Source organism: Dasypus novemcinctus, chromosome 26, assembly GCF_030445035.2.
Source record: "Dasypus novemcinctus isolate mDasNov1 chromosome 26, mDasNov1.1.hap2, whole genome shotgun sequence".
In the NCBI taxonomy this organism is placed as follows: Eukaryota; Metazoa; Chordata; class Mammalia; order Cingulata; family Dasypodidae; genus Dasypus; species Dasypus novemcinctus.
Window position 1 is genome coordinate 39,073,809 of NC_080698.1, and position 72,089 is coordinate 39,145,897.

Consider the following 72,089-nt stretch of genomic DNA (forward strand, 5'->3'; position numbering starts at 1 on the left):
TTTAAACTTAATTTGATGTATTTAGTTTCTTTGTTTTCTTAAAATTTGAGATGCAAAAAAGTCTCAACAAATTTTCAAAAAAATTTCTGAGGTGTATGCACTAAAAATTAAAAATTCAGACCAGAGACCACTTGAATATAAAATTGCTTTATTGATGGATAGTTTGAATGAAATATACTTAACAGTTCTGTTAACTGTAAAAAGGCTTAAGTAGATTGAAAATTGCCAAGGTAAACCTACTTCCTTTTATCAAATACTAAAATTTAAATGTCAATATAAGTAAACAGACTTCATCTAAGGAAGAAGCTTACTCACTATAGGCCATCATGCACATGATATATAATTTGTCTTTAGAGAAGGAATGAATTGTTAGACTGAAAAATGTTGCCTGGGATTTAGTTATAATGAATAATTCTTTAAATATTAATTATTATATATTGATCAACACCCTACCCATCATTAGGTTCACTGCTTTTCCCAACTAAACATAATATATAAAAATGCATTGCATAATATTTCCAATTAAGCTGATTACCTCATTCTTATCTGAAAAATCTGTGAGCCACTTAGATCCCTAAAAGATGCCATATCCAGTATCATGTCTCAATCTACCCATTTTATCTCCAAGTTTCTGTTAATGTGACTTTGGGCAAGTTGTTTCATGTCTCAATATCTTTACCTCTTAAAAGGGAAGACTGGTCTAAATGATCTCTTCTTACTATAACATTTTACTATTGTATATCATAGTAGAGTAGTTAGTTCTATCTTACAACTAGAGTATAACCAAAAAACTTCAGGTGCTAAAAAAATGACAAAAGCAAAATAAGATACCATGGTTTCACTGCCACTTTTTCAGTTACATCCTGTACTCATGAATGAGAATTGATGATGCTGATCTGGAGATGAAGAAAAGCAAATATAATTCTCTGGCATTAACTGATCCATTGGGTATATTGGCATCATAATTTTCTTATAGTATAGGCATTTTGGAAGAATGTCAATATAACTATTGAAGAGAATGGGGCCTAATGAGCTACTTTTATTGTGAAAAAATTAGCAGAGTCCAAGGAAGAAAACCAGATTATTCCCAACATAAGCAAGATAGAGTAGAAATAAATGAGCCATAGGAAAACAAGAGGAACTTAGAGTGAATTTTTCAAGGACCTTAGTGCTGTTGTAACCAGCATAACAGAATACAGAAGAAGGGAAATTGCAATAAATCTCCTCTATTAATTGTATTGTAAGTCAATTGTAAATTTTCAGTTACGTTCCTTAGGATGAATATAATGTTTGGGAATTATTTCTATTCATCATATCCCACATGAGAATAAAGGAAGAACTTTAGTGAATAGAATCTAAGAAAAGAAAATGGGCTGGAAAATGCCTGCCATTCCAATTGGTCATGGGCCTATTGACTTACTTATTTGGATGTATTTTAAAGAAATAACTAATTCTGTATAAGGGAATCAAGGATAACTCCAAGTATTTTCTTTAAGCAGCTGAAAACCAGAAGTTGTCACTTCTTGAATTGAAAGGCACTATGTAGTCATTGAGTTAATTTAATCAGTGATGGCTGAGGGAGTGAAAACCATGCCTCTAGCTAGCTTTACAGATATTTCCTGCTACTGCTCTCTTTTACTTATTTGCCCCAACAAAGCTAGGTTTTGAATGCAATGAGCATTTTCCTTCCTCATAGTCTTTTCATTTGTCCAATTGGAGACATATCATACTCAGAATGTCTATTAGGCATCCACATGGACATGTTTTATGGGCAGTTAGAGGGGCTGGACAGAGATTCACAGGAGAGGTCCATACCAGGAACATATTTTAAAGCAAACAGTTTGACTTAGTTTTGTTAGGCAGCGATGGCAACCACTGCATCAGAAATTTTTTGGCTCACAGTTTCTAAGGCTAGAAGCTGCGCTTCTTCCTGGGGCTGGCAACATTCTGGATGGATGGCAATCCTTGGTGCTTTTAGCTTTCCCATCATATGGCAATGTTCACTCCTTTCTCTTCTCTGTTCCCTTAAATTTCTGGCTTCTGGTTCTCCCTGTGACTTTCTCTCTATAAGGCCTCCAGTAATAGGATTAACTAACACCGATCCTGATTCGGCTGGCTACACCTTTACCACAAATAACATCTCCAAAAGGTCCTATTTACATTGGGGTCACACCCATAGTATTGAATTACAATTAGAATCTATTTTTCTGGGCTACCTAACTCAATCTACCATACACATAACAAGAATGAGAACAGAAAAAAGCAAGCAGTAACATAGCATGAGAATCAAGGAAGAACAGTGACCAGGAAGCCAACAAAGGGTTTCAAGAATTAAAAGAACAATAAACTCTGTCAAATTCTTCCACTCAATCTAATAGATAAGTACTGGTCATGGACAATGAATTTGGCAGATATTAGTCTGCCAAAGGTGTGCTGATGCAAAGTACCAGAATCTGTTGGCTTTTTAAAGGGTGTTTATTTGAGGTAAAATCTTACAGTCCCAAGGCCATGAAAAGTTCAACTCAAGGTACCAAAAAAGGTACTTCCTCATCAAAGTCAGCAACCATGTGTTGAAGCAAGATGGCGGATGATCTCTGCCTGGTTTCTCAGGGCTTCCTATATCAGTTGCCAGCATAGGGCTCATTTCTTGCTGAGTCTTCTCAGTTGCTCAGCTGCTCTGTTCTTTTCTGTTGCAAACTATCAGGAGAATGGCTAATCTCTCCTCCTGCCCCCAGGATCAAACATGAAAGAGCTCTCTCTCTCTTCCCATGTGTTTTCTTGAGTGAGTGTCCCATTTATATAGGTCCTCCAAGGTGGCTCAGCTTGAGTCACACCTTACTGACGAGGTTGAATCAAAAACCCTAAATTGATTTTAATATGGCCTGTGCATGAATTCAAACTTATCTAATTCTGTATCCAAGTTTGCTAGTTTCCAGAAAGTCAGTTAAGTGATATAGACTCCATAGGCTTTGAATATTCAGGAAGGATGTAGACTGAATGTGTATTCAAACTTACATCCAGATGGAATGTGGGTGATACATTAATTCAAACTTACCTGATATTCAAGCAAACCCCTAAACTCTAAGAAATTAATGAAGTCCTTTTTGTATCTAAGCACTGCTTGACCCCCACTCCTAAATCCTCTGTATAAAAAGGACATGGAAATATAGCTCTGGGCTTGGTCTTTGCACAGAAGTCCGCTGGGCCCTGCTAGCTGTTAATAAACTTTCCTTCTCAGAAGAGTCTTGTGTCCTGACCCTCAATACTACAACTACCAACTTCTCTCTGCAACTACATTACTGGGGGCTCGTCCAAGATCACTGCGAAGGCCGGAGACTGCAACAGTTGGTTACCCCTCTCAGATACCTCCAAAAAGGTAGGAGGGCCCTTGTGAACCCTGGCCTAGGGCATCCCTGGATCCCGTTAGTCTAGAAAGAGGCTGTGGACTCCACTGGAGCCCTCCCAGAAGAAACTGGAGGCACCAGAGTGTTCAAAAGAGACCCCGTGACCAAAGCAAGGAGCTCCACATGCCAGATGGGTAGGACCCCTGGGGGCATAGTGCAGGGAAACCCTGACACTGGGAGTCAGAAGGGGGAGCCTGAAGCCATCTTCCGTAGGTCCAAGAAAGAAAAGGAAGGACGGTGGTCGTGTGTGTGTGATTGTAGAAACTGAGTGAGATGCAGAGACACACTTCTGTGGGGTGACTGTGGAGTCCCAATCCACGGTTCTGTAATGACCTCATCTGGTCAAGGGCAGTCCAGGGGTGCCTGCAAAAGGACCCTCTTCTGAGTCAGGGGTTTATACTGACCTGCTAAGGCTAAGAGGTGCCTTAAGTTCATGCATGAGGTGTGGCCAGAGACAGACAAAGCGAAAGGCTGAGTGTTGCACAGCACTGATGCAGGGTGGAAACATGGGGAACACATATAGTAGGACCCTGCTAGGTAGTATGCTGAAAAAATATCCCCAGGTTTTCCATGGAGATGTATACAGCATAAAGTTTCAGCCAGGGAAGCTTAGAACACTTTGTGAATTAGAATGGCTGACTCTCAGCATGGGCTGGCTCCAGGAGGGCACCTTTGACCCCCAGATCATCCGTAAAGTCCGTGACGTGGTAACCAGAAAACCAAGACACTCTGACCAGTTCCCATATATTGATTCCTGGTTGTCAAAATCTGCCCTGGTTGAGGAAATGTGCAATGAAAGAAGCCAGGATTTGCCTGATACAAAAACCCAGAGGTGCTGTCCAGGGAACCAGGCCAAAAAAGCACCGTGCAAAATGTCCAGAGAAAGTGAGCTCAAAATCTAGTTCTGACCCACCCCTTCAAGAAGAGCCAGATGAAAATGACCTCCCGTCACCTTATGTGGTTGCTCCTACTGCACCAGTGCTGAGGAATGAGGGCGAGCTGCCTTCCACGAACAGCGCGACCTGCCACCACACTTCCAGAGCAGTGTGACCTCACCGTTCCTGCAGACACACCCCACTGCCACCTTCTCCAAGCAACACAGTCCTGCCATTCCTGCAGCCACTATCTCCAAGCGACACAGCCTCTTCATCCCCGCAACTGCTGTCTCCACTAATCTTGGCTGCCAGCAGTGTCGTGCTATACTCCCAGGCACAAGTGCTGACTATTAGTCAGGGAGGAGCCACTGACAGACTGCAACTCAGACCACAGGGAGCCCCAGGGAAAGGTGAAGCAGAGAAAAGGGCCACCCTACAGCTACCTCTTCATGAAGCCCAATCTCCAATTTATTATGATGCTGATGGCCAGATCCAAGGAGGAAACCAAACATTAGTGTACCAACCCTTCATTACCACTGATCTCTTTAACTGGAAAAGTCACATCCCACCATACTTGAAGAAGCCTCCAGCCATGATGGACCTCATACAAACCTACAAACCAACCTGGGCTGACTGCAAACAACTCCTCATGACTTTACACAACATTGAGGAGAGAATGCAAGTCACACAAGAGGCTCTAACCTATCTCAAAAAGCACCCACCTGAGGGAACCCTGGACAGTGACCAATATGCCTACACACAGTTCTCCAACAAGGACCCCCAATGGGATCCCAATGACACAACTGGGCTCAATTGACTAAAATCTTTCCATAGGTCCTTAGTCAAAGGGTTCAGAGCTGGGAGAAGAAAGGCAGTAAACATGGTGAAGACCACCCAAGTCCTACAGACTCTCAATGAAAGTCCTGCTCAATTCTACAAGCAACAGTGCGAGACATTTTGTGTATACATGCCCTTTAACCAGAACATTCCCAAAAGCCAAACAATGGTCAATGCAGCATTTGTTGCACAATCACAGGCTGACATCGAAGAAAGCTACAGAATTTAGATGAGTTCGCTGATATGAACATTTCCCAGCTCATGGAGGTAGCCATTAAGCTTTATGTCAACTGTGATGTAGAAACCAGGAGAGAGGAAATGGAAATGAAAAAGAAAGCAGACCTTGTAGCAGCAGTAGTTGAAAGAAGCAGCCTCGTGTCAAGGAGAGTAAACTGGGATGCCCCTGTCCCTAGGGCAAAATCAGTGCACGTACTGCAAGGAAGAAGGGCACTGGAAGCAGGAGTGCCCCAACAGGCCACTCAACCCCATTGCCCCCAAGAAAGCAGCCAAAGCATTAGTCAGGAGAGAAAATGGGGCATCACAAACAAAACCCTGGGTTCACAAAAATTTGGAAGGAAAACCTGTAAATCAGCTCATCAGACTTGCAGAATAGAGGGTTCTTGATGGGGACTATTAGGACAGACTGGGCTCCTGTTCCCTTGGGCCTGTGAAACCTAAGTTCAGAGTCCAAACTAGGGGCTGCATCATATATATGATGGCTAACACTAGGGCTCAGCACTCTGTAATGACCAAGCTAATTGGGCCATTTTCAAAAAGACAAGTCATCATCATAGGGGCAACTGGCAAAAGTATACAATGGTCCTTCCTCCAAGCCAGGACCTGTAACATTGGGGGTAAAGAAGTCACTCAGGTTCCTCCATCTCCTGGAATTCCCAGTCCCCCTCCTGGGTCAGGAACTCCTGTCTAAGCTACAAACTCAGATTACCTTTGACCCTGCAGGCCAATCCATGCTAACACTTGGACTATCAAAGCCTCCAATGGTGGCATTAACCCTCACTCTGCAGGGATAATGGGGACTGTTCTGCCTCAGCAAAGCTGGCCAACCTACAGCTGCACAGCTCCCCTTTAAAGATGTACCCAATGTTTGGGCAGATGGCAACCCAACGGGGATGGCACATAACGTTCTTCCAATTGTTGAAATAAAACCCTCAGCCAGCCCAGTAAGCATAAAGCAATATCCCATTCCACGTGAAGTGCAAGAAAAAATCTGGTTACATATTCAGAGATTGCTAAATGAAGGCGTACTAAAGCCATGTCAGTCTCCATGGAATACCCCACTCTTCCCAGTTAAAAAGGCCAATGGGGCTACCACCCAGTCCAGGACTTGTGAGTAGTCAACTCTGTGGTAGTGACTCTACACCTGGCAGTTCTCAAACCTTATGCTCTACTCAGCTTGATACCCTCATTGGCAATCTACTTTTCATGCCTGGATCTCAAAGATGCCTTCCTCTGCATTCAAATAGCAGCCCAGAGTCAACCGATCTTTGCCTTTACATGGAACAATCTGAGCTCCCACAAAAAGCAACAGCTAACCTGGACATGGCTCCCTCAGGTATTAAAAAATGTGCCCACTATTTTTGGACAAGACCTGGCTAGTGATCTCAAGTCCTTTAAACCAGAAAGCCATAATTGTTTTTTCCTCCAATATGTAGATGACCTCATCCTCAGAAGTCTCACCTACCAAGATTGTTCTAGCAGAACCCATGCCTTCTTAAAACATCTGCAACAAAAGTGTTATCGGGTGTCTAAAAAGAAAGCCCAAATCTGCCTACCTCAGGTCAAGTATCTAGGTTATAAAATAGCACAGGGGATCCACGAATTAGGACCTGAAAGAAAAGAAGCAATCTGTAGCCTCCCTGAACCCAGCACTTGCTGATGAAAGTTGCAAGAATTCCTTGGAGCAACGGATTCTGCCACGTTTGGGTCCCCAATTTGGGAGTTCACACACGCCCTTTGTATGAAGCCACTAAAGGGGGAGATGATGAATCCCTGCTCTGGGAAAGCCCACAGAAAGATGCTTCCACTGCTCTCAAGTGGGACCTGATGGAAGCACCAAGCCTTGGGCTTCCAGATCTCAGTAAATCATTCTACCTCACATCCATAATCGCCAGAGCATCACAGTAGGAGTACTTACTCAGTACCTGGGTTCTGGAAAAACCCATCTTAAAGAAGCGTTAGAAAGATTCTTCTACATCCCAAGTCTAGCCACTATCACTCATGCCATATGTCAGCGGTGCATGACATATGCAAAGAATAACCCTCACCAGGGACCCACAGGAGCTCCAGGAGTCCAGCAAATGAGCAATGTGCCTCTTGAAGATCTAGTAGTTGATTTCATTGAGATGCCATGATCCAGAGGCTACAAATACCTCTTAGTCCTTGTTTGCTCCTTTTCTGGCTGGATGGAACCCTTCCCAACCTGGACCAAAAAGGCTGAAGAAGTGGCCAAAATTCTGCCCAGAGAAATCATTCCTCGATATGGACTACCCCTCTCAATTGGCTCCAACAATGGACCTGCCTTCTTTTATGAAATCACTCAGAAGATTGCCAAAGCACTGGACATCTGATGGAAACTGCACACCACTTACTGTACTCAAAGCTCAGGAAAAGTAGAGCAAATGAACCATACAATAAAGACTTACATTGCCAAAATTTGTCAGGAAACTGGACTAACATGGGTGTGAGTGCTCCCGAGTGCCCACCTTCAAGTTTGAGCCAGCCAAACAAAAGCTAAGACTAACCCTTTATGAAATCCTCTTTGGGCGCTCCCCCCTCCCCCAGTCTGAAATATAGAAGGGGATCTCAGAGAAAGGGGAAACTTATTTATAGCTCAGCAAATTATCAGCTTAGGAAAAATCCTACAAAATCTGCATCACTGGGTCCAAGAAAGGGCTCCCATTAGCTTAAACGGCTCCATATACCTATACCAACTAGGAGATGCAGACTGGGTCAAAGATTGGAGATCAGGTCCCCTAACCCCTCACTAGTGAGGACCTATCTTTTCATTTTATCCTCTCCCACTGCAGTTAAAGTAATTGAAATCATCCTGTGGATACACCATAGCCAGGTCAAACGAGCTGCCCCAGAGACCTAGCTCTGTATTCCAAACACCCACGACTCAACCAAACTCATCTTGTGAAAGAACAAAACACAAAATCCTGCTCCAGTCACACCTCAGAAGCTGACTAGTCCATGCATGGCCAAAGATTGAGAATGGAACAACGAGCTCCACTCCAATCACACCCCAGAAGCTCATTGGTCTATGCATAGTTAAAGAGTAGGAATATGGTTTAATCCCAGTTACAATGACCCTTCAGTTATTTTCCCTACTCCTAGCCCTGACCTTCTCCTGGTCCCAGGTCAGTACCACAGAGTGTGAGCCATGTATCCAAGAAGTGCAAATGGGGGCCCATGTCAATACTATGTTAATATATCATAGTCATTAAACCTGCAAGGGCCATATAACTACCAGACAGTTCCAGGGAATCTACTATAGTGTCTGTAACATATCTGGCCAAATAACCTGTTTTGACCCCAAGCTCCCAACAGTCTACCATCAATGGGAAATAAGAGCATCTAATCAAGACAGGGAGCTATTTAACTCTACCCCAGTCACTAGCTGGAACCAACGAGTGGCCCTCCTATTTGATACATGTCAGGTCATAGACTCCGGGAGGCCATGGAACACTGAGTGTGGAGGGCTCTGCTGGGAGTAGGAATATACTCATAACAATAAGTATTTGTGCCCTCCAGAAATGAAGAGTGCAGCCCAAGGCGGGGACGGGGGGGCAAATGGTGCAAATACCTACGTGCATACTACTGCCCTACTGGTCCTGTGTCACCTAAGCCACCTGGGACACAAACACAACTAGACAAACAGCCATCCTCACCAAAGGAACAGCCTCAACTAACTGTCCATGCGGTCCATGTAACCCCTTAAACCTCACCATCCTTAACCCTGAATCCTGGCAAACCCCGGGAGTCCAAATGGGCCTCCGCATCGATGGTAGAGGAATAGACCCAGGAGCCTACATCTGGGTCATATATCGGGACACCCACTCACAAGTAAAGCCCACTCTGTGTTCCACTACTTCTATGAAGAAATGGAAAGGCCCTTTTACATTCTGCAAGTAGCAAAAAAAAACTCTTTATAAACCTAGCTGAGGTAGTAGGGGCAGCCTTAAATCTTTCCTCATGTTATGTATGTGGAAGTACTAATATGGGAGAACAATGGCCCTGGGAAACTAGAGAATACAATTACAGCCAATCATATAATGAAACTGGCCTCTCAGCCATCCCCTGAGATGGTATGTGGCCCTTGTAAACATCTGTCATAGGAAAATATTGGGCTTCAAGGGTATACATAAACTCCTCTATAACTTCTGGAAACCTAATATGTATGGGGGAAAGATTCCAAAATCACACCACCAATACAACAGAGCCTTGAGGAACATGGAATGAATTTAACCACATTCTCATAAATTGTCACTCCCAAATTAATCGCAAAATTAATCACAGTGTGTAACTCCATCACAAAGCGCCCCTTTACTGCACCAAATGGTCTGTACTGGATTTGTGGGAAAGTTGCATTTCAAGAACTTCCCCAAAATTGGTGTGATACTTGTATGCTTGGCACAATAAAACCTCCCTCTTCCTCATTCCCTTAGCAGAAGGGAAAGAGCTGAGCCAACTAGTATATCAAAACATAAGAGAAAAAAAGGACTGTCATTACCTGGGGAGATGATGAATGGCTCCCTGAGTGTATAGTCCAGTACTATGGGCCAGCAACTTGGGTGGAGGATGGCATGTGGGGTTATCAAACCCCTATCTATATGCTAAACCGAATAATCCACTTACAAGTCATGCTAGAAATAATAACTAATGAAACTGCCCATGCTCTAATCTTAGTAGCCCAACAGTAAACCAAGCTCAGAAATGCTATCGATCAAAACTGTATCACCCTAGACTATTTCCTGGCAGCTGAAGGGGCAGTTTGTGGAAAGTTCAATCTCTCTAATTGCTGCCTTGATCTAGACAGCACTGCAAAGGTTATCGATGAAATTATAAAAAAAAAAAAAAATGGTCAAAATTGCTCGTGTTCCAGGGCAAACCTGGAATGGTTGGAATTTACATAATCCCTTCAGAAGTTGGCAGTCAATAGCAGAAAATTTCAAACTTCTAGTAGGAATAATTGTCTTCCTCATAGAGGATGCGCCATACTCCCTTGTCTCTTCCTTTTCATCATCAGGAGGATACACACCCTAATAAATAGTACAGTGAAAACACAAATAGCCGCCCATCTCATGGCTCTACATACCTATCAGTTAGTCAAGAGAGACTCCAACAATAGTGATACTGAAGCTTAACAACCTTAAGCATGCATCAAAGGGAGGAATAATATGGCCTGTGCGTGAATTCAAACTTATCTAATTCTGTATCCAAGTTTGCCTAGTTTCCAGAAAGCCAATTAAGTGATATAGACTCCATAGGCTTTGAATATTCCGGGAAGATGTAGACTGAATGTGTATTCAAAGTTACATCCAGATGGAATGTGGGCGATATGTGAATTCAAGCTTACCTGGTATTCAAGCAAACCCCTAAACTCTAAGAAACTAATAAAGAAAGTCCTTTTTGTATCAAAGCACTGCTTAACCCCCACTCCTTTTTTTTTTTTAAGATATATATATTTTTTAAATTTATTTCTCTCTCCTGCCCCCATTGTCTGCTCTCTGTGTCCTTTCGCTGTGTGTTCTATGTCTGCTTGCACCCTCAGCGGCACCGGGAAACTGCGTCTCTTTTTTGTTGTGTCATCTTGCTGCATCAATTCTCCCTCCATATGGTAGACGGACACTGTACCAATTGAGTCACTTCTTCTTCCCTGACCCACACTCCTAAATCATCTGTATAAAAAGGACCTGGAAATATTGCTGCAGGCTTGGTCTTTGGACAGAAGTTTGCCGGGCCTGGCCGGCTGTTAATAAACCTTCCTTCTCAGAAGATTCTCGTGTCCTGGCCCTTGATACCACAATCACCAACTTACCTCTGCTGCTACAATTTTACCAAGTAAACTTAAAACCTTTGAATTGAATACAATCAAAGTGTATCACACCCAGAGGAACAGATTCATTTACAAACCTAATCTTTCTCTTTTGGGGGTTCATAAATAATCTCTAACTGCCACAGCAGATATTAAATTTGTCTGGTGTATTCATATTCTTTACTCCAAAATTCTTGGCCATTTTCCCTCTGAATGTTTCCTTATAGGTATAATCTTTGCTTTACTTCTTTGATGTCAAAAAAGAGGCTAGAATTATTGGAAATCAGTGCCTTGGATACATAATTACTTTTTTTTAATGATTTATTTTATTTATCTCTCTCCCCTCCCCCCCCCACCCCAGTTGTCTGTTCTCTGTGCCCATTTGCTGTGTGTTCTTCTTTTTGTTCCCTTCTGTTGTTATCAGTGGTATGGGAATTGGTGTTTTTTGTTGTTGTTGTTGAGTCATCTTGCTGCGTCAGCTCTCTGTGTGTGTGGCGCCATTCCTGGGCAGGCTGCACTTTCTTTCACACTGGGCAGCTCTCCTTAGGGGCACACTCCTTATGCATGGGGCTCCCCTATGCGGGGACACCCCTGCGTGGCAGGGCTCTCCTTGCACGCATCAGCACTGCACATGGGCCAGCTCCACACGGGTCAAGGAGACCCAGGGTTTGAACCGCAGGCCTCCCATTTGATAGGTGGACACCATAACAACTGGGCCAAGTCTGCTTCCCCATAATTAATTTTTAAAATTTTTTATTCTTCTAAAACCATAGAAATGCTTGGTACATTTTAAGTGTTTAGCAAACAAAATTTTAGGTTGAAAGAGGAAGGCAGAGAAGAGATAAAGGAAGAAAGTTTCTAGCATGATATCTTTTTCTGTGTCCTATTCCTTCAGGAATTAATTTCTAGTAAGACCTCGATGCCTAATAATGGTTCCGTTGGGGATTAAATCATGTCCCCTACATAAGGCATGTTTAGGTTCCAACCCCGGTCCTATAGATGTGAACACATTTGTAAGACTTTTGAAAATGTTGATATTTAAGGTGTGTGCATATTGAATGAGGGTGGGCTTTAACACAATGTGGCTTTAGTCTTTATAAGCAAAATAAATTGGAAATGGAAGGAGAAGCCAGCTGTGGGCCACAGCCAGAAAGCGGAAAGATATTAGAACCTGGAAGAAAAAGGAACAAACACCATCACATGAATTGCTGTTCTGAAAAAAACAAGGAACCTCAAAGATTGCCAGCCATTCAGAAGAGACTCACCCCAGGAGAAAATAAGCTTTCTAGTCTCTGAAACTGTGAGCCAAAAAAATTGCTGTTGTTAAGTCAACCCATTACATGGTACCAACTAGGACAATAAAACAGTTTCATTGTATTACATATTTCTTCCCAAGAAATATGGCTTTTAAGGGAATTCCTAGAGATAATGATGTTTGTCTTAAACATAAAGGCGTACATCCATAATGGTAACTTTCAGCATCTTAGTAAACTAGAAAGACATTCCCTTCTAGCTCTTACATCTTTCATGAAGGTGGTTGCTTGCCTTTCCATATACATATTATTGGTCCTGATACCTTCTTGTGAAAATATGATATTAAGAACCTTGTATAATTTCTAAGTCATACCATGATTGCTGCTTTAACTAAATTGTAGCTGAAAAAAATATTACAAAATAGGAGTGAGAGGGCAATATTCAATAGAGCATTAAACTTGAGGATTAAACAAAGTTAAGTTTAGCACTTCATAAAGTCTTTACAAAGAATAAAAATAAATAAGCACATCTATAATTTAAAAACCCATTCAAGCAGGAGCATTCTGAACCCAAATCAATCAGATGTTTCCCACTTTATTGGCCTAGGGAGCATTTTAAATTTTAATTTAGATACTGGTTGAGGAACTTCATTCCTCTTCTGAAAGAGTGGAAGCTGAACCCGAAGTCATGTTTTTCATACCACCAAATAATCTTGTCAGTAACGTCAAGTCACAACAGAACCTAGAACATAGGGGAAAAAGGTATTTTCAAACATTTTCATGTCTGTAACATGACGAGATCATTAGGATTGTCACATGAAAGGATAACTTTGCCAAAGTTAAGTGTGAAATTGATCCATGTACAATGACGTTTCTTTTATTATATGCTTTGTCTATCTAGATGCTCTAAAGGTTAAGCAAAACACAGTAATCTTTCTATCTAGGAGAACAAATTTTGACCATTTAAAGTTACACTATTGTATAGTAAAGAATTTAACTTTGCCCAAAGAGAAGTCTGTCCTCTGTCCTAAGCATCTGAGAAGGAATCATTGAGCCCTTAGAATGTCATTCCTGATAAGAGTATTCTTGTTTTCCAGGGTGTTGGGGGCATGCCAGAAAGTATCACAGTGTGATTTTTGGTGGAAGTTTTGAGTCACATTTATCTGTTCAAACTCTGGAGGGTTGGAAACCGAGTTCAGCCATGTAGGCAATCCACGGAGCCACAATAAAGACTCTGTTCACCGAGGCTCAGCTGAGCGTCCCCAGTTGGCTCCATGAATGTTATCACACATTTATGCCAGGAAAGTAACACTGTCCAAGAGGAGAGGACAACTGGAAGCTCTGCATTTGGAACTTTTATGGACTCTGTCCTATGAACCTTTGCCCTTGACTGATTTTAATCTGTAATTACACCTTCCAATTAGTTCTGTGAGTCCTAGCAAATTATGGCTTGTCTTGGGAACCCCAATTTACAATAGTATCAGAATCAGGAGTGGTTTTGTGGAAGGTGCTTCCTCTAATTCTACAACTATAATATTTATTGCTCTAGTAGTATAAATGATCCTCATAGCATGAAGGCAGAAAGGGAGCAAGGCTTTGGTATTTTAAGGACTTGACCTAGAGCACAGGAGGATGTGCCATGATGTGATAGAGAGGTGGGAAAGAGATTAGTGTAAGACTAGAAAGGGAAAGGATCTTTTATAATCTATGAAGGAGTTTGATTGTGATCACCTAAATCAAGGACAGAAAGCAAGTCTCATCCCCTTTATCGACTCCAGCTGATGGTGACTGCCTACTACAAATTTTGGGAATTTCTAACACACTACCTGGAGTCAGGAATAAAAATTGTTATCATTTAGCAAAATCTTTTGGTCAATGGCTTTATATCTGCTTGCATATGCCGAATCATCATATGTAGCCATCAATCTTTTTAAAGTCAGAAAATGAGAGATAAAAAATTGGTTCTTTAGAAAGTCAACTAGTAGCAATAAACAGGTGGATTGGCAGAGGCAGAAATGGGAAATGGAAAGGGAAGATTGGGGGTACAGCAATAAAGTTTAGAAATAAAGAGCCCAGAAATGAAGTAAGTGGCAGGGGAATGACTTTTAGGAATTGGATAATTCATAAAATACTTCCATTCAAGAAATACATGACTAGGTCACATTGTATTAATCTATTAGAGTCCCTTGGAAAAAAGAAGAATGTCTTTCAAAAATCCATTAGCTTCCTTGGACCTCTAGAACAAAGGTTCTTTTTTTGTTTCCTTTTTCTGATTTTCACTATTTTAGGAAGAACAAAGTTCTCAAGCCACATAGGTGAGACAGTAGCATACATGGACCAGCTGTCCCACAAGTGTCCACTTTCTAGTGGGAATAACAAGTCAGTTGTCATAAACAATTGAAGAGGATCAAAACAGCAATTAAGGAAACATAGCACAGCAATTAAAAGCAAATGGTGAACAAAGATTAATACATCAGTATTGGCAATTGAAAACCAGGATCAGTCTAAGCCAATAACAATGTGTGTTACTAAGAAATGTGAAAATTACAAGGGCCTATGTAAGCATAAGTTCACATGCAATATCACTTCTAAATCAAGTCTGAAACAAGTCCACGGTAAACTCTAGTGAATCCTTAATATTAGATAATCAATTTATTTTTATAATCCTGAGAGTTCATTCTGAGGGAACTAGAAAGTAGCCCTTAGCCATAGGCCAACATCACCACAATTATCATTTATTAAGTAATTACTATGTTTCAGGCACTGTTCTATAAACACTGTACATTTATTATCTTATTTAATCCACCTAATATCACTCTAAGATAAGCTCAGTCTTTATTCACATTGTACAAAAGAGGAAACCAAGATATGAAGAAATTAAATACCTTTTCTGTGGTCACGGATATAGTCAGTGTCGGTGGTGACAGTATTCAAACCCAGCAGCCTGATTCCTGGGTACTCCCTCTTAATGAATACACTTTATCTGTGTTTTCTTGAACCAAGGGGTTGGTTATTACCAATTGCTTTATAAACCACCCTGGGATCCACCAGGAGGAGCCTTGTGTGCAGTTGATACTCTAAACAGCACTTTAAAGTGCTATTTATGCTCCTGCCGTGGATGGCTAAATAGTGTTCAGTGGCCTTGAGTTCTTGCCAAATTTCTTCCTTTGCCACTGAGGGAATCCTCATTGACCCTTGCCTGGCAAATAGTGTTCTCTGCTTCACCTTTATCTGAAATATATGAATTCTTCCTGATGCAAGTTTAATTCTTCAACAAGTTTAATTTTCAGGTTATTTACTAATGTATAGAGTTAAGCTGAAAAGCTGTTTTTGTTTGTTTGTTTGTTTTAGTCAACTAATATTTATTGAACTACCATTTTTTGTCTTAATTTTTTTAATATTACATTAAAAAAATATGAGGTCCCCATATACCCCCCACCTCCCTCACCCCACTCCTCCCCCCATAGCAACAATCTCCTCCATTATCATGAGACATTCATTGCATTTGGTGAATACATCTCTGAGCACCGCTGCACCTCATGGTCAATGGTCCACATCACAGCCCACACTCTCCCATGTTCCACCCAGTGGGCCACGGGAGGACATACAATGTCCGGTAACTGTCCCTGCTGCATCACCCAGGACAACTCCAAGTCCTGAAAGCACCTCCACATCTCATCTCTTCCTCCCATTCCCCACCCCCAGCAGCCACCATGGCCACTTTCTCCACACCAATGTCACATTTTCTTCAATTACTAATCACAACAGTTCATGAATAGAATATCAGTAAGTCCACTCTAATCCATTTTCTATTCCTCCATCCTGTGGACCTTAGAATGGTTGTGTCCACTCCACATCTATATCAAGAGGGGACTTAGATTCCACATGGATGCTGGATGCAGTCCTCCTGCTTTCAGCTGTAGGCACTCTTGGCTCCATGGTGTGATGGTTGACCTTCTTCAACTCCATGTTAGCTGAGTGGGGTAAGTCCAATAAACCAGAGTGTAGGAGCTGAAGTCTGTTGAGGCTCAGGGCCTGGCTATCATATGGTCAGTCCAGAGATTCAGGTCCCCTGGGTATATATTAAACCCCAGCACCAACTACAGTTCTGGAAAAAGTAACAGGAGAGGCTTGTGAATGAAGATCATATCTGAGTCCAGCTACATCACACAGAAACACAAACTCCGAAGAAGGGCCAACTGGCATGACACTGAACTCCATCTGCCATGTCCATAGAACTTGTGGGTCTCTGTAGTCCTCAGAAGAACCAATACCTGGGGTTGTATCTACTTTATCTGTCCCTGGGACTCTGCTGAGGTGTGCATAAGGGTGACCCCTCTGATAACCTCCTGGCTCTTTTTGTAGACTCATAGCCACATAAACTCATTTGTCCTTTCCATTTCCCCCTTGATTCAGGTCAAAAAAGCATTTTTAACTCCTAGTATTACATGTAGACTGAGATATTCTGCTGGTTTGAGTTGACCCTTTTATTCAAGGTCATTTTCTGGTTACATCATAAACTGGTACTTGGTATTAATCCCTCGGCACCAGGGAAGCTCATCCCTGGGAGTCATGTCCCACGCTGGAGGGAAGGCAAAACATTTACATGCTCAGTTTGGCTTTGAGACTGGCCATATCTGAGCAACACGGAGGCTCTCAGGAGGTATTCTTAGGCACACTGCAGCTCTAGGCCTTGTTCTTATTTCAGGGACACGGGCTCACAAGCAGTCATTTGTATCAAGGGCTCATTGTTCGACCTTCATTCTTTTTGGTCTTTGCCATTGCACTTGGGGGATTGTTGCTGTTCCTTTAGGGACTGTGATAGAGCTCTCCTGACTAGGAACTCAGCACTCCCTCAGTTGTTGTTTTTAATTGTATCCACTATGAAAATATCCGAACATTTTTATGTACCCTGGATATATGCCCTGGAGAATTCTCTGCCAACCTTGTGTCCCCTGTCAATAACATCTCACACCAGTATTCCTCCACTGCCATTGTTGAACCTCTCTGTGATTTTTCCAAATTAACCTGTATTCTGTATCTAACCTTTAAACTCATTGCTATATTCCATTTTACTATTAATGGAACCTGGCAATATATTTGGCTTCACTTTTCAGGAAGTTTTGGAAAAGCTGTTTTTAATCAACATTTTACTATCATTTCTTCAATTTCCTACAGCTCATCTCGTACAGCCCATCCAGAGGAATAAATGTAACCATTTTTATTCTGCATGATGATTTAGCTTTTATAATTTCCAGTAGGAAACAGAGTTGCTATTTACTGGTCTCTAGAACTTAAACATTTAAAAGGAAACTTCTGTGGTATTTATCATCCTTTACAGGAAATGCAAAGCTCTTTAAGACAGACAATAAAAATATAGGTTCATAAAAGACATTGCAAATTTAATAAGCTGTACTATCTTTTGCTGATTGCTATTTACTATTCATGCAAATAGAATTTAGATGGCTTCTCTTTTTACATTTTATAACATGAATTTCAAGAGAATGAATGAGAAATAAACAATGTGAAGCCCATCTCACAAGAAATCACCTTTTTAAATTAATTTTTAAGCCTCTTTTATCACTGTCTTCATAAGAATCACAGCTCCTTTAGGTATCTTGGAGAATTACCACCTTTGTTATGATCCAAGAATTGCATCATGGTTGTACAATGATGAAAAAATAGTTAAAAGTTGAATAAATATATTCACATATATATGCCTACATGTAACTTTATCTACATACAATATATTTTTTATAATGTCTTATTTCCTTCAAAAAGAAAAAGAAAAACACTACATTTGTACAAAACCTGTGATTTGCTGATTCAACCTCACGACACTGAGTCAATCTTTCAGTGCTTATATTACCTTCCTGGTTTTTAGCACCTTTGGAGCTAGGAAAAATAAATGAATTTTCAGGAGAGATGTGGATACAGTCTGCCAGTTAATATACTTACATACTGTCAGTAAATTGTACACAGCAATTTATTTTCTGTTTAAAGTTTCTTTTTTCATAGACTGACAGTATTACCAGCAGGATACCAGAACCTTTCCAAAATGCATTCTTTTTGTGTCTAATTAATATAATGTATTCCTTATTATTTATGCATAAAACTCTGAAAGATATTTCTGATAAAACATTTTCTTTAAATTTATTTTTGTATTAACTTTTTTTCATTTTGAAAGATCAAAATTATTACACCCATTTTCACTTTTTGTTCACAGTAAAGTTATACTTTATGAAATATTGGTACAAAATAGAAATCAGTAGTCACTTCAGATTTTCCTCAAATTGATTGATCAAATTGCTACAATTAAAAATTAGGTTCATGATGCAAAAATTTTACGTTTAACATTGGTTCTGTCAGTCATTTCGTTATGGCCCCTGGGCTATAAATTATTCTAGTATCTGGCTTTCAAATGCTAAAATATTTTGTGTTTCACTCTTGAATACAATTAGATTTTTTTGCATGTACAGTTTGAGGTAAGAATCTGAAAAAAACAAATGCGGACCATATTCAGCAATATGGCCAAAATGGTATTTATATGAATATTTTTAATTTTTAAAATTATACAATTTAAAATATTTACTGCTATTATTAAAGAAAAATTTTATTAAAAAAGAGGAAAAATTACTCAAACTCCTCTAAATTTTAGAAGTAAAGTCCAATGTGATGAACAGGATTAGACTGTGATTTCTATTAACCTTAATGGGTAACACATGGTTGAATCCCCAGTGCACAGCCTGAAAATTTACCCCTTCTGGTTTAACAAAAGAGGCAGTGCGTAATTACTATAATTGCCAGCTCTTTAAACTAATTATTTCCATTTTGTTTATGTGGCATTTTTATTGACTGGACTGCTTTAGGAAAACAGGTCTTTGCAAATGGATTTAAAAACCATGGCACTTACTATTGTTAGTGAAGGGAGATATTCAGCACGTGGTAAAAAATTAAGTACTTTGTTAGGAGAAATTGCTTGCTTTAGTGTGTTTGTGATTTTATTTCCATTCCATGGGAAAGGTTGTTTTAACATATTGAACAGGGATTTGGTCATTTCTTACATCTTCCCTATGAGTTGAAGAGAAAATTTATGAACTGGACCCAAGAGAGTACTTTTAAATGGCAGGAACCAGTAAGGCAAATCTCATAGATTCATGGAATATGAAAGTTGCACAAAAGCTTAGAGATCTTTTACTCATGCTTAAAAAATTTCTCAAAGCCATATACCTGTAAGTAGTCAGACCAGGTTTTTGCCCCAGATATACTCAATACCAAAGTTCATGTCACAACAGAGCAGCAACTGCCTCATATTAGAAAGAGTTCAATCTGGAAATAACTCTATTCAAAATGAAAGCTAAATCTTAAAATAGCAATCTCCAGATCTGGTGAAATAGCAGTTCTGGCATTGAGCAGATTTTCCTCATATATAAATTTTGAGACCTTCTAAAGTTATTGACAATGACTTCATCCACATTAGATAGATTAGGGCTAGAGATGGGAGTAGGAGAGAATGAGCTTGATCTGCTTTAGAAAGAAACTTCCTATTTAAAATCAGTGGTTGGCATTAGAGCTTTGGTATAAGGCAAAGTTCTTAAGCAGTGAGTAATAACATCCTTTAATAACATGAATTTCTCATTACGCCAACACTGATGGTGCACAAATCATACCGTTTAGGTACAATAATTTTTATTTTTTATGGACAGCATTTCAAAGCCCCATCATTTCTCCCCCAAAGAAATGTTCACCTTTCTGGAGAAAATGCTGCAAGGATCAATGATAAATCAATGATAAAGAAGATCAATGTAAAGCATTTCCCGTAGCATAAAAGAAATATACTTTACAGATGGAAATTATTAGTGATGGTAACTCTGCACTAATGTATATCACTCCTGCAAAATAATTTTGGAGTTTCAAAGACAGGCAGGGGTCATTTAAGCAATATTAGCTAATCACACATTCCTTCTTTGATGATGGAGAATGGATTCAGGAAGCCTTGACTCCATGGTAACTAATATCAAAGAAGACAGCCACATCGCTGTAAGGCAGAAACTCATTTTTTACCAGAGCAACAGTGGATATAATTTCTCTTATTCCATTGATAATCAGAACCAACCTTTGTGATACATCCTATTGCAGCCAAAACCATCCTTTCTATTGGCTAATATATCTCCAGGATTGGGTACAAACCTATCAAGAGGCATTCCCAACTGTTTCTCCTGCTTCCTTAGAATTCCTTCTGGCTATGAGGAGGTACGGATTGTCTTCCCTCCCTTGGGGATGTCAAAGTCTTGAATAATTTGTCATCACTCTTGAAAAGGTGAAGAAAATGAATTCAGGTTTTCTCTTTCTTTCAAGAACTGATGGTGTTTAGCAAATCCCAACTCTCATTTATTTTTTATTGTAATTTGAAGTAATGCTGCTCTGAAGAAAAAATAGAAATCTTTTAATATTCCCACAGGAAGTGTTTACATTTCTGAAGGATTGTTTTACTTCACAAAGCTTATTTAGTTTCTGTTTAATTTTGTACAGGGATAAAACAGGTTTCAAGAGTGCCACTGCAACAATTATATGAACATCTATAAAACAAAGTAAGATTCTAAGCTACCTCAGAGGGGAACAGTCATTGTATATTTAATTTATAAAAAAAATGTCCCCCTCTGAACTAGGATTGTTGCACGATTTTGAAACTAAGGAAGGGGAAAAATAACATAATAGAACTAGAAGACATTTGGTTCTGAAGTAAACTTTTGAAAGAATATAACTAATGTTTTCCAATCTTTTTGAATGACCTCAGAAATGCCCAGTGGATTTTAGTTTGATGTTATGGAGGGTAAATATGGAATCTCCTTCAAAGGGCTTCAAAAACAGGTCTGGTGATGATGGCATTGTTTCTAGAAAAAGCAGGCACCAAGTAGAAAATCTTTCTGGGTTCTTTCGTCCTGTATAACTATGATTATTCCAGAAATCTGGAAACTGCCAGAGGTGAATGGAAGAACGAGAGTAACCTTTAACTCTATTCAGATATAAATTATTTAGTTTAAATAAGGATATAGAAATATACAATAGTGATTATTGGTAGTAATCATTTTAATATAGTGATGCTATGTTTTATACAAACTTTATATACAGCCTTATCTAGATTTGTACTTTACAAATCTAACTGCCGAGAGGTAGGCAGATCATATTTCTCCATTACCAATGAGAAAATTGGCTCAAAAATACCTTGCTGTCAGAAGGAAGAACATGAAACACTGAAACCAGGTTTTCCAATTCTTAGTTTACTGCCCTTTCTCCTATAATATACCATTGCCTGCATTTGTGTTTTGTCTTTCAATCACAATGAATGTTTGCACAATCCAGGTGCTAACTGAGGTCACCCTAAACTTGAGGTTAGAAATATTGAATATTTAGAAATATTGAGCAAAGGCTTCTCCAGGTTTTCTAATAATGCTGTGCCCCTTACAATCTCATGATTGTCTACAGTTCGAAGTTCCTGCTGCTCCTTAAGTTTCCATCTCTCTTGCCACTCACTTATTAGTCCCGATTATCACTTGTCCCAACCCACCGATGCCTATTTCTTTACACAGCAGCCTTTCTGAAGATTTCTGTCAATTGAAAACTTAAAAATTGGATGATAGATATTAGTTATTCAATATGAAATTTTTTAGTGACTCCTAATGCCAATTCTCTACTGACCATTTCCTTCTCCAGACTTGTCTGGATCCTTCTCTCACTATCTCTGGAAATCAGTCCTATCCTCTCCCCTCTTCATCTCTCAATTCTTCCTCCCTTAGTATGAAAGGCAATTTGGCAATCTCTTTATCTTACTCTCTCATTTCAATCCATGACATCAGGGCCTTTCCTTCCATCCCACATGGTTGATCAATCATTATCTGAAGTAAAAATAGCTTCTTACCTTAGAAGAATTCCAGGACCAAAAGTTAGACTATTTTTCTCCAGGTCTTACTTGCATCTATTTCTTGCTTCTCTACCCCTCCTATCTTTAACTGGCTCCTGATGTTTCCTCCACTTACTTTCAGAGACCTTTATGCAGGGTTAGCCTTTAAGTGCTTGTTGGATGAATCAATCACTAAAAATGGTTGCTCTAATGTTTCCTTTCCTTTTCCTTTTCCTTCAGTTTTGACCTCAGTCCTAGGTCTCATCGTTAATCCTTTAGGCTATTACATTATCTGAGGGAATGATTTTTTTCTCTTTTATTTGATCATACATTTCAAATAACCACTTACTCCTATTATTTCCTGGCTAAAATTTCTGCACTGTCTCTGGAAAGCTCCATTCCTTTCTATCTGGATTCATTGTTCATTTATTGGTTTGTCTGTCTTCCAAATTTGCCTAAACTCCCTGGGATTCACCACTATCATTTTTCATCTTTCTTCTTTATAGCTTTATACTGATTAGGGAACCTGAGAGAAAAGTCGATTCCTATGGGTAAAGACACAGAAAACACTGAAGAAACAGATGGCCCAAAATGGCTGTCCATTTAAAATATGACCTGTGACTCTCAGTAAGAGTATAAAATATATACTATACTTTTTGAGAAATATTTGTCTATTTTGTTTATAGTATTTAAACTTGTGTAACTTATGAAGCAACAATTCCACTTCTAGGATTTAATCTTTTTGGTTAAAAGTTAAATAATGATGCTATTTCTTGAGAATTAGTTAAAATGGTAGGAAACTGGAAAGAACCTAATTGTCCATAAGTGGGAAATTTGTTTTCTAACATAAAGTGTATTCATCAAACAAAATATTATATGGGTGTGTTTCAAGAAAATCTTGATCAAGTTTCTTTGCTAGACCTTAAACATAAGAAATTAAACAATTATGACAGCCATTTCACATGCCAAATTATTACAGTTAATTTTACCAAGGCATGTCCAAATCTCAGAAAAACAAATTTTACATTAATCTAGAAATGAAAGTATCCAAACCTTAATGGGGGTATGAGAAAAGCAAATTTCCTTTGCATGCTTGGAAATTTTTTAACAAGCCTACCTAAGATTCATCTTCTGCTGTAGGGGAATAGAGCTTTGTTTGCACAATAGGTTAAAACTCAAAAAATCATATCATTTGATAGAAGTCATTAGGTTTTATGATTTTACCAAAAAGTTATGTTTGTGGGGTTTTGTGTGTGTGTGTGTGTGTATGTTGTGGTTTTTGTGTTTTTTTGCCTTGTAGACCTTAACCCAATTTGTATTTCAGCATTCATTCTTTCCCCAAACTATAAATATTCCATAACTCAAATTCTAGTCTAAACCTACTTTGTCATCCTACTGATTCCCTTGTGAATGAATGAAATACAACAAGCCTCAAATGAGGAAATGGAGTCATGACTGGCAACTTTGGGTCACAGCCATCACTGGGAATTGTATCTACCCTAAAAGGAGGTTGCAAATGACTCAAAAAAAACTCATATTTTGAAACAAACATGCAATTGCAAGCAAAAGTTCTTTGTTCCCTTTCATATAATGTTGAAAGTTGAGATATAGTAAGACATTAAAAAAAAGAAAACTATCTCAGAAGCAGTATGGCAATAATCTGAATGTTGTGTAATATTTTCAGTTGTGAATAAAAATAAATCCTTCTCACTCTGCATGGAAAGAGGGCCAAGATGCATTATTATATAGAAAAATATGATTTCAAAACATTATTTTTATGATCATCTAAATCTGGGGAAATATATACAATAATAACCCAAGAAAATACATGGTCCATTACACATAAACATATACCTACATCCCTAATTCTGGAAAACATATACCTAGCTGTTATAGGAGCTATCTATGAGATCTAGGATTAAACGAGATTTTTCACTTTTATACTATACTTGTCTATAAGATATAAATTCTTTATAGAGATGGAGGAAAATCATTAAATAAGAGCAGGGAAAAGGTAGAGAATACTTATGAAAAACAGTAGATATTGGACAGAAGAAGCTTCCACTTTTCTCTCTGCCCATTAATCTCCTTTTCTTGTTTCCATACATAGTGAGGAAAATATGTTTCTTTTAAAATACAATAGTTCAACATATTAGTAAGGATTATTGAATTTCTTCTATAAACAATTATAGAATTTGTACCTTTAAAGCTCAGTGGCATTTAAATAAAAGATTTAATTTCTGAGTAAAGTCATTCAATTTGATTGCAAAATTTTGCACAAAAAATAGGATTATCTTTTTTTCACGTATCTTAGTTTGCCAAACTGCTATGACAATACCACGAAATGGGTTGGCTTAAACAACAGGAATTTATTGGTTCACAGTTTTGAGGCCAGGAGAAAGTCCAAAATCAAGGTGTCAACAAGGTGACGCATTATCCCCTAAATCTTTAACTTCCTGACATTGGCTGCCAGAGATCCTCAGCATTTCCTGACTTGATTTCCTGCCTTGAGTCACATGTTAATATCCTCCTTTTTTTCTCCCAGTTCTGTTGACTTCTGGCTTCAGGTTTCAGGTTCCTCTTTGTGGTTTTCTCTGTTTCTGAATTTCTTCTACTTATAAAGAACTCCAGTAATCCAGATTAAGGACCAAACCTCCTTTAGCTGGACCACACCTTAACTAAAATAACATCTTTAGGAGATTCTGTTTACAATGGGTTCACAACCACAAGAATACAGTCTAAGATTAAGGACCTGTCTAAATTGGAGTACCTAATTCAATATACCACATCACGTATTACTCTTGGACTATTGCATTTGTTGAGAATGTGCAAAATATCACAGGATTTATTTTCATCTTGGAAATCCGATTTAATTTTGTGGTTTGAACAAAAACCAATCTGTTATTAAAAGAAAACTAAATCCTGACTCTTCACTGTCGTTGGTTTTACTCATCACCTCCTTCTGCCTATATAATCACATGCTAATATAGTTCATTGCTGTTAATAAGTTAGAGAAATAAATGCATATCATTTGCTGGAAATCTTGGGTTAAATGGTAAATTAGAACCACCAGAGTGATCATTATAAAATGAGAATGGACTTTGGCAGTTTATGTAGAGCTGTGTCTGTCTTACATAGAAGATCCCTTATCTGAAGTGTCACATTGATTTCCATGAGAAGCTGAGATCTATGATCAAGCATTTTGCTATTGTACAAAGTGACAAAATGATTCTTAGCAACCAAGTACAAAATAGTCTTTTGTTGTCAGATTTTATGGAAATTGTGAGAGATGATAGAAAAACACCTGATATATGCAGTAACTCCAAGGGTAAATGTTGCTATTTGTTTCTCTAATAAGCCTCATAGTCACAGTTGTTAAATAGCATAACAATTGAGCAATTATTTGTAAATTTTTGTGAGCAGAAGCAATGGATTTCAAGAATGATTGCTAGATTATCTGATTCCTGGAAACCTTGATACTAGTGGGCAGCATGTGGGAATTCAGGAGTAAAGAAATTATTTTTTTTCTGGGAAAGCCCTGGAGTTGTCTCCTTAATGAGATCACAAGAGGATCCAAGAGTTGCCCTTGAAGCTTGCCCTTCTTTCCACATGTTCTTGTATTGTCCCTCTGGAACCAGAACTCACTGTCCAGACCAGATTTCCTCCTGGCAAACAGGCATAAGATTAGAGTACCCCTACATTATATGTAAGCCTGGACCATTTAAAATCCTGGAAGCTTTTTTCCCTTTCCAAAAACACATATTTTTTGGTTGACTCTAAAGACTGATTTGAGACTTGAACATAGTGACACTAGTTTTTCATTCTGTAATAAGTTCTTCCCTAGATTCTGACTTCAAGGCTGTGTAATTTGAATGTGTCATAACAGGATTTATCTCTGGTTATATCACAAAGTTTAATGTGTGATGCTCTTCTGTTGAATAGGATCTAGAGACTCTACCAATCTAAATTAACTTCTCTGATTTAATTAGACTCTATAATAAAAATATAACTAACTAAACCTATTTTCATTGATTCATCTTACTCTGTTTAGCACCTACTCTGATTCCATGTACCTGGGTGCAGAATCTCCAGCAAGATTTCTGCCACTGCCTTCATGGCTTAAACTCTAAACAGATGTGGTTGCCAATGTAATTCATATATCACACATAATCTCTCCATACTCTTTGTTCTCAAGCACACTGACTTAAGTATCCACAATGATTTGTTTGAGAAACTTCTCTAGCTCCTGCAAACTTTGGAGCCCATTTTCTCCATGTACCATTTGGGATCAGCTCTCAGCCAGGGAAAAGAGATTTGGTAAATGAATGTCCCAGCAGCTTTCCCCCACTCTGAGGTATGTCTACACTGTCCACCATTGTTCCCCAATGGGAGTGAGTCTCAGTAACCTGTTCTGTGATATACCTGTATTAGCTTCCTTCCTTTACTTCTATTTATCCCTTCTGATACTTTCTGGGATGATCTCCACAATAAATAATTTGGATTCACATCTTTGTCTCACTGCTTCTGGGAGTGCCCAAACTAAAATAGACAGTAAAAAAATACATTAAAAAGAAACATATTTTGATGATATTCTTTCATAATTTGTAACAGATGTCTCATAACAATGCAGTGTTGCTTGTAGATTGATGTATAGGATGCCTGTATGTGATCACGCATGTTAGCTTTATAAGTTCACAACTTTTTTATACACTTATTGTTTGTGTATGTTCATGTATAAATTATACAAAATAAAAAAATAATAATAATATGGTGGGTTGGGGGGAAAATACACCAAATGTATGATAGTTTGGTTAGTAGTAATATTTTGAGAATGCTCTTTAATCATTAGCTAAAAATGTTTCACAAGAATGCAAGGTATTGGTAGTAGGGTGAGGTATAGAACCCTGTATAATGTATGTATGTTTGTTTTGTAAATTCACAACTATTACTATAAACTTATTGTTTATGTATGTTTATGTATGGGTGATATACTTCAATAAATGTAAAAATCGAAAAAAAAGAAGCATAAGAAATTATTTTCAAATTGAATTGAGTGCTAGAAGCTAACAGATAAGAGGCTTAAGTAGAAAATAATCGAGGGGTCTTTGGGTAGCGTTGTCAGGGAAGCTCCCTTACTGAGGTGATGACAGTTAAGCCCTTTGGGAAGAGAAAAAAGGCAACTGTTTGAAGAGAAGGGGGAAAGATACTACAGGAAGCAGTAACAGCAAGTGCGAAGGCTTTTTCTCCAACAATGAGCTCAACATCTCTGAGGAACTGAAGTTGGGGGCGACATGAGTGAAGAGGAGGTAGTACAGTTTACAGCAGGAGGGCTAGGCAGGGGCTATGTAGGACGGGGTCTGGTAAGCCCTTCTGTAGTCCACATGCTATGGGAGTCCTGGAATTGTTTGCGGCAGTGGAGGGACATGATCTAATTTACATTTTGAAAGTATTCTTTTTTTTTTTTTTTTTTTTTAATTTTTTTATTTTTTATTGACTTTGTAATAATATTACATTAAAAATATATATGTGAGGTCCCATTCAACCCCACCCCCCCACCCTCCCTCTCCCCCCCCCCAACAACACTCGTTCCCATCATCCTGACACATCCATTGGATTTGGTAAGTACATCTTTGGGCACCTCTGCACCTCATATACATTGGTTCACATCATGGCCCATACTCTCCTCTATTCCATCATGTAGGCCCTGTGAGGATTTACAATGTCCGGTGATTACCTCTGAAGCACCATCCAGGGCAGCTCCATGTCCCGAAGACGCCTCCACCTCTCATCTCTTCCTGCCTTTCCCCATACCCTTTGTCCATTATGTCCACTTTGAAAGTATTCTTACTGCTGGGTGAGAAACTGATTTCAGAGTGGTAATATTAGAAGTATGTAGATAGAAAACAGTTGCAATAAGAAATGCTGGTGGCCTGCACTGAAAGGGTGCCAGTGATGGTGGAAAGGAGAGAAGATTTACTCCTATATTCTTGCAAATTTGGATTATACTATGGATAGTGTTTGGAAATTAATTGATTTCCTCCCTATTCAATCATATATCTTGGACTTGTATTTATGTCCATCTGTGGGGACTTTTGTCACTCCTTCTAAACAGCTTATTTTGGATGCTTTCTATAATCTAGAGTGAAGATTTGAGGTGTAATTTTGAAAAGGCCATAGGTTTTCTGATGGATGTGAGAGGATTGAAAGGAAAAATTAGGAATCACAGATCACTACCAAATTTCTAACTTTGTTGGTAAGTGAGGTCTCCATCAAGCAGTCAGCATAAAAATAAGAACAGGAAAAGGAAGGAGTGAAGACAAGTCACCAAAGCTGAATGCATTGATGTATCCACATCGCTTGCAATTGCAGTACCTTGTGATTAGGAGATACCCTTAATTCTTCAGTGAATGAAGACATGAACCATGCCCTAAAGTAGCTTAGACATTTAATAGGTAAAACAGATACATATATAGCTAACCTCTATGGAAAGCTTACAATATTCTATTTGCTTTAGAGCAGGGGTTCTTTAACAAGGGGTCCATGAGCTTGAATTGAAATCCAAAAAACATTCTTGTGGGGACATGTTGGTGCAGGTAGGATATATTTATTAAATAATACACACTATAGCATGGACTTAGTAAGGGGTTCATGGTTTTTATCTGACTGGCAAAGAGGACCATGAAACAAAGAAGATTAAGAACTCCTGCTTTAGACACATTATCTTTTCAATTTACCACAAAACTTAATGAAATACCACTAAAAAGCCTAAGGAAAGTGAAGAATGCCAAGAAATCTGCCAAAGGAATTGCAATGTGCAATAATTACTACACTAGAGGGATTAATAAAGTATTTTCTGTGAGGGCCTAAAGGCAAGGACTCACTGGGAAGTGAGAGAAAGTTGTACATTGGAGGTTTTAAGGATCACATCAGTTTGCCAGTAGAGGAGAGAGAAGGGTATTTCTAGGAAAGAACATTGTTTCTCCAATGGGAGGGGAATGAGTGCTGTTAAAAGATTTCTATTTATAGGATCATATTCTGGATTATCATTTATTGTCATTGGAATGCCATAATTATTAGAGTAATGTTGGTTAATGCTTGCCCCTAACCAGCCTGTATGCTTCAAGAGTGCTTACCCTTTTATCTTCTCTAACCTGTTTTCAAATGACTGCAGCTCTTTCCCTAAGGATTCGACTGGTAAGCATTTTAGGTTGTTTGCCAGATTGCCAGTTGTGTACGTTCTAAGTTAAATAATTTTAGTTCTTTTCTTTACTCATAAGCCCTGAATTCTTGTCCTGTGAATTATCATTAATACCTCACCAGGACCAACTGGTTTAATTTCCTATTCTACTTCCCTTCTGCTGCTACCCCCCAGTCTTGCCCACAGTGCTCCTTCTACAGTTTCTTAAACCTGTTGTCCTAAAATATTTTTTACTCTTCATGCCTCCCCGATAAAAATTTTTGAGCATATAATCCTAATGTGTTTCATGATCATTTATAATTTACATATGAAAGCTACAGAACTAAGAGAATGCCTTTTGAAACTATGCAAAAATAAATGTTTTAATGGTTGAAATAAGCAAATGCAAGTAGAAGTTCTACATCTTCTTTCTTCACCCAACAGATGTGTCATTTGGAGACCACTCTTCTAACTACCCTGAACTGCTTCCTTCCTTCCCTTACACCACACATACTATTCTTTTCTCCTGAACACTCTTGCCCCATATGCAGGGTTAATTCTGGTTAGGTTTCAGCTTAAATGACATTTCCTCAGACAGTTTGTAATCCCTTGCAGTTTAGATGAAATCCTTTATATATATTCCTAGCATTTAGTTGTTCCCATTCACAACAATTACCATATTTGTAATTGAATATTTATGTGATTTTTGGTTAGTATCTGCTTCCTACTATTAGATGCCTGACTTCTTTGATCTTTAAGCTCTGGTTCATTTGTTAATAAGTGTTGACTATTGAAACTAATCTCATGCCCTTTACACCATTATTACCTTCTATTCAATATCCTCCTCTGTCCTATGAGAAGACTGTCAAAGCTTCAGCAAGGCAAGGGACTTAAGATACGCTATCCCTACATTTGTTTCTACTATTAAGGACTAGGAATTAGAAAGTACTTAAATAATTATCCCATGCAAATATCCCTAATATAGTCATTGCATTTAGAGCAACATTAATCCTGGGCTATAAACCCCATAGATAATAGCAATGGTTCTAGACACTGATTGCTTGGATCAACACCCATGCCCACCACTGTGTGACATTGCACAAGTTACTTAACTGCTCTCTACTCAATTCCCTAATTTATAAAGTAGGTACTCTTGGGTTATTGTCAGTTTCAGATAAATTAATATGTCTAAAATATTCAAAGAAGTGTGTTATCTTACAATAGGAGGTACTCAATAAGTGTTAGCTGTTATAATTATTATAAACTGAAAACAACTTTTCCCTGAATATCTGGAGATTTGATTCAATTGTACTCCAATTATCATTTCACTTTATGTGCATGGTCACCAACTAAATGTTGAGATTTCATGGCTGTGTAATTTAAAATGCATTCCCAAAAGTTAATTCAAAGTAGTCACAGAGCATTTATATTTCAAGAATTGGGCAGAGTGTGTTTGAGCTCATTGTGATTACAAGGCATTCCCTTGGCTGTGACATGAGGACATTTTATTAAAAGAATGGGGCTTTTATTTATTGCTCGTTTCTCTTCATGGTTCACAGCTTGTAATGATTTGAACCAACACAGTATCTATCATCAGTGTGTATGCAAAAGCCTATAGTAAGTATGAAAGATATATATTCTAGTCTTAAAGGCTCCTTTTTCTTTGTTGCTCATAATTGATGCACTCTTTCTGAAGAGGACTTTGCAGTGGTCTGAACAAAGATCATGATATAAAATTAAATTATGGCATGTATCCCTTGGTGTTTTACTCATAAATTATTTCTCTCTAGTGATGCTCCTTTATATTCAGTGGTGGATTTAAAGTTTTCTTCCTGGATATTATTCATGCAGGATATTGTAGTTAAGGAGCTCGCCTTTTATAGCTGACATGTCATTATAACCCAGCTTCAGAAGAGGCAGGAGAGGATAAAAACAGACACCCTCTCTTCTTTTTTCCCTCTTCATTTATGTTACTAACTTCTTCCTTTTGAGTTGCCTTCTGTGAAAAATGAATGATCTTGGGAGAAAAAAAAGAGAGAGGAAAAATAGATAAGGAAAGAAAACACAATGAGGTTACCATGGGATCTTTATTACAGTCCCCTCAAACAGAAGGAATTCACAATATGTTCTTCAACTTTGTACTTGTTTCCTTTTCAAATCTGGAGCCATGGTTCTCAACAGAGATTGCAAATTGGAATCATCCAGGTAACTTTTTAAAATTGCCTGTATCTGAGATACTGCCATATATATATATATATATATATATATTTTTTTTTTTTTTTTTTTTTTGAGGTACCAGGGGCCAGGGATTGAACCTGGGACCTCGTAAGTGGGAAGTCAGTGCTCAACCACTGAGCCACACCAGCTTCCCTGAGTGGGTTTTTTAATTTGTTTTTCTTGTTACATGTTTTTGTTTTTCCAAGAGGTACAGGGACCCAAACCCAGGACCCCCCATGTGGGAGGTAGGTGCTCAATTGCTTGAGCCACATCCACTCCCTATATATATTAATATACGTGTGTGTGTGTGTGTGTGTGTGTGTGTGTTTTAAAGATTCCTCCCATAATGCTAAACTACAGCCAGGGTTGAGAACCATTGCCCTAAATAAAAAATCACCAAGTCTCTTATGGGTTCACACTCACAGAAACATGGATTAATATTAAGGACATATGTTTGTTGGGGTACATAATTCAATCCACCACCCACCCTGAACAGGATAGGACAACTCACAATGCCAGACAGTAAATGGTAAGCATCAAAGGAGTGTTTTGGAGAATTAAGATTATTTGCACTGCAGCTAAGCAGAGCTAAATTCCAGCTGGGTGTCCAGAGGAGGGGAATGTGATCTGGGTCTGGGGGAAAAAGTCACCAGGTCTCTTGAGTTAAATTCAATCTCCTCAGCCCAATATGACCAACACAGCCAATCAAAGAGAGACAGGTTATTTGTAGAACTGAGATACACCTGAGATTGCAGGAATATGGTACAGGCTTAGAACAAGCCCACCTGAGACAGATGCCCTGAAGCTGATGCAGAAGGTAGAGTTATGGAGCAAGGAATAAGGGGTGTGCAGGGAATAGAAAATAGGCAAGTGGTTCTGAAAGTGCATTCTGGTATCTAATTTGAACAAAGTACAAAAGTCACAAGAGTTAGGCAAACAGAAGCATAAAACTGGAAATCAAGTTAAAATAATAAGGAAAAATGGGATTACATTTCCTGTACCAGGAAATCTAATGAATCTGAAAAGAGAAGACAAGACAATGGGTTTAGCTAATCTACACAGAAAGCATTCTGAACCAGGTAAGGGTGTTTCAAAGAAGAGATTGCTTCAGATTCACTTATTCTCAGGGTTTGAACAATGCAGAACTCCCCAGTGGGAAAAAAAGTTAGAGAAGGACTTTTCTGTTTGTTTGGTTTTGTTTTAAAAATAGTATTAACTACCCAAACACTCAGATAACTGATTATTGTTTAGCCTAATGTGCTAGTTGACTAATATTTGCCATTATATAGACAGCAGACCTATCAGAGCATATAATTAATTCTTCCTTGAATGGTTTTAGATCTTGACTGGAAACCTTTCTCCTCAATGTCAAGGATTAAGCAGATTCCTGAAGAATGGACAATGGTATCACTTGAGAACTGGCCAGTGAAAAATAGGATATTTGTTCCTTGATGTTTTCAACACTAAACAGAATGTAAGGATTGTAAACTATGGTTTGAAATTGTTTGTAAACGAACAGCTGCTTTGAATTAAAAAATGCCAATGTTATTGAAAACATTAAAACTTTGTATAGTTATGAGGATAGCAATATAAAGGTACCAAAAATTTTTAATGAGATAGAGCTCACTTTTAATAATTTTTAATGTCCCAATTATTAAATGGAATAAAAGTAGAAAAGCAATTAGATCAATACTAAAAAATAATGCTCCACCTCTGATGAGCGGCAAAAGAAAATTCGCCTTCCACATCCAGTTGGTTCTCACTTAATTTTATTAAATTATTATAATAGATATGCAGTAGCAGATGCTGTGGTGGCCTATCTAGCCTCCATTTTCCATATTCCCTCCCTGGCAATACCCCACACTACAACTTCTCCACTATTCTCAGAAGTTGACTCACCCGTACTACAATAAAATCATGATTAGTCTAAGCCAGTCATGATGGTCACGATGTACATGACACCCTGAAGTGCTGCAGCCATATCACTACCAGGCAGAGGAGAAAGCAAGCAGGTAGAGGACTGCAAAGCCAAAAGAATGGCAGAGAATATAAGGTGGGGAACTCTGCCTTAATAATGCCCCTGAACCTGGCACACATGAAGAGTCCATGTCCTATAACAAATGACTTAGTTTCAAAATGTGGTGGAAGAATGGAGTGTTCCAATGGAAATCATCTAAAATGTAAAATGAACTAGGTCAAGGAAATGAAGTTCCACTATTTAAAGCAGGCACTTTAAGGATCATTGCAGGTGTTGCAAAATATTTGGTTGTCACTAGTTTTTCTTATATTGAAATCAGATGATTTTTCCACTGCAGCTGTAGAATTAGGAAAAATGGTAGGGAAAAAATCACATTTTGGAGGTGCTGGCTCCTTATTGAGATGGTCAGGGAGATTCTAAATATAAGAGATGAGGTTAGAATGAAGATGACCCTTCTAAAAATATGAAGGGAAAAAAACACAAAGTTTTGAACATGAAAACATTCTTATTCTGGCCAAAAACAAATTGCCTGAGAATAGAATAATTCAGAGCCCTACAGACGTAAAAAGCTGAATTGTCTACTCCAAGGTAAAAATCTTTGTGAACAGAAAAGGGACAAATATGATTAAACTAAGGAAAGAATATCAACAAACTAAAGGCTAGCTCTTTGAAATGATCTATAAGATGGTCAAAATTTGGTAAGTCTTATCCAAGATAAAAAGAAATGAGGGACAAGAAATGTATAAGTAACCAAAAAGTGGCCATACATGAATATTGGAAGAATTAAAAATCTATAAGTCAATGTGATACATTATTTATAAGACTAGATTTTTATAAGTGATTTTTCTGGGAATATAGACATTATGAATATGGGCTCAAAATATATAGGTAACCTAAATTTACCAATAGTGAATAAAAATTAATAAAGGAACAGTGTAATATCTCCTGAAAATAGTGTCAGGCCTAAATATTTTTTTAAACTGTTCAAGGAACAAATAAAAATTTCTGTGTTATATAAAGAATTTAGATCGTAGATTAAAAATTTAAAGCTACCAAGCTTATTTTTGTATTGCTAGCAAGACAAAAGCCACCAGTAGACAAACTGAGCAAGGACAGCAAAATGAATAAAAGTATAGGCCAACCTCACTAATGAACACAAATGTAAATATCTTAATTAAAAATTAGCAAATAGTTTATAGCAGAGTCTGAAAATAATAATACATCATCATCAAGTATTTTATCCCAGAAATGCAAAGCTCATTCAGTTTCAGAAAATGCACCAAGCTAACTTATTACATCAAATGATTACAGGGAAAAAAATAAAATAATATTTACAAACTGTTCTATATACTATACCACAAAATCCTGACAAAAAAACACTTCAAGTAAAAACTCTTAGAAAACTAGAAATAGAAGGAAATTTCCTTGACTTGATAAATTTTTATCTACCCAAAATCCACATATCGAGCATCACATTTAATGGTGAAATATAGGAGGCATTCCCTCTAAAATCAGTAAAAAGAAAAGGGTACTTTTTGTCAGATTATTAATCGAGGTAGACAGCCAGTGAATAAACCAAATGAAAAATAAAAAATAAAATATATAACTATTGGAAAGAAAATAAATAAATCATATAAATATTGGAGATAGAAAAAAACATTACTTTCAAAAAACAGCATATTTTTCAATTTTCAATAGCTTTACTATATGCTAGCAATAATAGAACTTAGAATAGAAGATCTGCTTCACAATAACCACAAAACTATAAAATATATAAATATGACCCTAATACATATAATTGGAAAACCTATATCAAGTAAATGATAAAATTTTACTGAAAGATATAAAAGAGGATTTTAATAAGAGTCATCCATATTCTGAATTGGATGACTCAATATTTGAAGGTAAGAACATACCCCCAAATTAATCTGTAAATACACTGCATTGAAATAAAAATCACCATTAGAGTTATTCATGAAACTCAAAATGATCCTTATAAATTTCATTGAGATGGGGAAATATGACAAGATATCCATGAGAAATTTGAGAAAGATTAATGGGAGAGATTTGCCTGTCACATTTCAAGCTTTATTATAACAATAGAATAATTGAGACAAAGTATTATTGGTATGAAAAGAAAGAGTCCATAAATAGACCATGAGAATTTGGTCCATGAAATAGCAGTATTATAAACTTGTGAGTAAAGGTTGTATAAGCAGTAAAAAGTGCTAGATAAATTGACAATCAATAGGAAGATAAACGAGTTAGATGCTTACCCCCCATCATTCATAAAAATAAATTCAGGCATATAAAAATAAAATGCATGAAACAAAATTATGAATGAATGTATTAGAAGAAAACAAAAGTCATTATGAATTAAAAGTCGGAAAGTTCTTCGCAATAAGACACAAATATACACACATACAAATATGGAAGGCATACAAGACAAAGTATATTTGATTATGTTATATTCATATCATTCCATAATAAAAGACTTTAAACAATAATAAAGGCAACAGTAGAGGGGATAATATTTGCAATATATACATGCTTTTAAGTACCCTTGCATGATCGCATATTCTCACATCCACTGAGTATATGTTTACTATTCATATATAATTAGTGTATATTCATGCTATATACACAAATCAAGAAAACTACTTGAAAATCCAAAAAAATAATGGGCAAATGTCTGAACAGTCAATTCAAAGCTTCACAGAAGAAGAAATAAAAAATGTCATTAAAGTGAAGGAAAATATTCTTAACTTCACTAACAATCAGGAAAACGCAAATTAAGGTAGCAAAGAGATACTAAGTTCATTTTTTTAACCAGTCAAATGGGCAAACATTTGAAGTTTAGCATCATATGTTGCTAAAGTTATGTGGTAATATTTCCGTTAAGGTACCACCACTGTCAATAGGTATTAAAATTTTAAATGTACATCCCTTTTGACCCTACAATTTCAAGTCTGATAAAGTACTATAGAAAAGCAATTACACATTTGGACAAGGAAGCATGTACATGTTCATGGCAAAACTGTTTATGAGAGAGAGGTCTGAACACAAAATAAACATTGTAGTTTGAAAAACTTAGGGTGTTCTCAAAATTATATTGCAATAAAAGGTCAGTTTGTAGAACAATATGTGCAGAATATTCCATTTTCATTCTGTTTTTATAAAAATATACATATGTGTATATTTATATGTATATGTATATGTGTATTTCTAACTATATGCATTCATATAAAATGAAACAGTCCTCTTTCTCTATCTCTAGTCAATTTATACTACAATATATGGTTTATCACATTTTCCTTTGTGATTTTATCTTGTTTATTTTTCACCAGCTGTCATGTTTGAGAAGAATATAGGTATCCTAAGTACAGAAATCATTTTTATTTCTTGATGGTTATGCCTTCAGTGCTTGGGATAGCAGCTGACTCTTAGTTGCCCGGGCAAGTAGTTGTTGAATTAACATAAAAAATGATATGACATTTATTGATTGGTTGATTGATGCATGGGTGATGAGTAATTAGGATTGGTAACACTACTGAGATGTTGTGGCTATGCTCGTTATAACCACAATGTCTAGTAACCTATACCTATACATATATATATATGTATGTATGTATACATGCATACCTTTAAACATTATGATATATGTTTATATATCATCTGCTTATTGGGTACTGGAACTTCTGTCAGTCACTAAAACTAAAGATCAATATATCTATCTATGCTTGAAAAGTGTTTTTCCCTCCAAAATATCTTTTTTGGGAAGAACACAGAACTGAAGCAAATATTTAGAATTAGCACAAAGCAGAATGGTTATTATTTTTCTTCTTGATAAAAAAATTCTTGAAAAATTTTAAGATGATGAAATCCTTTTTGTTCTGTCTGAGCAGAATTGCACTTTGTGAAAGTTTTCAGACACAAGGGAATTGATATCATACTAAAATCCAATTTATCATTCATTCTCAATATATAATACACTACATACTGAAGACAACAACAGTATAACTTTGGACAGATTGGGGACAGAAGTAAAGGATTTCTGAAAAGGATTTAGAGCTAGCAAATTTTGTATAACTCCAAGATAAAACTTTACACCTTTATTACTGCTATATATTGTAGATTTTGCTGATATGAAACAAGCTATACATATACCTTTGTTGGAATATTTTCAAATTTTCTGTCAGGTAGATTGAGTTATGTACCCCAGAAAAAAAGTTCTAATTTTAATCCCATTTCTGTAAAGTTGTGATCAATTGATTCAGGAGAGATCTTAATCCAATTACTGGGGTTTTATAGAGAGAAAATCATGGGGAAGAGCCAGGAGCTGGAAGTTCATGGGAACTCAGAGGAGGAAAGAGAGGCCATCACCACATGATGGGAAAGCCAAGGAAACCCAAGGATTGCCAGTCAGTCAGAATGCTACTGAACCCAGGAGGAAGCAAGCTTTCCAGCCTCCAAAACTGTAAGCCAGTAAATTTCCACTGATTCAGCCAAACTATCTTGTGATATTTGTCATAGCAGCTAGAAAACTATGACACTCCGTATTTGTTCTTGATTTTGGGGGATAAAATTTATTGTACTTATTTTTATATTTATTGTTTACTCTTCATATTTCTTAGGTTCCCAAGTATTTTAAAGTATTGTTTAGAAAAGTGTTAAATTCTGTATTTCATTTCTTTAGGAAAGTTATTGAATATGTAACATTTACTCTGGCTATAAGTATATATGGTGTTTAGGTTATTTTTATTTTATTTTTTTATTTTTTGCATTTGTTTTTATTTTTTTTTTATTCATTTTTTAAAAAATATTACATTCAAAAAATATGAAGTCCCATTCAACCGCACCGCCCCCACCCCCCACTCCCCCCACAGCAACACTCTCTCCCATCATCATGACACATCCATTGCATTTGGTAAGTACATCTCTGGGCATCGCTGCACCTCATAGTGGTCCACATCATAGCCCACACTCTCCCACGTTCTATCCAGTGGGCCCTGGGGGTATCTACAATGTCCTGTAATCATCCGTGAAGCACCACCCAGAACAACTCCAAGTCCTGAAAATGCCTCCAGGTCTCATCTCTTCCTCCCATTCCCCGCACCCAGCAGCCACCATGGCCACCCTTCCCACACCAATGCCACATTTTCTCTGTGGACATTGGATTGGTTGTGTCCATTGCACATCTATGTCAAGAGGGGCCTTAGATTCACATGGATACTGGATGCAATCCTCCTGCTTTCAGTTGTAGGCACTCTAGGCTCCATGGTGTGGTGGTTGACATTCTTCAACTCCATGTTAGCTGAGTGGGGTAAGTCCAATAAATCAGAGTGCAGGAGTTGAAGTCTGTTGAGTTTCAGGGCGTGGCTATAATATTGTCAGTCCAGAGATTCAAATCCCCTAAATATATCTTAAACCCCAACACCAAATACAATTCCAGTAAAGTAGCATGAAAGCCAAGTTTTCAGAATAGAGAGGCAGGCCCAACAACTCTTTTCTGAGTTTTCTTTAGAGAAATTCTTGAATGCCTTTCACTTTCAGAAATTATAACGATTTAAGAGAACCTCTTTGTAGCATAATCTCTTGACTGTGTCCTCTGTAACCTCAAAGGCATTGTTCTGACCTCCTCAGGGAAAACAATTACTAAGATAGCACATTTTCCTTGGTGATTGCACTTGTTTATTATTCATCTAATTTTTTACTTTTGTGTTCACCATTTTTAAGGGTCAGTGTAGATTATGTCTTTCAAATAGCACTGCTTTTATTGTTGCTTTTCAAAAAAAAAAAAAGTAAGAAAAATAAAAAAGAATGTGCTGTGTTATAATTTTGTGCCATGCCCCAGAAAAAAAATTTTGGTTGTTGTGAAGAATTAATCAGAAAGAAAATGTGGTAATTTTTCCAAATCTTAGTATCTCCTTTGCTGATGCTAAAGTACCATTTATGGTACAGTTACTATGTACCAGTCACTTGTACACATCATTTCTGTGATAAAAGTACTGCATTTACTGTCTTACAGCAATCCCATGAAGTATTCAATATTGCTGTCCCTATTTTGTAGATGAGAATATAAGGTACAGCGACATTAACTGACTTTCCTATGAAATTACAATTATCAAGAATTGTAACAAAATGTTATCTGAATGCTGACTCTACAGCTCAAGCAAGCTTTTAAAAATCTATGCTATATGAGTTGAGTGTTTCACTCTGTTATAAGATGGTAACATAATTTCTCAAAAGAAGAGATAAATGATGTGGCACATTGGCTTGAAGAATGTGTGTTTTAGAGTCTGTCATTGGATGGGGTTTGGAGAGGATTATGAATATTTAAGAGTAATGAGGAAAGTATCAGGTGACAGTGATCTCTGCCAACATCATCTTATAATCAGCATTGAATCTTATCTTGTCTAATTTAGAGATGCCCAAAACTTCCCAAAGACCAGTCAATTCTTTAAAATTATAAATAATTTCCCTCACCATCTGATACACCCGTATATTTTAAGAAGTTTTTTCCTAATCATTTACAATTCATACAGAGCCAATGATGGGTTTTATTTTATTCTATGTGTTTTCATCTAGATCTTATTAAGCACAAGCACTGTGCAAAATGAAAGGCTATGCCAAAGTACAATTTATGCCAGCTGCCCTCAAAGTTACTCAAAATGGAATGATGAGATAGACTTGTGCACAAATAAGACAGGAGAATTAACTAGGTGAATTTCAGTCAAGTGAAGACTCTGTGTGTGTGTGTATGTGTGTGTGTCTGTAAAAGCCTATAGCTGATTATTGAATTAGTGTGGGTTCATCCTTGTCTGACTTCCAAATGGGAACAGCAGTCATTTGTGTAGAGGAGAATAAGGCAAATAACCTATTATCCAATGTCCTAGGCTAAGGTTAGAGCAGAGGATGGCCCTGAGGCTGGACTAGGTTTTGGTCAGTGAGTGTATGTCCTCTGCTTTAGAATATTCTCTGACTGTAACAATATATGACAAGAGCTCTATGAAGGGATCATATTTAAATCACATCATTGTGTCAGTATAATCTCATGAAATCATATTTTGGAGTAATTTTCCAAATATTCTTAACAGTGATATTTCTTAGTTGACAGAAACTCAGAAGAATGTGACTCTCAGGCAGAAAAATATTTGGAGATGAATGCAATATTTATTGGTTTTGTTAGGTTTTTTATATTCCTTTCACTATGGTTTTGATGTTTTAAATCCATTTGCCTCTATGCATCTGAAATTTAATAAACCTACCCAAATTATGCCCCACCAGAATTTGATAGGGGATTTAAAATGGAAGAATTTATCCTGCAGAAGAAAGGACCACTGGCATTTAATAATGCATTTTTAAATGTTGAGAAAGTATTTTATTGTTTTAAAAAAAACATAGAATGTTGATGATTATACTTGGAGCCCGAAACCTGAAATTTTGACTGAATAGGCTATTCATCTCTGCCTAGCCACTGGTTTGATTTATATTTTGCTCATTGAAATAACAGGTGCACTGAACTTACCAAAATGGCCAGTGATTTTGGCATTTTGTCTATATATCATATCACAAGTACCCACCTATTATTAGACGTGAACTCATCTAGAATAAATAGCCATGGCATGAACATAAAACTTTGGGTAGTAGATATTCCTGATATCTGTGCAAAACTATGGCATTTAAAATTATGTTAGTGGATAAATCACCAGCTTTGTAAAAATCGTTGCCAGGGAAAACAGCAGCAGGCTTGGCAGGCAGAGGAAGAAGGAATCATTAGGTCTCTTCCATCTCCAATTCCTATGATTACATGATTAAATATTAGTGTCCAGAGACAAACAAGAGAAATGCCAGCTCTTGAAAGACCATGTATAGACCAGAAACACCTTTGACTAAATACTTCATTGAGACAAATCCAGAAGATTAATCAGGTGGCTAAAAAGTAAGACAGAGGGATATTGTGTCCCAGGTAGCTAATTAGAAATATCTCAGGAACTGGAAGTGAATGAGTAGCAAAAAAAGCTTGCTCAGAAAAAAACAATTTTGAAGTAAAATTCAATAGCTAAAAGCAATTTTTGTGGGTAAATGATATTTCCTGTCACTGATGTTTTATATATCCCTATACTGAAATAAAGCAGAGCAAATAATAATACTTGTTGTTTTAGAGTGCTAAAGTTTCCAAAATGCAAATAGCATAAAATGAGTTGGCTTTTACAACTGGGATCTATTTTACAAGGTTATCTATTTTACAAGTTTACCATTTCAAGATTGAGAAAAATGTACAAATCAAGGCATCATCAGGCTATACTATCTCCACAAAGACCAGTGGCCAGTGATCCTGGATTTCTCTGTCACATGGCAAGGTATATGGCAGTGTCTGCTGGTCTCTTCCTCTTCTTCTGGGTTTCCTTCCTTTCATCTTCTTGATTCCATGTCTTTCTCTCTTCTCTCCCTGAATGGCATTATTTTAAAAAGGACTACAGGAAGAGGTTTAAACCCACCCTGGGCCACACACCTTAACTGAAGTAACCTAACCAAAAGGCCCTACTTGGGAAGCGGCAATGGCTCAATCGATTGGGCTCCCATCTACCAAATAGGACACCCTGGGTTCACATCCCAGGGCCTCCTCGTGAAGGCAAGCTGGTCCGCGCCTGCAGAGAGCTGACAGCCTGCACCTGCAGAGAGCTGACGGCCCATGCCCGCAGAGAACTGGTGCAGCAACATGATGCAACAAAAGGAGACAAGCAGACAAGCAGAAGGATGTGCAGCAAATGGACACAGAGAGCAGACAGCAAGCAAGCCTCAAGGCAGTGGTGGGATACATAAAAATAAAAATAAATCTTTTTAAAAAAAAAGGCCCTACTTAATATAGATTTTCACCCACTGAAATGAATTAACTTCAAGAACATACTTTTTTGAGGTCTATGTAACAACTACAAACCATTACAGAAGGAAAAAAAAGTCTCCTTCTAAGGAAGTTTGTAAAGAGTATTACAAAACCATGTGCTTCATTCCACCCTTTAGTATAAAACTATTGATACCAGTGGTTCTCAAGTGAAGGGGCAGGAAGTGGATATAAGAATTATTTGAAAGCTTTGTCAAAGTACATGTATCTTCTACTCAAGATTTTAATATGCACTTTAGGAACAGAGCATGTCCCCATTCTCCCCTTCCTTTTGAGAAATCCTAGCAATGTTATACTACTGTGTCCCTTAGTCCATTAACGAAGTCTTTAACTCATGTTAGGCACTACGCTTGGCTCTTTATAATATATTGTTAATTTTCACCTTGCACTTTGAGTTAGATGTTATTAACCCAATTTTACTGAGAGTATAACTGAGACTTATTTGACTGAGTTCTAAGAAGTTGTGGAAAAACCAAGACTAGGACTATTATTTTCTTGTTTCAAAGTCCATGCTTTTTCTGTAATCTACTAAAATACATTAAGCATGTGGTTTGATAGAAAAGAATAAAGATAAAAATTTGAGCTGAAATTTTACCTAAGAACCCTACCCCCATTATATTTATATATATTTATATGCATACTTGCACAAAACAGACACATACACAGATACAAACCTACTTACATACATATGGGCTTACTTCTAGGTGAACAAGTTCTGTTGTCTATACATACTTATATATTTTCGATAATCTATGTGTATATATACAATATATAAATATCATTTTCATTTAAGGTTTTGAAGAGCATGGGTTCTTTTCTATTTATTGATGATGCTTTTTTTTTTTTTAAGATTTATTTATTTGTTTATTTCTCTCCCCCTCCCCCCCCCCACCCCGGTTGGCTGTTCTCTGTGTCTATTTGCTGTGTCTTCTTTGTCTGCTTCTGTTGTTGTCAGCAGCGCCAGAATCTGTGTTTCTTTTTATTGTGTCATCTTGTTGTGTCAGCTCTCCATGTGGGCGGCGCCATTCCTGGGCAGGCTGCATTTTCTTTCATGCTGGGTGGCTCTCCTTATGGGGCACACTCCTTGTACATGGGGCTCCCCTATGCAGGGGATACCCCTGCTCAGCACGGCACTCCCTGCGCGCATCAGCACATGGGCCGGCTCCACAAAGGTCAAGGAGGCCTGGGGTTTGAACTGCGGACCTCCCACATGGTAGACGGACGCCCTAACCACTGGGCCAAGTCTGCCACCTGATAATGCTTATTGATATGTGCTGCCACATTGATACTTTCACAATGATTACATAGCCGAACTCTAAATCCATTAACTCTAATATGGAAAAGGGCCTAGATAAAAGAAAGTAATTTCAGTAATTCAAAAATCATAGAAAAAGGGACAGTTATCTTCATTGCCACTACCAAGAACTGACAACACTTAACATCCTGGAATATTTGCTTTACTATTACACTTTAAGGAATGAAATTGTTTTATTTTATTTGCTTATATGTAATATACCTTTTGTCACTCCGAAAGATAAAGTATTAGCATTATCACATCTTTCCTGACTCCCTTCACTCAAATTCCAGTTTTTTGTTATTTTTGCATTATACAAGATAATAATGAAAACATATTCTCACAGTTGTTTGGTATTATTTCCATATTTAAATAAGTCCACTGCTAATTGCAAGTTAGTTTACTGCAATGCTTTGTAACTATGTATCTCAGAAAAAAAATGTTTCTATGTAATCCCTCCCTGTGGATATGAACCCATTGAAAGTAAGACTTTTTGTTGAGGTTATTTCAGTTAAGATGAGGCCCAACTCAATCAGGATGGGTCTTAATCCTATTTCTGAAGACTTTTATAAGTCTTCGTATCATTAAGACCTTTATGACCATTTCAGCGTCCGTCTTCCTTGTATGATTATACATGTTGTCCCACAGCACATCAATGTGGTGTATAACTTTTAAACATTGTGGATCTGCTAACTAAAAACCAATATCTCAATTTAATTTGCATTTTTATTGTTGTGAGTGAAGGTTAGCCTCAGTTAATATTTAAGGTTGTTTTATAACTCCTTTTCTAGGAATGAGGCTCATATCATTTACCCATTTTTATCTGACTGTTTTCTTGTGATATACAGACATTCCTTATAGTTGAAGGAAATTAGTCCTTTCTCTACTTAAGATTTTATTAAAATATTTTGCCAAATTATCAATTGTATATCTGCTTTCTGCATAGTATTTCTAAATAGTTACTTTTTATTATTTCTATCCAATTTATCAATGATTTTTAAGACTTCTGGGATTTATGTCATGCTAAGAAAGATATTTTCCATTTAGATATTATGAAATTTTCCTGTTTTCTTAAAAGTATTTTTTTATGTTGTTATGTGTGCAACCATAAGCAATTCAGCTAACATCTATGTGCTTCAATTTCCTCATCTGTCAACTTGGGTAATATCATAATATATGTCTCACAGAATTGTGTAGATTAACTTAGTCTATACATGCAAACTCATTAAAACAATATCTTATACTCTCTAAGAAGGACGTAAAAGTGATAGTTATTGTATTGTTATAGTTATTTTATTGTTATTTAAAGAGGCATCCTTTCCTCAATATGAGTAAATACCACCTTTATCATATATTAAATTCCTATAGGTATTTATCTCCATTTCTCTACTCTCTCACATGGCAAAGTTGAAGGGGAGTTTCTTTAAACCCCTTTAATAAACCCCTATTATGGTTCTGAATACATTATTACTATTATTTATTGGACTAGATTATCATTAAAATATGAATTATTGGACAGGAGGATTTTATTACAACCTTATTTACACACTTACTGCCTATAAATTTATATAATATTTACAGTAAATATTTTTATTTTTTGTTTTCATTTATTTCTTAAAAGAAATTTAGATTACATAAATGTTACATAAAAATTATAGGGGATTTCCATATGTCCCACTTCCTTCCCCTTCCACACTTTCTCATATTAACAACATCCTTCATTTGTGTGGTAGATTTGTTACAATTGATGAACACATATCGAAGCATTGCCACTAACTGTGAATTGTAGTTTACATTATAGTTACACTCTGCCCGGTGCAATTTTGTAAATTATGACAAAATATATAATGGCCTGTATCCATCATTTGTAAAGTCATGCAGAACAGTTCCTATGTCCCAAAAATGACTCCGTATTATATGTTTCTCCCTCTCCCTCGCCTCAGAAACTTCTGTGGCCATTGCCTCAACATCAAAAATAAAAGCGCTTCCATTGCTTGAATAACAATAAGTCTATACTAGAATAATAGTAAGTCTACTTTAGTCCATTGTTTATTCCCCTGTCTTGAGGACTTGGGGATGGCGATGCCCACTCTGCCTCTAATTGAGAGGGGGCCTAGATCCCATGAGGCAGATGAATGGAACTCTCTTGCTTGCAGTTGCAGACTCTCTGTTCCTTGGGATGGGCATTATCTATTACAATACATCCCTATAAAATTCAGGTTTATTGATGTATTATTTACATGCAATAGAATTCACTCAAACACTTTATTTTGAGGTAGTCCAAGTTATCTAGCTTTCTCTTTGTTTGTGCATGTCGAATCCTAAGAAATATTTTCCAAACCCAAGGTCATAGAATATTTCTCTTATATTTTCTTTTAAATGTTTTGTGATTTTATCTCTTATAATTAGTTCTATGATCACTTTCGAGTTAACTTCTGTATATGATGCCATACAAGAACAGAGTTCATTTTATTTTTTGCTTATTGCTATGCAATTATTCCTGCACCATTTTAAAAGACAATTACTTACCTTAGTTACAGAAAATAAATTATCCATTGTTTGAATTTCTTCTTTAAGACCATTTTCCCTTTTTGGAAAACATTGAAAACACATTCAAGTTGAATGATTTTAAAATGACAAGGAGTTTCTTAATCAACCTTAAAGTTTTCAACATTTTCTCCTTAACTAGTCATTTTTGTTCAAATATTTTACATGTTGTGATGATTCATAAGTTGACTGTGAGATGAATGGAAAGAGCACATTGAAATCAAAGCAACTTAGATTCAAATTCCTACAGTAGTCTTCAAAATCATTGTATTTAAATATAAAATGCAGGTAATTCCTACACGCTAGAGATATATGGAAGATTATTCAAATGAGGCCAGAATATGAAGCCATAGGCTAATTATTAAATATATTTTCTCAATTACACTATGGACTTATGGGATTCTCTTAAAAAGGGAAGTGACATTACTGGTATTTTTTTTTTTCTGTCCCAGGATTTGGCACTGATCATTCCACAAATTCCTTAACTATTTAAAGAGTCTTTCCAATGGAAATCTGCATTTTTTTCTATTCTTAAATTGTTTAAATTTTATTTTGACACTAATATGTACATCTGATAAAATTTTGGAGTTCATGTATTCTCATCTGTTGCTCTTGGATGTGGAAAAATACAATAGAGAGATACTTTTTGGCCTATTTTTATAGGCCAATTAGGCAGTCCAGAAATATTCACAATATTTTCATTCTGTCAGGATATAATCAAATCAAAAAGACCAATTGTAGAGTTACAAAGGAAGAAGCATTACATTACAATACATTTCTCTAGATTCTATTGATATTGCTCATGGACTAAGTTTTCCATGCTATTGGAAGTAAAATTAGAAAATATGCAATTGGCACTGAAACCAAATTTGAGGCACCCACACTGCAAGTGCATGTATTCTAGGGGCAGGGTAGATACAAACTGATGTGTTGAGTGTATTAAAAGAACTATGATACTCTGTGTCTCATGCATACTTGCTATGGGACCTATCTGGCCTGATCATAACAAGGAGAGAGAGATTGTACTCTGTTTCTCATTTCAAAAGGGACTGAAGAGACTGTACAAGCACCAGGGAAAACAGAATGGTCGAAACTACAGAAAATTTCTTCCATAGAAAGTGTAAAGGACAATGATTAGTAAATCTAAGTTTGGGGGGATATATGAGTTTCTCCTTCCCTGGCAAGCAGAGAAGATAATGAGGACTGATCCACAGAAAAACAGATGAGCATTACCATGGGGATTCTCATAAATTTGGAGGGGAGGGAAAATACTGGATGGCTGCTTTCCTGTTGAATAGGTGCCAAGGAACTGGTCCTCAGTAAAAGTATCTCATCCAAGCCCTATCAAGAGAGTTCATCAGAAGAGAAAATGGATTTTAATTAATAATCAATACTCCTAGATAAAGTATGCATAAGACAAATTCCATGATATTATGCTGTGGAAGAATCTGGCATAATATTTAATGTAATAAATCCCTATTGATTTTTAAGATAATGGAAACATGATTTGGTGTAATACATAATAATATTTATAAGAACAAATATATAAGGAACAGATATTTGGAACTATTACTTGAAAATAAAGTTATTTTATTTGAAATTGAAATTGAAATTTTTATCAAGATAATTGTAGACTCACATGCAGTTGTAAGAAATAATACAGAGATATCCCATGTAATCTTCTAATGATAGCATTTTCCAACACTGTAGTATCATAGCACAACCAGGATACTGGCACTGATATAGGCCATCATTTTCATTCATATTTCTGTATATTTACTTTTACTCATTATTACTGTGTAGGTTCATATATTCACAACGGTCAAAACAGTAAATAGTTCCAATGCTGCCAATATTTTTATCTTTATAACCACATCCACTTAAAGCCCCAAACACCCATCCCTAACCCCTGATAACCACTAATCTGCCCTCCTTTCCTAACATTTTGGCATTTCAAAATTGTTACATATTTTTATCATTTTAAAAATTTTATATACATTGAATCGTACAGCATGTAATATTTGGGGAAAATATTAAACACAAAGCAAGCAGAAGGAAGGAAATAATAAAGACTAGAGTAGAAATGAATAAAATAAAAATTAGAGAAACAAGGGGGAAAATGAAAGCAAAAGTTGTTTTTTTGAAAGATCGAACATTTTGATGCACTTAGCTAAACTGAGCAAGAAAAAAGAAAAGGTTTAAATAACCAAGGACACAAAAGACCTTTATTCAGAAAACCACAAAACATTGCTAAAAGAAACTGAAGAAGACTTAAATAAATGGAAGTGCATTCTGTGTTCATGGGTTGGAAGACTAAATAAGGTTAATATGTCAATTCTACCCAAACTGATTTATAGATTCAACTCAATCCCAATAAAAACCCCAACATCCTTTTTTTGCAGAAATTGAGAAGCAAATAACCAAATTTATTCACTCTTGATGGGAATGTAGAATGGTACAGCCTTTGTGAAGGACTGTTTGGCAGTACTTAAGAAAGTTGAGTGTAGATTTGCGATGTGACCTGGCAAATCCATTGCTAGGTATATACCCAGAAGGACTGAGAGCAGTGGCACAAATAGATATCTGCACACTGATGTTCATAGCAGCAGCATTCATGAGTGCCAAAAGTTGGAAAAAACCCAGATGTCCATCAACTGATGAATGAATAAACAAATTGTGGAGTATACACACAATGGAATATTATGCAGCTGGAAGAAGAAATGAAGTCATGAAACATATAAGAACATGGATGACCCTGGAGGACATTATGTTGAGTGAAGCAAGCCACACAAAAGGACAAATACTATATGATTGCCTTATTATGAACCTAAATATATTATGTGAAATATAAATATATTGTGTGAAATATGAATGTGGGTAGAATTGCATATTAAGATCATTTTTCCTTGAAGCTGAACAAATCTAAGTTCACAGCACAAAATGTTAATATCAGACAAAAAAACCCAACACATTATACTAGGTGAAGGAGACCAGACACAGAGTACTACATATTATGTGATTCCATTTATATAAAATGTAAATATAAGTCATGTATAAAGAAAGGAGATTGGTTGTTACATAGGTCGGAGGAAGAAATGCTACTGAGTAAGGAGTCTTTCTTATGGAGTAATGAAATTTTTCTAAAATTTTTGAGATGATGAATATACAACATTGTGATTATACAAAAAGCCATTGATAATACACTTTGGATAAAATAGCCAGAAACAACAGCTGTGCCCAGTGAGGGTAGCATAGAGAGATTAAGAGGTGAGTAATTTTCTTGTTCATTTGTCTGTTTTTATTGTTAATTATTATTATTATTGAAAGAATGAAAATGCTCTAATAATAATTAAGTGATGAACATACAATTATGTGTTTATAGCAAATACCATTGATTGTACACTTTGGATGAATTGTATGTTTATTAATGTGTATTAATAAAATTCTTTTTAAAAGTGAATGAAAGAAGAGACTTTATTATAATTGTTATTAGATGGACAGAAATTTTTTAAAAGATTGTAAGGGAATACTATGAAATGCAACAAATTAGATAACTAGATGAAATGCACAGTTTCCTAGAAAGATAAACTATGAAACTGACTTAAGAAGAAATAGAAAATCTGAACAGATCTGTAACAAGTAAAGAGATTGAATAAGTAATCAAAAATCTTCCCCCCCACACACACAATATTACAGTCTTAGACATTTTCACTGGTAATTTCTACCATATAAGAAGAATTAGCACAAATCCTTCTCAATCCATTCTGAAAAATACAAGAAGGAATACTTCCCAACTCATTCCATGAGGCTAAGGGTAATCTTACATTGAAACAAGAATGAAATACTAAAAGTAAAAATCACAGTCCAGTATGTCTTTTAATTCTTGATGCAAAATTCCCAAGCAAAATAGTAGCAAACCAAATTCAACAGCACATTAAAAGGATTATAAGCCATTAGCAAGTGGAACTTATTTCAAAGAAAGCAAGTTTCATGGAAACTTATTCCATGCAATGCCCTGAAACAACTTGCTTACTATAGAAAGACAATGTTTTCCACCCCTAAGACTTGAACCAAGTCAGGATGTGCAACCAGCATAGTACTGGAAGTTCTAGACACTGCAATAAGAATGAATAGACACTGTAACAGAAATAAATAGAATACATCCTGATTGGAAAAGCAAAAATTTATTTGCCAATGACATTATTTGGTATTGTAAAAATTAAGCAATCTTATACACAGACACACATACATAGAGATTTTCAGAATTTATAAGTGAGGGGAGTCAAGTTGCAGAACACAAGATCAATAAATGAAAATCAATTGCATTTCAATAAACTAGCATTGAACATTACAAAACTGAGATTAAGAAAATGATTCCATTAATACACAGAAGTTTAAAATAATATACTCAGGAGGAACTTCAATTAAAAAATTCACTGAAAACTCCAACACTTCACTGAAAGATTTTAAAGAAGGCTGAAATAAATGGAAACATGATCTATATTCATGGATCAAAAAACTTAATATTGTTAAGATGGCATTACAATTCAAATTGATATACAGATGAAAGGCAAACCCTGTCAAAATCTTACCCTTCCTTTTTAGAATAAAATGACAATCTGATTCTAAAATTCATATGAAAGATGGAAGAAGTTGTCTTGCCAATTTGCATACAGGGCAACACATTGCAGTGATGCAAGGCAAAACATCAAAAACAAAACTTTTGCATTTTTTAATATTTTGATACCCCAATTTATTTTTACTTTAATTTTTCTAAATTAATATGTATTCTATATTTAACCTTTAAGCTCATCACTATATTCCATTTTACTATTAATGGAACCTGGCAATATATTGGGCTTCATTTTTTAAGAAGTTTTGGATCACAGAGAGGTTCAAAAATGGCAGGGGAGGAATACTGGTGTGGGATGTTATTGACAGGGGACACATGGTTGGTAGGGAGTTCTCCAGGGCATATATCCAGGGTACATAAAAATGTTTGGATATTTTCATAGTGGTTACAATTAAAAACAACAACTGAGGGAGTGCTGAGTTCCTAGCCAGGGAAACCCTCTCACAATCCCTAAAGGAACAGCAACAATCCCCCAAGTGCAACAGCAAAGACCAAAAAAGAAGAAAGGTCCAACCATGAGCCCTTGATACTAATGACTATGCTTGTGAGCCTGTGCACCTGAAATAAGAACAAGGCCTAGAGCTAAGGGTGCCTAAGAGTTACCTCCTGAGAGCCTCTGTGTTGCTCTAATGTGGCCAGTCTTGAAGTCAAACTCAGCATGTAAATGCATTGCCTTCCCCCCAGCATGGGACATGACTCCCAGGGATGAGCTTCCCTGGCACTGAGGGATTACTACCAAGTACCAGCTGATGATGTAACTAGAAAATGACCTTGAATAAAAGGGTCAACTCAGACCAGCAGAATATCTCGGTCTACATATAATACCAGGAGTTGAAAATGCTTTCTGACCTGAAGAAAAGGGGGAAATGGAAGGACAAATGAGTTTATATGGCTATGAGTCTCCAAAAAGAGCCAGGAGGTTATCAGAGGGGTCGCCCTTATGCAACCTCAGCAGAGTCCCAGAGACAGATAAAGTAGATACAACCTCAGGTATTGGTTCTTCTGAGGGCTACAGAGACCCACAGGTTCTATGGTCATGACAGATGGAGTTCAGTGCCATCTCAGTTGGCCCTACTTTGGAGTTTGTGTTTCTGTGTGATGGAGCTGGACTCAGATATGATCTTTGTTCAAGCCTTTCCTGTTATTTTACCAGAACTGTAGTTGGTGCTGGGGTCTAGTGTATACTCAGGGGACCTGAATCTCTGAACGGACCATGTGATAGCCAGGCCCTAAGCCTCAACACACTTGCAACTCCTACACTCTGGTTTATTGGACTTACCCCACTCAGCTAACATGGAGGTGAAGAAGATCAACCACCACACCAGGGAGTCAAGAGTGGCTACAACTGAAAGCAGGAGAATTGCATCCAGCATCCATGTGGAATCTAAGCCCCCTCTTGATATAGATGTGGAGTGGACACAACCATTCTAAGGTTCACAGGATGGAGGAATAGAGAATGGATTAGAGTGGACTTACTGATATTCTTTTGATGAACTACTGTGATTAGTAATCAAAGAAAATGTGGCATTGGTGTGGAGAAAATGGCCATGGTGGCTGCTGAGGGGAGGGAGTGGAAGGAAGAGATGTGGTGTGGGGGCATTTTTGGGACTTGGAGTTGTCCTGGGTGGTGCTGTGCAGACAGTTACCAGACATTGTATGTCCTCCCATGGCCCACGGGTTGGACTGTGGGAGAGTGTGGGCTATGATGTGAACCATTGACCATGAGGTGCAACAGTGCTCAGAGATGTATTCACCAAGTGCAATGAATGTCTCATGATGATGGATGAGGTTGTTGTTATTCAGTGATATAAAGACAAGGAACCTTATCACAAAAAGGGGGCCAAAGATTTGAATAGACATTTTCCAAAGAGGAAAAAAAATGGCCAAAAAGCACTTGAAAAGATGTTCAATATAAGTAGTTATTAGGGAAATGAAGATCAAAACTATGATGAGATATCATTTCACACCTTATAGATAGTTATTATATATATATATTTTTTTTAAAACAGAAAATTATAAGTGCTGGAGAGGATGTGGAGAAATAGGAACACTCCACTGTTGGTGGGAATGTAGAATGGGGAATCCTCTGTGGAAGAGAGTTTGATGGTTTCTCAGGAAGCTAAATATAGCTCTGCTATATGATCTGGCACTCCCACTCCTAGAAATATACTGAGAAGAACTGAAAGCAGGAACGCAAACAGATAATTTCATACCAATATTATAGCAGCATTATTCACAGTTGCTAAAAGATGGAAACAACTCACATGTCTATAAGTCAATGAATGGATAAACAATATGTGGCAAATACCTACAATGGAGTATGAGTCAGCTGTAAGAAATGCAGGATGGATGCATATGGCAACATGGATCAACCTTTAGGACATTATGTTGAGTGAAATAAGCCAGACACAAAAAGACAAATATTGTATGGTCGCAATAATATGAACAAAACATGATGAGTAAACTCATGGAGTTAAACTCTAGAGTATATAAGTTACTAGGAGATAGAATGATGTTTGAGGAGAGAGAGCTGATGGTTAATGTATGTAGAATTTTTAATAAGGTTGATTGTAAATGTGTGGAAATGGATAGAGTTGATGGTAATCTATTATAGTGAGTATAACTAACATTGTTGATTTATAAATATGATTGTGGCTGAAATGGGTAGCCTAGGGACATTAAAGTCTATTGAGAGAAAACTATAGGATAATCTAGGGGCTGTATAATAGTGATTTCAGTGGTGGAGGAAGATTGTTGTTAATAGTACAAATATAAGAATGCTATTCTATGAACTAGAACAAATGTACATCACTCTTACAAGGTGTTAAGAATATGGTGAGGGAAGCAGACATGGCTCAACTGATAGAGCGTCCACCTACCAAATAGGAGGTCCAGGGTTCAGTACCATGGCCTCCTGGCCCATGTGGTGAGTTGGCCATGTGCAGTGCTGCCATTCACAAGGAGTGCCATGCCACGCAGGGGTACCCCCCACGTAGGGGTGCACCACGCAAAGGAGTGCTCCCCGCAAGGAGTGCTGCCCAGCATGAAAAACACAGCCCCTCCAGGAGTGGCACCACACACACAGAGAGCTGGTGCAGCAAGATGACGCAACATAAAGAAATACAGATTCCCAGTGCCGCCTGACAAGAATGCAAGCGTAAACTGAAGCACAAACAGTAAATGGACACACAGAGCAGATAGTGGGCGGGGGTGTGGGGGGGAATGGGAGAGAACTAAATAAAATAAATATTAAAAAAATAAAAAATAAAAAAATAAAATTCATATGAAGAGTCAAGGGACTAAGAGCATCTAAATCAATCTTAAAAAAGGAAACATAGTTGGATGACTTACACTTCCTATTTTCAAAACCTACTACAAAGCTACCTTAATCAAGACAGTGAAGCACTGTCATAAAGTTAGCTATATAATTGAATGGAATGGAATTGAGCATCCAAAACTAAACCTTTATATTTTGGTCACCTCATTTTCAAAATGGGTTCCAAAATGACTAAATGGGGAAAGAATATTGTTTTTAATCACTGGTGCTGAGACAACTGAATATTCATATGCAAAAGAATAAGGCTGGATTCTTGCCTCGCACCATATATAACAATTAACTCAAAGTTAATCACAAACTTAAATGTAAGAGTTAAAAGCAAAGAACATTTAGAAGAAAACATAGGCATAAATCTTCATGACATTGGATTAGTTGATGATTTCTTTAATATCACATTTATTTTGCATTTTTATCAATAGCCAAAAAATAAAAACAACCCAAATATCTATCAACTGATGAATAGATAAGCAAAAAAAAATGTGATATTTCCAAACAATGAAATATTATTCAGCCACAAGCTGGAAAGAAGTGCCCATACATGCTATAACATGCCTGAACTCAGAAAATATTATGCTACTCATAAAAGACAGACAAAATAGATTTAAGTGTATGATTCATTTATGTGAAATATTCACAATAAGCAAATCCATAGATTTATTTTACTTCATGTAGTATTAGTGGTCTTTAGGATTTGGGAAATGTGGGGAATGGCAAGTGACTACTAATGCATATGGTGTTGTTTTATGAACTGATGAAAATGTTCTGAAATTGATTCTGGTGATAATTGTACAACTCTGTGACAATAATGAAAACAACTGAATTATTCATTTTTTAAAAAAGAAATTTATTGTATGTGAATTATACCTCAAGCTTTCTTTTAAGAAATGTAGTAGTTATAAGAAGTAGTACAGTTGAAAATATTAGCTTGGGACCATACATTTTCAGTTAGCATGTGGTTTCATTTTATCCAATGGTTTTCAATCTTTTCTTCATTCTCCATACTATTTCCATGTATCACAAACATCTGTAACATTTCTTGCAGTCTACTGGTTGATAAACACTCATTTAATATGTTTTATATCATAAACTAAGCTAGGAAACCAAAGCAAATACCCTGATAATATTATACAGAAATACCTTTCACTTCAAATGGCTATAAATATAAGGAAAAGAAAGTATTTTTACTACTTTATTTTACTGTGTTTTTAAATGTGTTTTTAAAATAAAACTCTGTAAATTCTGTAATTAAATAACAAAATATTGATTTTGTTAGAGGAAAAAATACCTTTTTTTCAGATATAACATTTAAATACAAACATAGATATGTATGCACATTACATATATAGAAATCCCTTTATCTATGAACATTTAGGTTCCACAGCATGTTGATATGTATTGTTCCTGTACCAGTACGGTACTATAAAAGTTACAGACATATGCATAACTCTGGAAAGTTATATTTTATAAAAAGTGTATGGATTCTTATGGCATTGATTTAGGTGCTTTCTTCTATTCTCTATTGTAATTATATACCTTGCTTATCAGCAGTTTCAACACTTTCATTGTTTTTCCATTTATTAGGCAAGATAAGCTAGTAGGCCTAAAATATTACCAACAAAATGGTACAAATGCCACAAACATGCTACAGAGTGATAAAGAGCAGTAAGGCCAAGTTAAGAATGACCACACCCAGCTACTACCACCATCTACTGGTTACAGGAAGAATTGATTTACTTTAGCTGTAGCAATTACTGTTTTTTAAGTCTATAGACTTTCAAGGTATAGGAAATTCTAAAAGTTTTTTTTCATACCACTGTTATATATTGTGTTAAGAATGCATTTGAGGTTGAAAAAATATCCAAAAAACCTTCAAATTGAAGGATATCCTGAAGTTGCCTTCATTAGTCTGTTGATAGTGATCTTAGAACATAAAGATTCATTTTAAATGAAAGAATCAGATTTGTAAGAGAGATGTTTTATTTCTACATATATATCTCCTGTGCAAAGACTGAAGGATAGTGTATTTGCATGCAGCTAATGGCCATCATGGTGACAGCTTGTCTTTCATTTTTTTTTTAACATTCGGCCATTTATTGTACACCAGTTGATTTTGTTATCCTGACCTGCCTTAGACATGGATATAACTCTTTAGTTTAAATGCAATCTACACTATGGAGCTTCACTTGGCACTATAAACTTAATTAATTACTGTTATTGAAACCAGCTGTAAAATCAGTAATAAAAACATTCTTATTTTTCTAGCTGTGGCCCAGAAAATTTGAGTAATTTTGGATCAGCATAATAGGCATATTTTGGGCATGCCTGCTCACAAAATGTCACTGCCAAAAGACTGGACTAGGGAGCGTGTTGAAATCCATGACTCCACCTCCAGACCACATGCAGCCAATTGGGCTTTGGTATGCTCCTGATTCAAGTAAGTCAGACTCATTTGAAGCAATTCACATAGAGATTTAAAATAAAAGAGATGACAAAGAGTATGAATGGCATGGAAAAGAGATATGAAGAATTGACAATTGCGAAAGAGAAACATGCAGCGTCAGTGATTTCTTCCAATAAAGTCACCTGTACCTGTTGGGCTCCGTATGTCTCTAGAACATTCCCCTGTATCCTTTAGTTAAGGCAGCTTTAGTTGGGTTTCTATCCCTTGTAACCCAAAACTATTTTCCAGAATAGTCAGTGAAATAGTATAGTAGAACCTAATATAATTAAATTAAAAGACCCTAAAGGCCCTGCTATTCAAAAAAATGTGTACACATTTCTATTTTCTTTTTTTCTTTTTTTCCCCTTGAAACTGCAGTAGAAACTTTTTATCTCAGCAGGGAAACAATCTCTCTCTTTAGAATTCAAGCAATAACAATTCTATGGGGTAATGATTATTCTAGAGGCATTGTACCATGTAAAGTAATCTATTGCTTTGGTAGCACTGCTCCAAAAAATGGTGCTGATGCTGAATGCACAGAATGAGCAAATTAATTAGCCAGACTGCAAAATCGCATAAATCTCATAGTGGTGATCCTGGTGTAGTAGAATAAAGAAAAGCATTAAATTCTTGTAGGAACTTTAGTTGAAGAAAAAGCATAGTTTAAATAGGGCTAAATGTTCTCATATTTTATAGAACTGGACAGTACAGTTCAGGGCCACAAGAAATTCATGGCAGAAAGTGTTTGAGTGTTAGAATCCAGTCAATAGCAAACTGTGGGTCTCTGACTAAAAGGCAGTCTTCCCCATTAAGGGTCCAAGAAAAAAAAAAAGGAGAAAATATAAGCATGTTAATTTCTTATTCATTCTCTGCATACAAATTATATCCAGGTACTAAGTTAAGCCTCAGAACATGGGACACTTAATCTTATTTCTCACTCTCAGTTGCAAAGAAATTCAGTTAAATAAATTTAAGCAGAAAAAAAAAATACAATATATTATAAAGGCCAGGTATACCTCATGACACCAAGGACAAAAAATACAGCCAAACTCAGGAAGGACCAAAAATTAAGTCAAGGGTCTTTTTATGGCTATAGCTAGGAAGTGAGATACTTCAGTTAATCTTATTTCTCTTGGTCTGAACTAGTCTCATGACCCTACCCAATGACCTGAAGCTGGGAAGTCCATTTTCTGATATGCTTTCTTTCTTCTGTCAGGTGCCTGGAACAGGAATCTCAGATGGAGATTAGTGTCCAGTCTGCAACAACTCCTGTAAGCGAAGTAGGGAACTAGGACCAGGCAGAGGGACAAGTTGAATTGCAAGTCATGTACAACAGAGACTTCTGCTGATCCCACTGGGAGATCTGGAGCTAGTCTGGCCTTTCTGAGTCATTCCAAATTAAGTCAAGGGTACCAATTTTCAAAGCTTCTTGTTCTCAATCTTCCGATTCCTCTCCTTCCAAGTTTCAGACTTAAAAGATAAACACATGCCCTTGTCCATTAATGTGTAAACAAGCATATTTCATTTTATTGTGCTATGTACTTACAAACTGAAAGTTTATGGTAACCCTGTGTTGAGCAATTATTGGTGCCATTTTTCCAACAGCATGTGCTCACTTTGTCCACTTTAATTAATGCATGTACATTGTTGTTTTTGTTTGTTTTTAAATAAAATGCTATTGTATACTTACTAACTACATACTGGAAATCCAAAATATTTGTGTGACTCATTTTATTGCAATATTCACTTTATTGTCATGGTTGGAACCAAACCTTCAGTATCTCCCAGATGCTACCTGTATGCTGTTATTTTAGGTCACTCTTTGCCCACATAAAATCAATGATCAGCCTAAAGTTCTGTCTTCTGGGAGGATTTTCCCTCACTCCTTTCTCAAGTCCATTTTTTACTTGTGCTGACATACTGAGCCAACCCAACATGAACCAAATTTAGCTTTTCTCTCTTCAATCAGCCTGTCACAAGGGATTCCCCATGAGTCTGTGGATTTGAACTCAGGGAGAGGTAGCAGTACCATAGTAGTAGATGACATAGAGTTCTTAAAAATCTATTCATACAACTTACTTGCAACCTCTGGTCCTGTTAATACATGATTGTGGATTTAACATTAGATTTTCCTGACTTTATGACCTATATATGAAAGAACCTCATTCATGAAGGGTAGCTCTGGATACATGTTCACTTATACCCATGATAAAATGTTCTATCTACCTGGGCATACTAGCGTAACAGGGGCTGATTTATAGCTCTCTGTTGAAGATGAAATGGTCTTGCTCCTGAGCACTAGGAATCTACATGGGATTTGCCATAAACTCCACAAGAGATTTGCCATAAACTCCACAAGAGACTCCACAAGAGATACAGATAATCTAGAATCATAGATTCAAGAAACCATATCTTACTAAGACTCCAATTTATTTTACACTTCTCACTCACAAGCCAAACTGATAGAATGCTATATATATATATACACACACACACACATATATAGTGGAGTGATGTACAAATTCCTACAAACTTTTTTAACATAAGGCAGGGGTTATAGTCCTGGGCAAGAAGATAATCTTCACCAGATTATCCGCCACATACCATATACCTGGCCTGTATTAACCTATTCTGGCAAAGACATCACTGCTGGCATAGCAGCTGTGTTGGGGCTATTCCTTGTTTAAATTTTCAATAATGCAGTCATCGTCCAGGATGTGACTGGTTTTTGTGGAGGCCAGAAAACTGAATTTAGTATGGATGTGATGACACCATTCATTCCTCCCTCCTGTAAATACTTAAAAGGTAGCACTAATCTCAGCCATTACCTGGAATGTAATTATTTTTGACTTACAGTCTTGGAGGCAGGCACTGTTAGAAGCTATGACATAACCTTTCCCACAATAATATCCTATCCCATAAGCCAAAGAATCAATGCAAGCTTTCTTCCAATTACTAAATATGTCCATTCAGTTATAATGGAGACTAGAAAAAGGATCACTGAATATGTCCACGGAATAAAGTGTCAGCTGGACCCTGAGTAGAGACTCAATTTCTTACATGGCTCATACCACCATCTAACAGGGGGCCATGATAACACTTTCAGTTGCTGGATATTGATATCAACTTGGATTTTGTGTCCAAAAAAATGTCTGTCTCAGGTTTAGACACTTAGCAGGGATTCATCCCTTTATTAGGCTAATTGATCTACCTGAGTCTTTGATTAATCTTTGATTTCTTTTGAAATCTAGAAACACTACTGTTTGCTATCTCTATAACTCTGGAAAGGAGTTCTGCAGCCATTCTGTCCTTATCTGGTCTTTCCTTTCATTGTATTCATCTTACTACCACTTGATAAATATGAGGATTTCTTACAGCCTCATAGGTTATAGGTAGCTCAGTTAAGTCACCTTATCTCTTATAGTCAGCCCTGGCCTACAGAAGTTTCTCAGTGACACTGGTGCCCCACCAGCAATGAGTAACTTATCACTTTGGTAAACAGAATGTCTATCTGTATCCTTTCTGTTCAGATTCTTTTCCTCAGCATGCTTTTAAGATTCATCTATGTTGTTGTACCTAACAGCATTTCTTTTGTTTCTTTCTTTTTTATTGCTGAATAGTATTTGATTTTAGGAATGTACCACAATTTGCTTATGCATTCATTTATTTATGGATTTATGAAGTTTCCAGTTTGAGGGTTTTATGACTAAGCAGCTATAAGTATTCCTATGCATTCCTTCTATAGATATATTTTCCTTCTCTTCAGAAGACACCAGGGAGTGTACTTACTGATTTATATGGCAAGTAGAGTATATTTAACTTTTACAAACTTAACAACTGTTATTCAAAGTGATTTTACTATTATACATTCCCAAGTTTGTTTTTGATTTTAGTCATTCTAATGAGTGTGTTGTAATATCTCATGGTAGCTTTATTATACATTGCCTTGATGATTAATGATGTTGAGCATAGTTTTATGTGCTTATTAGCTGTTTACATATGTTGTTTTCTGAAGTACTCATTCAAATATTTGCCCATTCAGGGGAGGATGTCTTTTTACTGAACTGGAAGTTTTATTTACATATAGTAATATGGATAAAACGTTCTAACAGACTGTGGTTTAACTTATCATTTTATTATTATTTATTTATTTATTATCTTTAAATAAATTTTAGATTACATAAATGTTACATCAAAAATACAGGGGATTCCCGTATACCTCACCACCTCCCCCCACCCATACATTTCCCTATTACCAACGTCTTTCATTAGTGTGATACATTTGTTACAATTGATGAACACATATTGAAGTATTACTGTTAACCATGGTCTAGAGTTTACAATATGGTTTACAGTTTGCACCACACAATCTTATAAGTTTTGACAAAATTTATAATGATATGTATCTGTCATTGCAATGACATGCAGAACAATTCCAATGTTCCGTAAATGCTCTATGTTATACTTATTCTTCCCTTTCTCTCTTGTCAGAACCTCTGGTGACCACTACCTTAATGTCAATGTTACAAGTTCTTCCATTACTAGAATAATAATGTCTGTTTAGCCCTAGTTGCATATACCCCTTATGTTTGTCCATTCCTCAATTTTGAGGATTTGGGATGGTCGTGACCACTTGGTATCCAGTTGACACGGGGCTGAGATCCCTAACACAGATGGGTGGAACTGTCTTGCTTGCAGTTGTAAATACTCTCTGTTATCCATCATCATCCTTTTGTTAATTGTCCTGGGTGAGTCCAAGGAATTGAAGGGTAGGTGTTGGCTGTAGCTCTGTTGAATTTCAGGGCTCAACCAAGGTAAGGTCCACTGAAAGGGTGGCGAATTCCTAGGTCAACTGCCCTACTTGGAGTGCCCTCAGGAGCCCTCCTGCTTGAGGCACCATTTACTGTGACAGTCAATGAGATCCTTCTAAGATGTGTATAAGCGTAACCTGTGGAATTACCTTCTAACTCACTTTGAAATCTCTTAGCCATAAAAACTCATTTGTATTTAATATTTCCTTCTTTTGGTCAAGGAGTTTTTCCGAATGCATCACTAGTTGTCACGTGGAAATAATCCCTTGGTGTTAGAAAGCTCATTCCTGAGAGTCATGTCCCATGCTGGGGGAAAGGTAGTAATTTTATATGCTGAGTTTGGCTTATAGAGAGGTCACATTAGAGTAACAAGGAGGATTTCAGGTAGTATGTATTGCTAGGTTAAGTTTCAATTTCACAAGAAAAAGGTTCATAAATACAAGCATCAATATCAAGGGTGTGGCATATTGGGCTGACCTCTTCTCTAGGCATATAATCTAAGGATGCTTGCCACTCTATTAGAATGTAGCAGGATTCCCCAGGATGCAAATTCAATATTGATTAAGTTATTGTGTGGGTCTCCATCCACTGAGACAACACCCCATGACCACATGAGCACATTCATATTCCACAGAGGCATGCCCCAGTTGACTCCCTCCCCACAAAATCCCCCATCACTGATCCTTCCCTGACGCTGTTGTGACTCTTCTGGAATCAAAAAATTCCCCCAAAACAAAGCCTAAATAAATTATAAAAATAATAAAAATACAAAATTAAAATTAAATTTATAAATTTTTAAAATTGCATTGTCTTTCATTCCTATAAGATGTTATCTTTTATGTACAGTGGCAATTTCTTCTGTGTGTTACATATGTTCCCTAGTATCTTTTTTTTTTTACTTTATTTTCAAGGAAGCTTTAGATAACAGAAAGTCACAGAGAAAGGGGATTCCCCTATACCCCACCCTCTCGCTTCTCACACATACCCCTATTAATAACATCTTACATGAATGTGGTACATTCGTTACAATTGATGTATAAATATTGAAGCATTGCCACTAACAATTGTCAATGGTTTACATTATGTTTTACATTAAATACTGAACACTTTCATAAGTTCTAACAAAATGCATAATGGCCTGTATCCATCATTGAACAATTCCAATGCCCTAAAATGTCCCATGCTCCATCCATTCTTCCTTCTGCCTCCCCTTGTAAACCATGATAGCCGCTAAGTTACAATTTTTGAAGAATAAGGTTCCTATTAGAAGTATTAATATTGAGGGCTTCACATATTGGTCCTAATCATCCCCAATCACTGTCAAACCACCCCCTTCCACTGTATCTTAGGTTTTCCCCATATTGATAATCAGCTCACCACACTCTGCTCCTTTTCTGTCTCCTGAACACCAATCTTCCAGACTCTAACTCTGTAAGTCTGCTCAATGTGCTTAGGTCATATCAGTGAGGTCATTTAATATTTATCCTTTAGTGACTGGCTTGCTTCACTCAACAAAAAGTCTTCAAGATTCATCCATGTTGTCTTGTGTTTCAATACTTCATTTCTTCTTACAGCTGAGTAATATTCCATTGTATGAATATACCACAATTTGCCTATCCATTCATCTGTTGATAGACATTTGGGTTGCTTCCAACTTTTGGCAATAGTCAGTTATGTTGCTATGAATATTACTGTGCATATATCTTTTGGTGTCCCTGCTTTCACTTCTTCTGGGTATATATGCAGCAGTGTGGTTGCTAGATCACATCACATGGTGGATCTATAGTTAACTTCCTGAGGCACTGCCAAACTGTCTTCCACAATGGCTGCACCATTCTACATTCCCGCCAGCAGTGGATAAGTATTCCTACTCCTCCATATCCTTTCCAACACTTGTAGTCCTCTCTTGAAGAGCCACTAGTCTGTTGGTGTAAGAAGATATCACATTGTAGTTTTGATTTGCATTTCCCTAATAGCTAGTGATGTTGAACATCTTTTCATATGCTTCTTAGCCATTTTTATTTCCTCTTAGGAAAAGTGTCTATTCAAAAAGTGTCCATTTTTTAAATAGGTTGTTAGTCTTTTTTTTTTTTTTAATTCAGGATTTCTTTGTATATGCTGGATATTAGGCCCTTTTGGGTTAAATGGTTACCAAATGTCTTCTCCCATTGAATAAGCTGCCTTTTCACTGTCTTAAACTCATTTGAAGTGCAAAAGTTTTTAATTTAGAGGAGGTCTCACTTATCTATTTTTTCTTTTGTTGCTCACATTTTGGGTATAAAGTTTATGAAACCTTTTCCTATTGCAAGATCTTCTGAAAAGTTCTTATGTTTTCTTCTAGAAGCTTTTTGGTCTTGGCTCTTATATTTAGGTCTTTGATGCATCTTGAATTAACTTTTATATAGGGCATGAGATGGTGGGCCTCTCTTGTTCTTTGGATATGGGTATCCAGTTCTCACAACACCATTTGACAAACAGGTCATTCTGTCCCAGTTGAGTGGGCTTGGTGGCCTTGTTGAATATAGTTTACTGTGTATGTGAGGATCAATATCAGAGCTCTCAATTCAGTTCCATTGATCAATATGTCTATCCTTGTGCCAATACCATAAAGTTTTGGCCACTGTAGCTTTGTAGTATGCTTTAAAGTCAGGTAGCATGATTCCTCCAATTCTGTTTTTCTTTTTTAAAATGTTTCTGGCTATTCAGGGCCCCTTGCCCTTCTGAATAAATTTCATAATTAGGTTTTCCAATTCAGTAAAAAAAATGCTTTTGTAATTTTCATTTGGATTGTGTTAAATCTGTAAATCAGTTTGGATAGGACAGACATCTTGATGTTTAGTCTTCAATCCATGAACATGGGATATGCTTCCATTTCTTTAGATTTTCTTTGATGTCCTTTAACAATGTTGCATAGTTTTCTGTGTACAAGTCCTTTGCATCCTTACTTAAGCGTATTCCCAGATATTTGATTCTTTTAGTTGTTATTTTAAAAGTAATGTTTTCTTGATTTCCTCCTCAGATTGCTCATTATTGGTGTGCTACATATTTTTTGTTGTTGTTGATCTTATATCCTGCCATTTTACTGAACTCGTTTGTCACCGTAGAAGCTTTGCAGTAGATTTTTCAGGGCTTTCTACGTATAAGATCATGCCATCTGCAAAGAGTGAAAATTTTAATTCTTCCTTTCCAATTTGGATGCTTTTTATATCTTTTTCTTGCCTAAGTGCTTGAACAAGTACTTCAAACACAATATTAAATAAGAGCAGTGATAGTGACCATCCTTGTATTGTTCCAGATCTTAGAGGGAAAGCCTTTAGCATTTCACCATTGAAAATGTTGTTAGGTGTGGGTTTTTCATATCACCTTTATCATGTTGAGGATATTTCTTTCTATTCCTATCTTTTGAAGTGTTTTTATCAAGAAAGAATGCTTTATTTTGTATCAATACACTTTTTCTGCATCAATAGAAATGATCATGTGTCCATCTATTAGTGTGGTGTATTACATTGATTGATTTTCTTATGGTGAACTATCCTAACCAGGGGTGAAACCTATTTGATCATGGTGTATAATTTGCTTAATGTGTTGTTGAATATGATTACCAAGTATTTTGTTGAGTATTTTAGCATCCAGGTTCATTAGAGAGATTGGTCTGTAGTTTTCTTTTCTTGTTACATTTTTATGTGTATTTGGTATTGGAGTGATATTGACATCATAGAATGAGATAGGCAATGTTCCCTGCACTTATATTTTTTGGAAGAGTTTAGCAGGATTGGTGTTAATTATTTATAGAATGATTGGTAGAATTCACCTGTGAAGCCAACTGGTCCGGGACTCTTCTTAGTTGGGAGGTATTTGATAACAAATTCAATCTTGCTACTTGTGATTGGTCTGTTGAGTTTATCAGCTTCTTTCATCAGTGTAGGCTGCTTGTGTATTTCTGGAAATTTGTCCATTTAATCTAAGTTATCCATCTTGTTGACATATAGTTTTTTGTGGGATCAGTGAAGATCTCCCCTCCCTTGTTTTTTAATTTTATGTATTTGCAACTTACCTCTCTTTTTCTTTGTTAGTCTAGCTAAGGGTTTGACATTTTTATTAATCTCAAAGAGTCGGCTTTTGATTTTGTCAATTTTCTCTAGTGTATTTTTATTCTCAATTTCATTTAGAATGAAATGAAATTCATCTGCTCTAATCTTTGTTATTTCTTTCTTTCTTTCTTTCTGCTTGCTTTGCAATTAATTTGTTTTTCTTTTTTCTATTTCCTCCATATGTGTATTATGTCTTTGAATTTAGCTTTTTCTTCTTTTATTAAAATATAGGCATACGTGACTATAAATTTCCTTCTTGGTAATGTTTTTGATGCATCCCATAGGTTTTGATATGGTGTGTTCATTTTCATTCATTTCAAGGTATTTACTGATTTCTTTAGCAATTTTTCCTTTGACCCACTGATAATCTAAGAGTCCGTTTTTTAGTGTCCATCCTGGTTATCTGCCCCTTATTAATTTCCAGCTTCATTCCATTGTGGTCAGAGAAATTACTTTGTATAATTTCAGTCTTTCTGAATTCATTGAGAGGTGTTCTCTGACATATCATGTGGTCTTTCCTGGAGAATGATCCATGTGTGCTAGTGAAGAATGTATATGCTGCAGTATTTGGGTATAATGTTCTATATATGTCTATAAGCTCTATATCCTCTAATATATTATTCAAGTTCTCTGTTTCTTTGTTGCTTTGTTTAGATGCTCTAATGGTCATAATGATGTATTAAAATCCCCCATTATAACTGCAGAGGCATCTATTTCTCCACTTAATTTTTCCAATGTGTGCCTCATGTATTTTGAGGTGCGCTTGTTAGATGCATAAATGTTTATGATTTTTCAGTCTTCTTGATAGATTACCCCTTTTATTAATATATAATGTCTTTCTTTGTCTCTTACAATAGTTTTGCATTTAAAGCTTACTTTCTCCCATTTAGTATAGCCACTCCTACCCATTTTGGTCATTGTTTGCATGTAAAATCAATTTCCAGCCTTTCATTTGCAAGCTACTTGTATCCCTGAGTCTAAGGTGAGTTTCTTCTAGACAACATATAGATGGGTCAAATTTTCATATCCATTCTGCCAGTATGTGTCATTTGATTGGAAAGTTTAATCCATTAATGTTCAATGTTATTATTGTCAAAGAAGTACTTATATTAGCCATTTTTATTTAATTTATATATGTCATACTTTGTTTTTATTTCCCTTTTTATCTTTTTAGCTATTCTCACTAATACTCTTCCTTTCTACACTCTCCTCCAACCCTCTTTCTCCTGTTTTTTTTCCTTTCAACCCGCAGGACTTCCTTTAGTATTTCTTGAAGGGCAGGTTTCATATAGACATATGCTCTTAATTTCTTTTTATCTATAAATATTTTGTGTTCTCCATCATTTTTAAATGCCAGCTCTGCTAAATAAAGAATTCTTGGCTGGAAGTTATCTTCTTTTATCAGCTTAACTATGTAATGCTACTGCTTTCTTGCTTCCATGGTTTCAGATGAGAGATCTATACTTAATCTTATTGAGCTTCCGTTGTATGTGATGATTCCCTTTTCTCTTGCTACTTTCAGTATTCTCTCTTTTTCTTGAGCATTTGACAAATTGTTAAGTATATGTCTTCAGGTAAGATTGTTAGGATTTATACTGTTTGGAGTATGCTGTGCTTTTTAGACATGTACATCCATGTCCCTCAAAAGAGTTTGGAAATTTTCAGCCACTATTTCCTTCAATGCTCCTACTGCTTCCTTTCCCTTCTTTTCTCCCTCTGGGGTGCTTATAATGCATATGTTTGGGTGTTTCATGTGGTCATTCAATTCCCTGTGTCCCTATGCAGTTTTTCATTCTTTTTATCTATCTGTTCTACCATCTGTCCTATTTCACATGTACTATCTTCAAAATCATTAATTCTTTCCTCTGCCTCCAATTTGCTATTATGTGCCTCCAGTGTATTTTTGATTTCTTGCATTGTACCATTCATTGCCACCAGTTCTGTTATCTTTTTATGTATGTTTATGATTTCTTCAGTATTTTCCCCCAGTGTCTTGTTAATATCCTTTATCTTTCCTTTCAATCCATTAAGTTAATTAATTATATTTTTTGGCTGTCCTTGCTTACTTTTTCCATGTTCTGCATCTCCTCCTCTTTTCTGTTCATTACATTGAGTCGTGTCCTCCAGTTTCTTAAAAAGGCTTGTGATTTTTCTTTTTTTCGTGTCTAGGCATCTGTTGATATTGATGGGCTTATTCAGATGGTTAACTTCTCTTTCTATTCCATAGTTTTATTTTGTTTTGTTTTGTTTTGTGTTAAGGTTCCTCTTTGACACTTGCTTCCATTTATTCTATACCCCTGTAGTTGTCCAGGTTCCATTTAAAAAATATTAAGACCATAGAAAAGGAAAGAAAGAAGAAAAGAAAAAGAATAATAGTATAATAAAAAAGTTAGAAAAGAAACTCTAAAAGAAAGAGAAAAAATAATTAAGAAGAGTAAAAAATCATAAAAAATACAAAGGAATGAAAAACTTTTTAAATGGAATAAAAAAAGAAATATGAAATAATAGAACAAGATAAAAGACAAGAAAGATGAGAAGACAAAAAAAGACCAAACAAGAGAATATGAAATGAAAGAAAACCAATGGAAGAGAGAAAAGTGAAAGAAAAAAAGAAATAGAAAAATAAAGGAGAAAAAAATAAGGTAAAGATAAAAAGGAAACAAAGAAAGATAATAAACAAAAAACAGGGGGAAAAAACAACCCAGGAAAAACAGGCTTCCCTCTTAGTCCCCTAGGAACCATCTCAGGCTGCCAGTGCTCACGAATCAATCATGCTGCAGCCTATCCTCCACAAGTAAAGCACCTGGTTTTAGAGAATAAAATAAAGAATAAAATATAAAAGAACAATAAATATAAAATTACAGATCAAAAAACCTAAAACAATAAGATCTCAGCCTATAAATTCTCTGTCACAAGGTGCTGGCTGGGTGCCTGATAACTAGCTGGATCTCTCTCTGAATGCATTCTCTTAGGAGGTACCAGGAATCAAACCAAAGACATAGTATATTTGAGGCAATTGTTCCTTTACCTATTCCATGGGTTTGGTAGACTTCTGAAGGATTATCTGGCTCTCCCTGCCCTCTTTTCCCTCAGGTGAGTTGCACTTCTAAAAATTTGCTGGCTATCTCTCCTGTCTTCCTTCTCTTGGTCTCCTGTCCCTAGTTCCTCTCTCTCCCAGGCCAGTTGGATATGACAGCTTGCCTGATCAGATACCCCTCCCCTCTCCCTGGGGCCACTTCAGTGCTGGCTGTGGTCTTTTCTGAGATTCAAAGGGGGCTCCCCTTCCTAAAATCAATGAAGTTAAGCCACTGTCCACTCTCCACCAGACTCCTCTTCCTCCCAGGGAGGACTTTCTTATCCCATTCAACTGCAGTGAGATAGGGGTTTTAAAGAAGTTATTCACCTTGAGGGTGTGGTATATGTGCAATTCCCAGCCACAGGGGCAAGTAACTTATGGTTTTCATTAGGTCTCTTTGTCTCTCTGTCCCTCTCCCTCCTGGATGTTGCACAGCACTCTCCTGGTCTGCAGATCCTCAAAGCAGGTCCCTCAGATTTCTTTTTGCCCTTCTTCCATTGTTTTTGGTAAAGATTTGAGCTCTGTCTACCTACTCCAATGTCATCTTCCTGGAGCTCCTCATTTTCTTTACAGTGTCTTTTGAAGAGCAAATGTTCATTTTGAGGATGTGCAATTTGTCAATATATAGTTTGTTCATATCCTATCTAAGAAAACCTTGCCTAGCCCAAGAACACAAATACTTTCTTTTATAAATTCCTCTAGAAGTTATAATTTTACCCTTTATATTAATTCTATAATCTATTTTTAGTTCAATTTTATTTATTGCCTGAGATGTTAAAGTTCATTGTTTTCATGTTTATACCCAAATTTTCCAGTCCCATTTGTTAAACAAGCTATCCTTTACCCCATTGAATTACTATAACTACATTTTAGGATATCAATTGAATATATATGTGTGGTGTAGCACTACATGTGTTATTCTGGTCCCTTGATTTACATTTCTATCCTCACATCTTGATTCCTGTAGCATAATAGAGAATCTTGAATTCAAGTATTTTAATTCCTCTGACATCTTTCTTCTTTATTCAAAAAAGTTAGGCTAGTTAAGATCATTTTCATTCCCCTATGACTTTTAGAAACTAATTCTAAGACCTGCCAGAATATTGACTTGAACTACAATGAAGTTATAGCTCCATTTGGAGATAATTGATGAATCAACACTGCTGAATTTTCCAATCTAAAATCATGGCATATCACTCCATTATTTTTTTCCAAGTGAACAGAGTTTAAAAAATAACTTTTTTATTTTGAAATACTTCCAGACTTACAGGACAGTAACAAATGTAATACAAACCCCATTCAGAGAACTCCAGCATATCCCTCTCCTCAGATATTCCAATCTACCACCAATTTTAGTACTTTGCCACATTTGCTTCCTTCCTTCTTTCTTTCTCTTCCTTCCTTCCTCCCACCCTCCCTTCCTTCCTTCCATTCCTTCCTTCCTCCCACCCTCCCTTCCTTCCTTCCTTCTTTCCTTCCTTCCTTCCTTCCTTCCTTCCTTCCTTCCTTCCTTCCTTCCTTCCTTCCTTCCTTCCTCCCACCCTCCCTTCCTTCCTTCCTTCCTCCCACCCTCCCTTCCTTCCTTCCTTACATATATTTCTTTCTATCTACATATATCCATCTATCTACCAGTCCACTTCCTAAGTGCTTGAGTGTAGGTTATATACATTGCGCTCCTTGAAACTTAACACTTCCATATATACTTACTAAGCACAAGTTTATTCACTTATGTCACTTATATGTCCACTTTAAATGCAGTTAACAAATTTTAATATTTTTTTTCATATGTCCAAGTATTACATTTCATATGTCTCTTGAAACTTTTGTCTTCCCTTGCTGGATCCCATCCAGGAGCACATATTGCATTTAATTGTCATTGCCTCTTTAGTTGCTCTTTTTATTTAATTGGGGGAGCATATACAATATAAACTTTCCTATCTCACTCACTCCCAAGCATAACATTTGATGTGATTAATCACATTCACCATATTCCAGTGTACTCACCACTTTCCATTACTAAAACTTTCCCTCCTGCCAAACAGAAACTCAACGCCTATTATATATCAATACCCTTTTCCCCTAAACCCTAGCCCTGGCAAACTGTACTCTAATTTCTATCTCTGAGACCTTGCATATTTTCTGATATGTTGTTTTTAGTTACTGTGAGGCTTAAAGTTAACATCCTAGAGCTATAGAAATCTCATTTACTTTGATGCAAACTTAACTTCAATAGTATACACAAACTATGCTCTTATACACTTCTGTCCACCCACCTTTCACCTTTACATAGTTCTCATAATTAATTTCATGTTTATACATTTGCCCAAACCACTGACTTATCATTATATTGTATGCATTTGTCTTTTGGCTCTTGTAGGATGTAAAATGTAGAGTTACAAATAAAAAACACCATAGTACTGGCAATTTACCCCTGTTGCTATCCTCACCAAAGATCTTTATTTCTTCATGCAGTTTTGATCTATTCTCTATAGTCATTTCCTATAAACCTGCAGAACTCTTTCACATTTCGAGTAGATTGGTCTAGTGGTGTCAAACTCTCTCAGATTTTGTTTATCTGGTAATGTCTTAATAGCTCCCTCATTTTTGAAAGACAGTTTTGCCAGATATTGCATTCTTCTTTGGCAATTTTTTTTCTTTAATTTACTTATATTGTCCTGCTGCCTTTTTGTGTCCTTGGTTTGTAATGACAAATCAGGCTTCATTGTACACAATACAATATTTTTCTCTTGAGGCTATCAGAATTCTCTCTTTAACTTTGACATTTGACAGTTTGATTATAATATGTTATAGTGTGAGTCAATTGGAGTTTATCCTGTTTGGCATTCATTGAATGCCTTGGATGCATATATTCACGTCTCTCATTAAATTTGGAAAGTTTTCAGCCATTAATTTTTTATATATTCTCTCTGTCCATTTTTCTCTTCCTTCTTCTACTGGAATTCCCCCAGTGTGTGTGTATGTGTGTGTGTATTTTAATCTTTTTGCATCATCATCTTTTTGGTGCATCATTTTACTGCATGGGGGCCTGAGCCTCTCCACGCCACACTGGGGCCTCTAAGCCTTACTGTGCAGGTCTAGGATGGCTCTTTTCTTTTTTCGCCAAGAGGTCCTGGGAATTGAATCTGACTCTTCCATAAGGTTAATGGGAGCTAGTTGCTTAAGCCACAGCTCCTTCCTCACAGTGTGTATTTTGACACACTTGATCATGACCCACAGGTCAAGCTCTGTTCACTT